At 37.4% G+C, this 72,089-nt stretch overlaps 1 protein-coding gene across 1 annotated transcript; it reads left to right on the top strand.

The window, feature by feature from the left end:
• Nucleotides 1-21,668: 21,668 nt before the first annotated feature.
• Nucleotides 21,669-70,781, top strand: KCNJ5 (potassium inwardly rectifying channel subfamily J member 5). The gene is made up of 5 exons (XM_003764404.2): nucleotides 21,669-21,953; nucleotides 24,582-24,673; nucleotides 57,253-57,359; nucleotides 61,577-62,520; nucleotides 66,632-70,781. Exons 3-5 carry the CDS (start codon nucleotides 57,352-57,354, stop codon nucleotides 66,931-66,933), a joined length of 1,254 nt encoding a protein of 417 aa, XP_003764452.2. The 5' UTR covers nucleotides 21,669-21,953; nucleotides 24,582-24,673; nucleotides 57,253-57,351; the 3' UTR covers nucleotides 66,934-70,781.
• The last annotated feature ends 1,308 nt before the right edge of the window (nucleotides 70,782-72,089 follow it).

The raw sequence follows: 72,089 nt of genomic DNA, 5'->3' as shown, positions 1-72,089 counted from the left end.
AAGTTGTACTAGAGATAACTCCATCATAAGATACCCAGAGATCTTTTCATTCTTTTAGAAATTAGGGAAGGTCACTCTTATTGTCAATTGTGCTGCTGAGCAGCTTGGAAGCTTTGACCTGCTGTATTTATTTGACCTGGGTTGATTCAACCTTTCCTAGGCAGCCCGGGCTCACAATTGAGTAGCAGGAGGTAATTGCACTGAATAACATTTGAGAAATTTCATTGTGTATTCAATGATTTTTAAACTGTTTGCTATTACAAAAAAACAGGTATTTAATTTCTGTATTCTCCTGGGGATAATGTATAGCTGGAATTCATAGAATACTCAATCTCAGAATAATCGAAGTTATAAGTAACTCAAAGGATAATGGAAAGTCACATTATAAGCTTCAACAGGCTACCGTATATTACTTCAGTGAATTGAATGCAAGAAGTAGCATAAAAATGTCATCAAGATATGAGAATAAGAAAGGAAAATCTCTTTGAGTTGATCATCTATGGAAGATTTTTTGAAAGACAGATTAAAATTACAAAGGAATATGAAAAGACACAGTGAATTAGAAAAATGACTAAAACTAGCCTTTACAAAGCTTCTTAAGTTGTGGTTCATGTCCCTATGTGGGGTCACATAACTGAACTAGGGGTCATGAAATTATGATTTATTATCAAACTTATTTTGTTGATATATACCCGGGGTCATGTAAACATTTCTCAGGTGAAAAGATGTCAAGAGTAAAAAACGTTTAATGAGTCTTGCTCTAAGGATGTCATTGAGGAGAGAATAAAGACAACTTTATTTTAAAAAATATTTCTAACATCATTAGCTATTGGGGGGAGAATTACAAGCAAACTTGGTGCTCAATGATTGGAGAATGGCCAAATAAATTATGATATGTGAATGGAATTGAATATTTTTGCATTCTAAGAAACCACAGACATGTGGATTTCAAAGAAATATATTTACATGAAAGAAACAAAGAAAAACCACAAGAAAAATATATACACTAACTACATGTGTAAAAAGAAAGCATTAGCAGTCTAATTTTGTTTTAAATACTCAGGTCAATTTAGCTACCACTCTGGTGAAATAATATATACACACATACATACATGTGTGTGCATACATATGTGAACATATATGTGTGTATATGTATATCTCATATTTCTTTTTAACAGACAATAACCATTTCCAATCAAAGAAACATAAATTCAGAATAAAAAGAAATATCAGGGATCCAACCATGTCTGACCAAGGCTAAAATGTTTGACATGCCCACCAGAAGCTCACAGAGCCTTTGCTAGATATTAAGGGAATACTCATCAATTGGAAAATGGGTGAATAAATTTTGTGTATGAATGGAATGGAAAACAACTGTGCATAAGAAATGATAAAAGATATGGCTTCAGAGAATCCTGTATAAGGCTTGTATGAATTGATGGAAAGTGGAGTAGAACTAGGAGAACAATTAATCACATAGTGACAGCACTGTAGACCAACAACTTTGAAATATTTAAGAACACTGATCAATGCAATGATCACAATTTCTGGGGACAAACTTTTAAACACTTTCTGAGAGAGAGGTGAAGGACTCAGTATAGTTTGAGATGTGTATTTTTTGTAGTTTATCAATGTGGAAATTTATTTTGCTTGAATATTTTAGAATAGTTTTTGCTTTCCTTTTTTTCTCAGTAGTGTTTGGAATGAAGAGAAAATATATTTTTGATAATTTAAAAAATTAATTTAATTTTCCTAAAAGACCTCCAGTGAAGGGGAATCTACAACCTCCAAGTTGCCCATTCCACTTTTAGATAGCTCTAGTTGTTTGAAAATTAATTTTTACACCAAGCTTAAAACTCTGTTCTTGTAATTTCCACTCACTGCTTTTACCCGCTGAGATCTAGTGAAATAAATCTCTTCCAGGTGACAACCCTTCAGATCTTTGAAAACAGCTATCCTGTTCCCCCTAAGTCTTCTTTTCTCTAAACTTCACATCCTCATTTCCTTCAGCCAGTCCTTACATGGCAGGATGTGTAGGCCCTTCACCACTCTAGCTACCTTCCTGTAGATACGCTCCGATTTATCAAGGTCCTTCCTAAAACTTAATACCCCAAATTGAACATACTATTATAGGTGTAATCTGCCCAGAGTAGAGTTTATGACACCATCACCACTTTACTTTCATATAGTTTGCCTTTTTTAATGCAACCCAAGATCCTATAACTTACTTTGGACTATCATATCACACTCATATTAAGCTTACAGTAGTCCAATAAAACTCCCTAATCTTTTCCCAGAAAAATTGAGGTCTATTCATACCTCCCTCATTTTTACAAGGATTTTTTTAAATAAAAAATTAGACTTTTCATTTATCTCTATTATTTTTCAACCCATTTAATTTGGTCAGTTTCTTAGTCTTTTAAGATATTTTTGGATCCTGACTCTATCATCTAGCACGTTAGCTCCCTCTCAGTAATGTCATTTACAAATTTGATAAACATTCTCTGTTCAGTGTGCCTTTATCCAAATCATTGATTTAAAAACACTATTAAATAGGATAATGCCAAACTTGGATCCTTGGTTTATTCAACTAGTCACCTCTTTCCAAGATGATATTGGACCATTAATCAATCAGGTCACTTTGCCAGTTCCCCATCATATTCACTAGAATAGCATGACACTTTCTCAAAAATTTTACCAAAATCTAGGCAAATTCTTTCTGTCTCTGTCTCTGTCTGTCTCTCTGTCTTTGTGTGTCTCTGTATGTCTACGTGTGTCTCTCTGTCTCTGTCTTTCTCTGTGTCTCTGTCTCTTCTCTCTCTCTCTCTCTCTCTCTCTCTCTCTCTCTCTCTCTCTCTCTCTCTCCCTCCCTCCCTCTTGCATTCCCCTTCATCCAATAATTCCATCAAGAGAAGAAAGGGGTCATTCTAATATGACCTGGTCCTGCTCTTCATGAATCCAAATAGGTATTTTGTGTTCAGTAATTCCTTCAGTAATTCACTCCCTTGTATCCTTCTTTTGTCCTGCAATACTTTCACTTACCACATTTTTTTTTAGTGATCACTGACTTTGGCTCAGTTACTATATCAACCAGTTTTTGTTTTTGTTTTTTCAGCAGAGAAGTAACTAGAGCAAGGTGACCAAAGTTTTGATGCTAGTGTACCAAACTGTATAAAAATTTTAAATAATGATTCTTGAAGACTGAGTTTAAACTTGGTTATTTATGTACTTCAACTATATAAAAATGACTTAGAAAGATTTATTAAGTAAACTAAAAACCTTCCTAATAATACATTTCCTCTCCTCTCTTCCTTTTACAGATATACAATAAGTGAACTTCTCCCCCATCTATTTCTGCTCCATTCCTTTGGCTGGCATCTTCCCCAGCAAAAAGGTTTGAAATATCCAAATCCCAGGGTTCCCAGATTCTTCCATAACTTGATGTCCCATTGTCTCTCCCACTTCGTTAGGTTGGTGACCAAAAGTCTTTTCCCTTGCTATTGATTTCAAAGTGAATTCAATGTTGCTTATTCCACATGTCCAAACTGTTAGCTATGTCTTTTTTTCAGTGTCATCCTGAGATGTAGTTTTTCTGCACTTGAACATTGAATTCATCAAAATCAGCTCATTACTCTATGACTATTTTTCTAATGTAGGGCATCAATTCACTTTGTGTCATAGTCCAAAGATTATTCTCCTCAGCAGAGAAACCAGAAGCAAAATAAGATTTGAGTAGCTCTGCCTTCTCCAAATAAGTGCTTATCACTGTCTGATCCACCCTAGAACAGTGCTATTGTCCCTTTTTTGATCCTTCCTTTTTCATCTATGCAGCATTTTTTAAAAGCCCATTCTCACCATTTTGTGTACTTAGCCTTTCTTTCTAGCCTCTAACTTATTCTTATCTTTAGAAATTTTGACACTATTCTCAGAGGGACTATGCCAAATTTTTGTGTTCATTTCTTGTCATCTTCCCTTGAAAAAAATGAATTGATCTAGAAATTTCCTGATCATTCACACAGGTTTCTTTAGACAGTTCTCTTACTTCCCTCATCGATATTATTTGACTTTTTGTTGACAGCATTTGGGAATGCCCCATTCCTCCTAAGGTGACTCCCTATATAGAATTTCAGTCCATAGGAGAAGGAGAAAGAGAGAGAAAAAATAATCTTTAAATCCACTTTTAGATGGGTCAGTTATCTTTGGGGGGGGGGGTTTCTCCCAATATCCACATACTATTGTTTAATATTCATCTCACCATCTTGCAAATGAACAAAACCCAGGGTTACAGGAACTGAATCAAGAATGTAGATAAATTAAATATAAATCATTTACTGTTACTGGAGAAATGATGCCTACTGAATGACTGCAGCATATTTACAAATTCTAAAAGAATATATGGGAAGGGAATTTGGAGATGAGGCATCTGACAAAGTAAGCTAGCTACTTCACATTACCATTCTTCTTAGGTTGCCTCCCTGCCAACATCTACACACACAAAGTGGTTTTGGCAACTTTGGCACATTTTGGCCATAAATGTATGGGGAATCTAGGGAAACCTGTTACTTCTGTCTCTACCTACCTACTTTCCATAATTCCACAATAGAGAAGTTTGCACAAATAAGACTTTTCATTTCCCATGTTCCTGGAGATTCATCAGGGAGGTTGCTAAGAGTGAGGATAGGATAGGGGAAGAGAAAAGCAAATTCCTCTTTACCCAGATCCTTGGCAAGTACTTTTGTATAACTATATACAGTCACCTGCTTGGTTCGAGCATTCAAATGATCCAGAGATCAACAAATTGCTCAATGACAAAACAGCTGAGCCCTGTTCCTGTCTGAATTTGGCATATGACCTTAAGCCTTTTGTGATTTTTTTCACCTTCAGTTATATGACACAGGAAATCCATTCCAACCATGAACAGCTCTTCCATTTAGAGTGTAACAAGGCTAGTTAATATTGAGGAAGGGGGTACTTGCAGTGAACACAGATCATATTGGCTATTTACATTTTAGTAGCAGCTTTCAAAGGACTTTCTATCATATTTTCTGCTCACATCCTTGGCATTGTGATAATTTGTGTTATTGGATGTTGCAGTGATGTGGAAGATGTTGGTCAATGAAAGCAGATATGTATTAGTAGATGATCTCAGAGTCTTTGAGTGACAATTTCAGTGACTGGGCAAGAAGATCATAATCTAGGGAGGCATGGCCTTACTAGACTGCCTGGAAACCCAGAAATATTTTTAAAATAATAGTTTTTTATTTTCAAAATACACGCAAAGATAGTTTTTAACATTCACTCTTGCAAACCCTTGTGTTCCAAATTTTTTCTCTCCCTTCCCCATCCCGCTCCAGTAGGCAGAAAGTAATCCAACACAGTACAACACAGTGCAATTTTAAACATGTGCAATTCTTACATATATATATATAAGAAAAATCATTTCAAGAATAAATGACACAAGAAAAGTCATTTCAAAAAGAAAAAAAGAGAAAGAAAAAAAGCAAGCAAACAACAACAAAAAGATAAAAATACTAAAAATACTATATTGTGATCCACATTCAGTCTCTTTGGATGCAGATGGCTCTCTCCATCACAAGTCTATTGGAATTGGCCTGAATCAATTCATCGTTGAAAACAGTCAAGTCCATCACAGTTGATCACACACACAATTGCTGTATACATAGTTAGTTCTCTTAGTTCTCATTTCACTCAGCATCAGTTCATGTAGGCCTCTCCAGGCCTCTCTGAAGTTAGCCTGATCATCATTTCTTATAGAACAGTAATATTTTGTAACATTCATATATCATAACTTGTTCAGCTATTCCCCTACTAACGGGCATCCACTCAGTTTTCAGTTCCTTGCCACTACAAAAAGGGCTGCTACAAATATTTTTGCAAACGTAGATTCTTTTCCCTTTTTTATGATCTCTTTGGAATACAGATCCAGTAGAGACATTGCTGAATCAAAGGGAATGCACAGTTTGATAATCTTTGGGTGCAGAATCCAGAAATATTACTTCTTTCTCAAGCTCAGCTACCAGCACATGTGTAACTCTCTATGACCTCTATGCCTCATTTAATTAATTGTATGATGGAGATGATAATAGTCAACTCCAGTGGCTTTTTAACCTATGGGAATGAAAAAACAGGGGACAGATATGATGATTAAACTATTCTATCATATTAGCAGAACAATGATAAAATAAGAAAATAGATTAGATGGTCTGACACTCAGGAAACAGGAAACCTAAAAGTCAGGAAACCTGACTTCATGGATCTTTCCACTATTCCAATATAGGGAATGAAATCTAACAGTGATAATCTGGGTTCCTGGATTCAGTTCCTGGAATGTAGCTGATCTCTTAGACTATATGATAAATAATCAGTTATATTAATTAATAATCCAGTTTTCATTGCAGGTTGATGGATGTATATGTACACACACACACACACACATACATGCACAAACACACTTTGATTTATCCCTAGTGAGAAAGCAATACTTTGCAATGTTCTATCCCTAGCACATGTCATACTCTAGTCCTAAGTCAGTTATGACCTTTGTTACTGAAACTCCCCAGGTTTCTCCAACAGTTATCTAATTATCCACCTACTAATGAGACTGCATCATCCCAGATTTATTAAAGATCAGCAGTTTTTTCACCTAGGGATTTTCACTGGTGATGATCTGTTAAAGCTAGCAAGTTGAATTCCACTAAATAAATAGAGGTTTGTTTGAGAGAGTAAGAAAGGGAAGTATTTATTGAGAAGTATCAAATACAAAGACTATCTATATAGGGTTTTAGCTCATTACAAATGAACTTATAAAAATTACTCCCATAAAATGATAATAGAATTCTTATCATCCATCTTGAAAATATAAGGTTTCTAATAAGATAAATGTTTCTGATAGAAGATTGGCAATGGATTTCTTCTGGGTGTAGTTGGGCCTACTTTGATATGTGTTACCTACCACCTATGGGAGGAAACAAAGGAAAGAGACAAAGAGTCAAAGACCCAGGAAGACAAACAGATAAGCAGAGAGGGAGGGAGGTAGAGTGAGACAGAGACAAAGACAGAGAGAAAGTGACAAAGACAGAGACAGAGACAGAGAGAAAAGAGAGAAAGATTCCTTCAAAGGAAGAAATTTGTTTTTAATTAATCTGCCTTCTTCATGACAGAAAACCACTCTGTGTTCATAGTATTATAGATTTAGAGACAGGTAAGTGGTACAGTGAATAGAGTGGCTAGAATTAGGAAGATTCATAACTAAGTTCAATCTACCCTCAGACATTTACTAGCTGTGTGACCCTGGGCAAGTCAGTTTATTCTATTTGCCTTAGTTTCCTCATCTGTAAAATAAGTTGGAGAAGGACATGATAAACATCTTCACTATCTCTGCCAAGAAAAACACAATTGGGGTCACAAATAGGCAGAAACAACTGAAGTTAAGGAGCAGAACTAAAGTAGAAGGGTTATCAGGGATAAGATATAAGAGATGAATATAAATACATTAACAATTATCAGGAATAGAATTTATTAGAAAAAAAGTAAGAGTAGCAATCATTGATTCAGATAGTCAAATTTAATCAAGAGAGAAGTCTACATTATGTCATATTGTTTTAGATATATTTATATCTTTGTGCATATGCATATATATGTGCATATGTATGTGTGCATATATATGTATGTATATATTCATGCTTAACTGTAGCCTGCTTTGGGGAGATAGTGGGGGATAAAGTGGTAAAATAATAAAGTAAAAAGAGTGCAAAAATTTACAAAAAGCGAAGATGGACAGTCATGAATGTAATAACTTCTAGTATTATATATGCATTCTTAAAATAGGAATTTATTAATACATATGTTGAATCCTCCCTAATGTTCTTCTGGGCTCATGAAAATATTTTTGTTTTGTTTTAGCTTTTTTGCATTTGAGTTTTAAATGAATAAATATGTAAAAAAAAAAAAGTTGTCAGTCACACTCTCTTTTTCAGAATTATCAAGGTCCAGTGGCAGGATAAAAGTCAAGATTACTGGGCTATAGTGGATGACCTTGGCAACTTTGATATCTGACCTACCTTTAAGGGTTCCACAGAACCTGCTTCAGTGCCTTCATGGCCATTGAAACAAATTGTTCTCATTTGCTCATTCTCATGGAAGAAATCATCACATGCTCAGGGTAGACTTCCACCTACCTCACTGGTGAATTTAAATCTTGTGGATTATCCTCAATCTAGTTTAGCCCATTTGCCGAGCCAATTTTGCCAAGGTATGGTTTCTAGGCATGCTATAGCTTCTCAGAGTCACAGGTAAGAGTTGGAAGATACGTAAACACCAAAGATAGGATGAGCAATCCTGAAAAGGTTTCAGCAAGCCTTCACAAGTCTTCCCTAAACACCCCAAACTGAGGCAAAGATTAAATGACTTGCTCAAGGTCACACAGCTAAGGAGTGCCTAGAGTTGTATTTGAACTCAGGTCTTCCTGATTCCAGGTGCAGCATTAGAGACACTATGCTATCTGACTATTGTGTCAACAAGTATATAGTTAGTGTTAGAAGCAGATTTAAACATAGTGCTCTCCTATTCCAAGTTCTGTGTTCTTTCTATTACATGGCAAATCTAATATAATGACCCTTTAAATATTGCTCCATTCATATAAAGCAGTTTAGTGCTAAAGGAGATAGGGACAAAAACTTATACAAATACAAAGTTACATCAACTGTCAAAGGATGCTTGAACAGAGTTAAGCAGGAAAAAATTTTATTTAAATAAAAACCATCATTATATGTATGTGAAGAAATAATTTTCTTATGGGAGTAAAATAGCTTGAGACAGAAAACAAACTATGGCAAAAAAATATAAAGAATCATATCCCTTTCTGAAATGATGTTTAATGACATATCATTTTTATGATAAGAATGTCATGGTTCAGAGTGGCAGAAAAAGAACTTCTATTTAGTATAAATTAGGAAAATATAAGTATAAACAAAAAGTTCTATGACACAAAATAAATTGAAAGTTTGTTTTGAAAATTAGAGTTATAGAGCATTGAAATCCCTCAGCATAATTACACTTAGTTGTTTTATAACAAAAAAGGCAAAACTTTTTTTAGAAAAAAATGGAGGAAAAAAAAGAGAAAAAGGAAGGAAGGGAAGAAGAAAGGGAGGAAGAAAGAAAGGAAGGAAGAAAGAAAGAGAGGAAGAAAGAAAAAGAAAGAAAGAAAGAAAGAAAGAAAGAAAGAAAGAAAGAAAGAAAGAAAGAAAGAAAGAAAGAAAGAAAGAAAGAAAGAAAGGAAGGAAGGAAGAAAAAGAAATATACAGGTTTGATTTTATTTTTAATAGCATTTTATTTTTTTCCAATTACATGTCAAGACAATTTTGGCTTCTTGTGCTAGGAGCTGAAAACACTGGCTATTTACCTAGTGCTGCTCTTTTGATGTCCTGTAGCCCATGGGGGACCCTTGTGTCTGCTGCTTCACTAAGGGCAGAGGGTGGAGTGTGACTGGGACTGCTGGAGGCTGTAGGGTTATGGCATGTTACCTGATGCTGAACTAGGATCCTAGTGCTAGTGAATGGGTCCTGGTGTTGGCGTTTGATTGTTCCACTGCATTGGGGTTCAGGATCTCCCACTGGTTTGCTGAGATGGGGTTTGTTAAGACACTTCTTATCCTGAATTGTGAATTCCTTTTCCCAACTGAGATAGACCTCTCCTAACAATCTTCCAAGTTTCTTGGGGTAAAAGATCTATTCACCCCATCTTTTCCTGGTTCTATAGTTCCAGGATTTGTTTGGGAATGCTATTTATGGTTGTAGGTGAATATCAGCAAATGTGATTTTAGAAGGACTATAAATTTCATAAAGGAAATTTGGTGCATCATTACCTTTTAAGTGAAATATAAATCACTAAATCCGAGAAAGTTCCTCTTTGGATATATAGAAACCTGATATAGGATGCTAATGATAAGAAGAATCTGTAATGAATACAGAATGGAGAGTTGGGATAGAAAAACTGTGCCATTGGAATGTTGGCAGTTAGATGCAGTCACATAACTGAAAGCTTGAGTTAAATGATTCCTGATAGATGGAAGAGAAAAAAGATATTATTGGTCAAGTGTTTCAATGACAGCTATTGTCCCCCGGCATCACAAAGAGTTGGAAAGATGAAACTTCTCATTAGTATCTGCTACTCTCTACTGCCAATTTTGGTTTGAGAGAAAATAAGGGAGGGGAGAGAGACAAACTTTGCAGTTGCTTTGAAGCCTGGAGAGCTGGCGAACTTGTTTGCTTTGCTTAAAGTGTCAAACAGCTATATTATTGTAGGTTCTGTTCTGATTGGACAATGCAAGATCCTAGTGAATAAATACATAACTGGCTTTCTACTTATTTGTTAAGCTCCCACTATGTGCCAGAAGCTAGTGATACAGACAAATGTGAAACAATCTCTGCTTTCTAGAGGATTACAATCTATTGTGGAGGAAAAGATATATAGACATGCATATACATATATACATATACACATAAATATATGGACTGTATAAAATGTGTGCATATTTACATATATTATAGACAATACATAAACATGATACTTGTATCAATGAGTTTTATATACAAAATAATTTTGGAAAAGGAGCAAAATTAGCCACTACGGTATTTAAGAAATGCATTATGTAGAAGTTAATTCTTAAATCGGGCTTTACAAGGAGCAAAGGATTCTAAGAGACAGCTGCCAGGCGCGGATGACAAGCTGTTCTGAGACATGGAGACAACGTTCTCTACATGGGAACAAGCAGGCCATTTTGGCTGGAATGGGGAATTCATAAGCTGGAGTAATGTGTAATAAATCTGGAGAGGGAGGCTGGGGCCAGACTGTGAAGGCCTTTAAATGCCAAGATGAGGACTTTGCATTTTATTGTTAATAAAACGGGGATAATAACACTCCCACGGGGATGTTATCGGGCTCAAATGACATAATAATAATAATAATATCTCATCTTTTTATGGTTCTTTAAGGTTTCCAAAGCACTTTCTGATCATTATCTTTTTGGATTCTAACAACCAGCCTTTTAAGCTGAGAAATAGTCACTCACACTTATGCTTTGTGATTTGCAAATTGTTTTTTTTTCACATAACAATGCCAGGAGTTAGGTATCAGGAGTATTATTAGCCCCATTTTACAGACGAGAAAACTGAAGCCCAGAGAGATTATGATGGGCACACAACTAGTAAGTAACTGAAGCAAGATTTGAGCCCCAAACTCTTGAGCCCAAATTTTTCTTCTTTAACTCTACTCCAAAAGTGGCTTAATTGGTATTTGGTTATTCAGAAAGGCTCAATAGGTTGATACAAGGTCATAAGGTTCTCAATCCCAGACTTTCACTCACAGTGTCACTGCTAATCAGTAAACTATCTCTTCAGTGGGCCAATGGAGCTGAAATACCTTACCTAAATGTGAATTATAAAGAAATAAAAAATTAGCATTTAGAGTCCTCTCCTAAATCTCTCTATCCCCATGGTGGACGCTTAATTTTATATTATTCAACAAACTTGCTCTCCCCAAGACTGTGATGCCAGTCATAAATGTGAATAATTAAAAGTTCGCAATGCACAGCGGAGACAGATAGATACCTGACTTCTCGCCATTGATCCTGCCTTAAATTAAATTCTGCCGGTAAGAAATAATTCATTGCCAGTAGGTGGCACCATTGGCCACTAGAGGAAAGAACAATTGATTCTAAACAGAGATTTTGCATCTGGTGAGCATCTGGGTGGGATTTCCTCAAGGAAATTAGCAATACATTAGATGTAATTTAAAGCATTGTAGGTTTCCATTGCCTATTCAAAACAAAAGGGAAAGGAAAGCCCTAAGGAGAAAAGAAATTTGCCCCAGAGTCACTCAGGGCAAGTTAGATTTAGTCAATGTACCTAGTTTTGAATCCTCAGACACTTCCTAGTTACATGGCATTGGGCAAGTATCTTAACTTTTGACCTCAGTTTCTTCATCTGCAAAATGATCTCCAAGGTCTCATTCAACTCTAAGTTTATGATCTTATGAAACCAAGGTTTAAGTGTGTTCCTTAGAGCAAGGCTCCCCATCCCTGTAGAGAATGGAGAAAGGGAGAGATGGAGGGAACAGGAAATAGAGGGAGAGGAAAAAGAGGAGGGAGGAGAAAAGGAAGAGAGGACGAGAATGAAAGAGGGAGGAAGAGAGTGAGAGAGAATAAAGGAGAGGAAGAATAAGGAATAGAGAGAAAGAGGAGAAGGGGAGGTAGAAGAAGAATGAGGGAAGAAAGAAAAGAGGGATAGGAAGAGGGAAAATGGGGAGCAGGGGAAAAGAGAGGGAGAGGAAAAAGGGGAGGAAAGAGAAACAGAGAAGAGGAGAGGAAAGGAGAGACAAAGACAAAGAGGGACAGAGAGAAACGGGGGAAAGGAGAATAAAGTTCACTTCCTTGGAGCAGTGCTGCCTAATTATTATATAGGGATGGAGAGAGGGGGAAGTTAGGAATAGTGGGAAGGAAATAAGGTGAGAAGAGGAAGAAGAGGAAGAAAGGAGAAGAAGAAGAAGAAAAGAGTAGGAGGAGGCTGGATTTTCCCTGTCAAGTCTTTACACTTTGTTAGAATAACATTTGAGAATCCAGGATCATGGAGCCTTTAGTGCAATGAGGTCCTCAATTCTATTCCTGTTTCTAAAAGAAAAGTCATAGGCTTTTTGTTTATGAAATCAGTCTCACCATTGTGGTGCCTCCCACCTCAAGCTGCCAGACAGTCTTTCAGCCTGTAAGCTCCAGGACCCAATACAGAATTTTAATTCATGCAGAAAGAACTGAGGGAGATTCATGGTGCAAGTCACAGATCAGTTTGGTTTTTCTGCCTTTATCTGCCAAGCTTTTTATTACTTATCTTCTTTCCTGTTCAGGTGATGAAGTACATGGGAAAGCACATTATCATAATGGATTGTACATCAGACATGTATGACCTTTGCCAAGAGATACAGTTTTTATTACATTACTTCCTCACCCCAAAACCTTCAATGGCTACCATATTCCATCTAATATAGAATTAAATACAGATAATTGTGAAGATTGGTTGAGTTCAAACTGTGTGGAGCTTTGAAGAATTCAGCTTAACTTTCTCTCAGCACAAACACTCTACTACTGAAAACTTACCATCTTCTTAAAGCCTTTCCCAACCACCTCCAAATGACACTGAGGACTTTATCATGTCTAATCTACACCAAAAAAAGTGGTGTTCTGAGCCTAAAGTTCCCTAAAGCTGAATTATTATCTTAATAATATCATTTATTATTCTAGGCTCCACAAGGGCAAGAACAATGTCTATGTATACAGGGAAAATACATTTTTGTACCCTTAGAGTTCCTTGTGTGTAATAGGTCTCAATAACTACACATCTATTATATCTGAGGTAATTATTTGCTAATAAGGAAAACTTGATGTAACAGTGATATGACATTAATATAATACTTAAAACTCTGATTGCTTTATATACAAACTCTCATTTGATCCTCAAAACAATCCTTTGAGGGAAGTGGTACAGATAATATAACTCCTATTTCACAAATGAGGAAACTGAGGCTGTGAGAAAGGTGAAGTGATTTCAACTGAGATTCAGAGAGGTTGACTGATATGATAAGGGTCACATAGCTATTAAGTGTTTGAGCCTAGACTCAAGTTCAGTATTCTATGATTTATGCCACATTACATAAGATATATCTACTTATAGATTGTCACCAGGTTTTATTTGAGTTATAGGGGGACAGGCTAGTGACCTAGGAGAAAAAGCTTAAACTATTTGTCTTGGTCAGACCCTAAGAGATTTGACTGGGAATACAGCCTATAAATCTATTACATTTTAATTAATATTTCATCTAGGTGTAAATATTTATGAGACATCACCAGCCTTATAAATACAAGAGTAATGTCTATAAATATCAAGGAAAAATAATGTCCTACAAGTGATGTATTTTTTATAAAAAACTTGGACGATGAATTTAAATAATCCAGAACTTGGAATAAGAAGAAAGACGTGTTTTCAAATTCTGCTTCGGATACTTACTACCTATGTGACCACTGTTAAGCCACTTCACTTCTTTCAAATATTGGTTTTCTCATCTTTTAAAAAGTAGATACCTCCCACAATAAGGAAGCCACATCCTGTACAGGAATGAACCCAAGGCCTTGGCATTATGAGCAAAGCAGGACAATGGAAAATTGTGAAAATCCAGAGACATTTTCATCTCAAATCTTCTAATGGGTTACTTGTGCCTGACTGTGGTAGAGCCTTCCAAGCTCATATTGAACTGATCAGCCACAGCTCTACCCTGACCCCAACATCATGATATCATGTGTCCTCTTCAAAAATAAAATATGAACAACATCTTCCAGGATTGTTGTATGGATTGAATGAAATAATACATTGTAGGAAGCTTTACAACTCTTAAAGTATTACATAAATTTTTGCTGTATTATTATTATTATTATTATTAATGATGCACCAAACCAAATGCTGGTTTTTAAAAGATTGGAAAAACCACTGTCCCTGTTTCAGAGTTTATAATGTAATAGAAAGCTACTATAGATAAGACAAATGCTAAAAAGAACCGTGATATGAGGTACAAGAATATAAGAAATGACCAAACAATGGTATGAGAGCTTTGAAAAGGTAGCAATTACTCAGATAGGGAAGTTAGGTGAGGTACATGGAGATGGAAGGGAAGAATTTCTGAAGGTGGAATTGTGTTAGGGAATCATTACAGATAGAGGTTGTTCTTGTTGTTTGTCCTTTGTCCTTGAAGAAAAACAAAGACATCAGGAGAATTATGTCTTGATTTGCAAGTGAATTAGATTTAAGTGAGGTGGAGCTATAAAAAATCATCAGCCTCATTCTCTCCTCCAGAGTTATTAGAGTCCAAAAAGACCTGGGTCAAGATAAGTGGAGATGGCCCTGGATTCAGTGAGAGATCTTCACAGAGAGAGAAGACAGTGTGAAAAAAAAAGGCACAGGGTTGAGAGGACAGGGATATAAAAAAGAATGGTTAATAGTTCAGTTTTCACAGCTTGGAAATTGGATTGTATTGGAGTTAGATTGGATTTAAGGCTCTTTCCAGCTCTGAAGTGCTATGACCAATGATTTTTCCTTGCTTATAAATTGATCTATTTTCCCCTCACATTTTGTGGGGAAAGGGAAAGAAGGATAAGAGCTGATGATTACACTTATAAAGAGGATTCTATCATCATTCTAAAGAGGGGAGAAAACTTGTATGCACATATACACATACCAAATACATATAGAATAGCAGGCGAACCTAGAGGGGAAAGCACTAGAATTGGAGATTGAGACTGGAATGGGGACCAGGAAAGATCTTTTGTAGAAGGAACCATTTGAGCTGACTCAAAGAAAGTCAGGGAAACAGAGAAGTATAAACTGTGTAAATCCAGAGACAACTCCATCCCAAATGAGAGGCAAGGATAAAGAGGGAGAATATTCCAGATAGGATGGGAAAGTCATTGCAAAGGTAAGGAAATAGGAAATGGAAAGTCATGTGTGAGGATAGACCAGTATGGCTGGAGAGTGACCTGAATACATACAGAGAAGAAATGGATAAGACCAGGGAAGAAGGAAGGGGAAATGGTATGATGACCTTTAAAGGCCAAATGGAGGAATTTATAATTAATCATGGTGGTATTAGTAGCTACTCAAGTACATTGAGCAGGGAATGATGTGCTCTACTGCCAAATCTAGATTCAAAGTCTTTCTACAATAGTCAGACCTGTCAGATCTTGCCTTCCAAAGCCATGGTCCTTAAGAATCCAGGGTCACATTCATATCATAATGAGGCATTTAGGTAGCATCCTTAATAAATCCATAATTTAAAAAATCTTTAAATTTATGTAGGATTTAATGTTTGTAAAGTTTGAACATTGCCTCGTTTGAGCCTTTCAGGTCTGAAGTTCTATGATCAATGATTTTTCCTTGTTTATAAACTGAATTTGCTTTCTCTGTGACCTAGATACTATAGATATTATTCATCAGACTTTCCAGTAGTGTGAAAATCATGATAATCTCTTGGCATAGGTTGTGCAGCCTGGGTTCCCAGGGCATACATAAGAAATAAAAGCAGCTCTGGAAATGCATCCATGGTTTGCTTAAGAGGATTAAAGCAGGTAAAAGAGAAAGGTAAGATAAGTCCCTGGTCTCTAATTATCAGGGAGAACACACAATTCTCAGCTGCTTTTAAGCTTCTCATCATCAATTTTCAGCTTTTAAAGGATGTATTTAACACCTTTGTTCCATAGAGTATTCCAGCTGTTATCTCAGCTAGAACCAGCCTCTTCTGATGAGAAAAACAAAAACCTTGGGTGGGTGTGGCTAAGCGATTTACCTAAATTCTTACAAACTAGGATTAAAATCACCAATGATTTCATTTTCAGTCCTGGTCTTCTGGGAACTGAATCCAGGTCTACTGTTGTCCAATTCCTACTACTACTGGGCAACTAGATGGAGAGACAGGCCTGGAGTGGAGACACTCATCTTCCTGAGTTCAAAGCTAGCCTCAGACACGGTTTAACTGTGTGATCCTGGGCAAGTCACTTAACCCAGTTTGCCTCAGTTTCCTCATCTGTAAAATGAGCCAGAGAAGGAAATGGCAAACTCCTCCAGTGTCTTTGTCAAGAAAACCTCAAATAGTCAAATATGACTAAAAAATTACTTATTAGCAGATACCATTGCTTAAACCAGTTTTGCAAACAAATGAGACTATGGCTAAGAGCCTTTTCCAGTTCTGAAGTTCTGGGATCAATAACTTTCTTGTTTATAAACTGATTTGTTTTCCCCTTATCTTTTTGGGAGGAAGGAGTTGGGTGGGACTGGGGATTGCACCTGTAAAGAGGACTCTCTCTACAGATGCAAATTGGCAGCATTTTGATACCTTGTAGTCTAGGAAAACTGAGGGGCCACCCAGAGATTATTTGACTTGCCTGTAGTTGCTTTGTCAGTATGTGTCCAAGACAGGATTTTAATCCAAGTATTCCTGACTCCAAGGACTATTGTTTATCCTTTATACAATGCTGAATTTAAAAACCAGAGAGTATATAAATAATATCAAACATCTTTCTTTTTCACTAATAATAATGGAAATTGTTACTTACTACTCTTCCCAGGAGACAGAGGTTGGCAGTGCGGGATAGTCAATAGCATTTTGCACTGAGCCAGGAAGAACTCTTCAATCGATCAATACATAAGCATTTATTAAGTGCCTACTTTGTGCCAGGCATCATTTGATCTTGAACATACAAAGATAAAATGACAAATTATCCAGGAGTTTCTATGCAAATACAACAATATTTCCACAGGCTGATTCCATATGTTATCATACACACATTTTTATTTATTTAATGTATGTATGAATGTATATGTGTATATTATATATATATGCATGACAGGTAGGTGGCACAGTAGACAGAGCACTGGACTTGGGATTAGAAAAACTCATTTTCATAAATTCAAATTGAGCCTTAGACACTTACTAGCTGTGTAATTCTGAACAAGTCATTCAATCCTGTTTACCTCAGTTCCTCTTCAGTAAAATGAACTGGAGAAGGAAATGGCAAACCATTTCAGTATCTTTGCCAAGAAAACCCCAAAATGGGATCATGGAATGTCGATCATGACCAAAATGAGTAAAGAACACAAAAATATTCACAAAGATACACGCACAGAGAAAGACAGAGACAGAGACAGAGAGAGATAAAGAGTGACAGAGAGACACACACAGAGAGACAGAGAATAAATATACTTTCATGGGGGTATTAACAATTGGGGGAGGTATTAACAGTTAGGGGAGCACATCAAGAAAGGCCTCCTGTAAGAGGTAGCCATGGATCTGAAGAGGTAGAGGTGAGGAGACCGTGCTTTCCAAACATGGAGGAATATTTAGGCAAAAGCCTACATAAGGGTAGGAGATAATATGTCATGTTGAGTATACAACAAAAAGGCCAGTTTAACTGGATTACAACTGAATATGAAGGCAAATGATGTATAATAGAAGCAGTTAAGTGGCTCAACAGATAGAATGCTGCAGTCAGGAAAGAACTGGATTCAAATCCAGCCTCAGATACATATTATCTGTGTGACCTTAGGCACATCACAATGCTGTCTGCCTTGGAGAAGGAAATGGAAAACCACTCAACCATCTTTGCCAAGAAAACTCCAGGGACATTATAATCCCCAGGATCACAGAGTCAGATATGACTGGATTGTATCAACAAATGAGTAATAAACTTGAAAAACTGCTGAAAAAGTAGGCTAGAACCAGATTGTGAAGGATTTTGAATGCTTAATAGAAATTTGTATTTTATCCTGAAGATAATAGGGAGCCACAGGGGCCTTTGGAGTAAGGTCATGACATGGTCGGAAGTTTGCCTTAAGGATATTAATTTAGTATCTTTCAGAGGATGAACTGTACAAAGGAAATTCTAGAGGCAGAGAAACAATTTGGAGATTATTGCAAAAGTCCTTTGAGAGATAATGAGAGCCTGAGCTATGGGTGCTAATGGTGGAATGAGAAAAAAGAACTGCTGTTGAGATGATAGGAAAGTAGGATTGAACTGGCTTGGCAAAGTGCTTGGATATGGTGGTAAAAAAGAATGATGCATCAAGGATATTTCTGAGGTTGTGTGTCAGATGATTAAATAAGTGATTTCCAACCCACCCCCAAAAAATAACTAGGGAAAGTAAGAGAAGAGGTGTATTTGGAGTCAAAGATAATGACTTCTACTTTAATTATTTTGTGTGTGTGTGACACCAACAGGCAATTGATGATGCATGACCAGAGTTCAGGAGAAAGACTCAGTCTGGATATATGAATCTGGTATATATATCGTGGTTTTGATATATTGTGGGTTGGCATAAGAAATTAAATGAAAATATTATGGGAATTTTGCAGAAGCTGCAGACAGCATGTGAAGACCTGCAGACAATACAGAAAAAGTTTAGAAACTCAGAAATGCATAAAACATGTATAGTGTTGTATAATATAAACTTATTTTATCTTTTAACACCACAAAAATTCAGACTCCTCTGATCTGAAGAGAGGGCCAAAATTTTTATGTGGATTTTCCAGATTGCAGAGGGACCATGCCCTTAACCTCGTCTTGTGGAAAGGAAAACTGTAGGTGATAGTGGAACCCATAGAAATGGTTGAGTTCACCATGATAGTTAAAGGAGAAAAAAAGGTCCTGAACATAGTTTTAGGACACACTTATATTTAAGGGGCAGGACATGAATGATCAAAAGAGAATCATCCAAAAAGACTTAGGAGAAGTAGCCAAATAAAGCAGGAGAAACAAAAACGAGCAATGTCATGAAACCCCAGAGAGAAGGGAATATTTAGGAGAGGATGATGGTGCTGCCAAATGTCAGCAGGTGGGTCAAGCAGGACAAGTATGGGAAAAGCCCAGTTTAGTTCCAAAGAACCAGTCCTGCCTTACCAGTCCTTACGGAGAAATTTGGTCAGCGCTGTTTTAGGCAAATGGCTTTGGAAAGTAAGAAACATTGGTAACTTTGGAGACAACCTTTGGAAGCCAGATTGCAAAGTGTTAAGAATCTAGTGAGAGAAGAGGAAGTGGAAGCAAAGAGAATAGCCAGCTTTTTTCAAGGAGTTTGGCTGTGAAATGCAGAAGAGATATAGGATGCTAGTTTAAGGGAAGGCTAAGGCCAAGTGATTTTTTTTAAGAATACAGAAGACCTGACCGTATTTAGATTGCAGGGAGGAGAATCAGTTGGTAGAGAAAGATTGAATACTAATGAGATTGAAGGGCTAGATTGGGCTAGAAAAATCTTCAGATCTACACCATCCATCTGCAGACATCAGCTTAATGACAGTAGACAAGTCACTAAATTACTCTGAACCTCAATTTCCCCATTTGTAAAGTGTTGATGATAATATTTAAATTACAAAGTCTTTTTTTATATTAAATGAGATGAAATAGGTATATTACTATACTAATATCAGCTATTATTGGAAAGTGCCTTTAATTAACCTGGAAAAAATTGAGTTGCAGTGGTAAAGGAATTGGAAGAATAGTTCATGAAATGGAAATCGCTAGAGAGAAATGAGGCAATAAAAAATTCTTTACTCTACCTACATGCCTGAGCTTTGTTTCTGTTGCTCAGCTAGTTAGATGGCCTTTTAAAATTGTGCTTGATATCTTTGAAATATCTCAATCTCCTAGTGGATTTCAATCAAATCTCGCTGAAGACTTCCACCACAAATAATAATGATGGATTACATTTACATTTTACCCTTACACATTTCCTGGGAGTTAGGGACAAGGAGAGGAGAGATGGTTTAAAAATAAAAAAAGATCACTTTATGAATTCTGGAAAAGTTGCTTCTTTGTTTTCTCACTATTCAATTTAGATACAATTTTCCATTTTTTCCTTTAGTTTTTCAGTAGTTTCCAGGTGCCTGGAAAGAAGAGCCCAGAAAATCTTGCTCACTGGGACAATACCTTGACCTGCAGTGGACATCTCAGAAAGCCTGGGCAGAGGATTTGAGATCAGACAGAGCATAAACTGAACTCCATTTCCAATAATTATAGATTTAGAAATATGAGGCACCTTAGCAGCCACAGAATCTTAGAGCCCTCATTTTAAGAATGAGGAAACTAAGACCTAGAAAAGTTATGATTTGCCCAAAATCACAGAGCTAGAAAGATCCAGATGTAGGATTCAAATCTATGTCCTTTGATTCCAAATCCATTCCATTTTATGTCGGTTTTCAAGACACAACTAAAACATTATCTTTTATACAAAGTCTTTACTAATAAACTCTTAACCACTTATGTTTTCACTCCCTAAACTATACCTTAGTTATTTTTGCTAGTCTATATATGGCATTATATATAATATATATTATTATAATATTATATATATGTATGTAATGTTGGTTTCATGAAGGTAGGGTCTATTTCATTTTCTGCCTTTGTATCCCAAGTACCTAATGCATAGTTGATGCTTAATAAATGGTGATTGAAGAAGACTAAGATCCTCCAGTCCACTGTGATAATCCCCTATCTGATTTCTGAATTTCTCCTTTCTTTCTCCTATCACCATCCACTTCCATTTTCTCCCTCTGTTTTTACATTTGAGTGACAAGAAAGGTCTTGGAGATCAGAGGTGACAACCCAGCACACCTAGGGAAATATACAAAGTGTGCATTTTCAGCATCTGGCAGGAATGAGGGAGAGGGAATAGAGGGGAATAGCTGTAGGCAAAAACAGGGGGGCTGGGGGAGAGGGAAGGAGGAGACTGAGATGTTTTTCTCCCAGACCTTTTACTCACTCCTGGAGGAAACAGTTTTCTCTCCTTTCCCCCACCTTTTCTCTTTTCATTCAGATATGATGTTTCAGTATCACATGGGATTACTCTAGCTCTCTTGCTCTCTTGCTTTCTAACTCCCTCCCCTCCTTGCCCTTTAAATAGGTTTATTATATAGAAAATTCATTTACCGGAAAAAGAGAAATAGGTGGAGGGGGGGCAGGGAGAGGGAGACAGGAGTGGGGAGTGGGAGGAGAGAGAGAGAGAGAGAGAGAGAGAGAGAGAGAGAGAGAGAGAGAGAGAGAGAGAGAGAGAGAGAGAGAGAATGGCAAAGACAGCTAGCCAAGAAGCAGAGACTGGAGGGGGGAGTGATTGAACCCGCGAAAGAGAGAACAGGATGGCACTATCCAGCTTCCAACCATATAGCCCCAGGCCAAGGAGAGGCACAGGTAGGAAGAGGTTAAGAAATCCTGAGCTCCGGAGACGGAAGCTATCTGTGTGCTGGTAATGGTTCAGATTGGAGAGTCCCCGAGGGAATCCTTGACTGTCCCTGCGCTGGCTCGACCAGTTACCCCCAAAGTTGCTGTTAGCTGGACACAGGAAGCACCCTTCTCACAAGTAAGTTGTCTTCTTTTTCTTTGTCCTCTATTTAGCAGCCTGGGAAACCTGGGAGCGATCAGGGGAGTGGATGAACTGAGCGAGCCTTTGAGGTAGAGCCGGAGGAGGCGTCCCTGGGGGATGGATGTGCGTGCCAAATTCAGCAGGTGGCCGCACTGCCAAAGGGCACCTGCTGCGGAGGGATTAGACTGGGAGAGGGCTCCGGGTGGGGTTAAAAGTTCAGCTAGGAAACTGGGAGACAATCTCGCTACCGGGACCGGTGAGTGGTTCAGGATTGTAGCTTGAGGAATTATTATTGTCTTTCCCTGATTAGTGCTGACTACCCTAAGGACTATTGGGAAGGCTTTTGCAACGGTAACGAAGCTCTCGGTTCAAGGATGGGGATGAGATAAGAATGAGAGGAGAGGGGAATAGAGATGTGTAGGAGTCCCTTGGCTATTAGATGGGCTAGAGCATCAGCCTCTTCAAAAGTGTGTGTGGGGGGGGGAGAGATGGGGGTGTCATATATAGGATGTAGAGAGAGTTCTGCTTGCCCAAAATCTTCAATTAATCCAGTCTTTCTCTTTCAAAGTCTGCCAAGCAGTAAACACTGCTCTTCTTCAATATGACTTCCCCTTCCTGAGCTTTATTCCATAGTAGTGAAAACTTAAAGGTCATCTGGTCTAATACCTTCATTTTATAAAAGCAGAAAGTGAGGCCCAAAGTGTTAAAATGACAAGCCGAAGGCCACAGAGTTATAAATAGCAGTTTGAATTTGAACCCAGATTCTCTATCTCCTGACGATTTTTCTCTATGCCATATATTCTGGTTGCTGGCTATCCAGCTTCTTACAATATTTATAATTATAATATTATAATGTTATAATATTATTCAATGAATCTTGTGGTCAGAATCTCTGTCAAGCCAGGCCTGAGGGGAATAATTGTATAATAGGAAGAACTATGGATCTGGATTGAAATCCTGGCTTTGCAATTTGCTGCTTGTGTGACACTGGGGAAGTTAATTCTTTGTGTCTCCGTTTTCTCTACAAAATTAGGAGGTTGGATTAAAATCTTAAGGGTTGCTAACCTGGACTCCATGGATAGCTTTTTAGGGGGTTAGCAAAATTGGATGAGAAAAAAATTTACATCTTTATTTTTATTATCCTCTAACTGAAATTTGATATCTCCTTTCATTATTAATGTAGGCAACAAACATTCTAAGAAAATGTACATTGACTTCAGCAAATTGCCAATGGAGTCTATAATGCAAATAAAGTTAAAAACTCCTGAATTAGATGACCCATGAAGTCTCTTTCAGCTCTAAATCTTATGATTAATATATTTAACCACAGTGAATCTTTTTACCTCTTTACAGGGAAACTCTGTAAACTCTGTCTGTAAGCTCTGTAAGTCTGATACCTTTCCACAAGACATGTCTCTTATCTGCATGAATTCCTCTGGATTTTAGGAACAGAACAGGTTCTTTTTTCCATATCTATCCCATCCCTTACCCTTGAATGTTCAAAAGTTTCTATCTAGACATCAGATTGAGTAGCATAAGCTCGGGAATTATACATGAAAGTCTTGTCAAAGCATCAAGGGGAGAGAAGAGTGGTCTAGCCTTTCATATGGGTCCTGCATTATCTAGTCCATATTTTCTGGCACCATCTCAAAGTTCACTAACTGGAAGGAATTCAATCCATAGGCTCCTAAAAAGACAGGCTGAAGAGCTGAAAAAGGATCGGAAAAGAGAGAGTTGTAGAGGATATTTGCATTCTCTAAAACAGCTCTAGACCCATGTTATCACACTTTGAAAATAATACAAAGGTGTCTTGTGGGGGAACTGTGTGCCGGTGTGTGGTAAAAAGCAAGGAGAAACTGTCACTCTAAGAAGGAATGACATCATTCCACTTACAGGTGTAATGTAATAGAATTTACCCTATTCAGTGGTGAGGGGAAAGTCAGGGGGACTGGGCAGGGTGTGAAAGTTAGTTCCAGAGAGGGTGGTTAGAACTAGACTCCAGTAATATACAATGTCGGAGCTATTATTGGAGATGTCAGCTCATATATAGTGTGCACAAACATATCAGGACAGGGCTTCCCCAGAGCAATACTCCATACCCTTAAGAGGGATCATCCATCCTAGTCTCAATATCCCAATTCAAGCCCAATTCAGACCCTCATAAATCCACAAACAGATGTATGTACCTGCTAGGAATTATGAATAAGGCCAACCAGGGTATTTCTTACCAAGTTCCTGTCCAGATGGTATTGAAGCATTATGTCTACCTTTCTAGAGAGATGGGTCCAGGAGGGTCCAGTGTGCCCACACTAGAAGAGAAGAAACCAAAGAGTCAGTCAAATTTATGAGAAAAGAAGAGGATTTCCTGTACCTTTCTGTGGGTAGAACATTGTGGGTCAGCACTATCCAAGCCACACATCCCCAGGGTTTCCCAAGACAACTTTCTCTCAATCTGTGCTATGCCCATCCTGCCCAGAGTATCCTGGGCACTTCAGAGCCTATCCTCCCATGGAATCCAGCAGAGACATCAGGTCAGCTCAGCCACAAACAGCAGCTCCTCCATGATTCCCCAGCTGCCTGCTGCATTCACATCAATCAGACTGAATCTCTTTGTTGTCCCCACAGATGCTTCCCTTGGCCCCAGATTTTTTTGCTGTGCCTGGCATGAACTCTGGTCTGGGGATTCTGATGTCTGCTTCAGTCTATATGTGATGAAGGTAATGAAACAGCAGGGGAGACCAATGGGAATGCCCATTCGCCAATTTTCATTTCCTCTGCTTTCCCTGAAAGCCTTCCTGAACTTTATGTTTTTAATAGCTAATGGGTGGCCAAACACACTCCACATAGTAGAAAGGCCCCCACGACCCATTTGTGTTTAGTCCAGAGGCTGTATTGTTACAGCATGGATCCAGGGCACTAGAGCGGGACAGAACATCCTCCTGTAGTACCCTGCATCCATAGATCTCTCAGTTACTCCACCAGCAAGAAGCCTCAATATCCCATTTCCACAGTCCATCAGTGAATGGCCTGTTTTGCATAATGCTGTGTACTTAGAGTTCTAGATTGGTCCCTCATTTTACAAATGAGGAAACTGAGACTTAGCATACTTTATGATTCTTCCCAAGTCCCAAAGTTAATCAATAACAGGTCATATGCATCAAGTGGTATAGTGGAAAGAGAGCCTGACCTAAAGTGAGTCAACATCAAGGTTCAATCTCACTTCCATTTGATCACTGATAAAAGCACCCCGCCTCCTCTCCGAGCACTCAATTCCTCATCTGTAAAATGGAAATAATAATATCTGTAATACTTATTTAACAGGACAGATAAATAGCACAATGGATAGAACACTGTCTAGAGCCAGGAAGCCTCATGTTGCTGAGTTCAAATCAGCCTCAGATAGCTGCTAGCTGTGTGATCCTGGGTAACTCAGTTTACCCTGTGTGCCTCAGTTTCCTCATCTGTAAAAGGAGCTGGGGAAAGAAATGGTAAACCACTCCAGTGTCTTTGCCAAGAAAATCCCAAATGGAGACTCAGACACAACTGATAAAGACTGAACAATAACAACAACCTACTTAATACAATTGTGTGTGTGTGTGTGTGCGTGTGTGTGTGTGTGTGTGTGTAGGATGTCCTAAAGTCTTGTTACAGTTTTAAGCATTTATAGCTTCAGCTAGGATTCAAACCTCAAATCCATTGTTTATTCCACCATACTATGGACAAGTCAAAGGAAATCTTAAAATCCTATCCTCCATTAAGTGTCAGGGTTACCCCTTTTCAGTTGATAGGTTTTAAGTGTTCTGAGGAAGCTAAATCATAGTTCTGAACTGTAGACTATTCTGAAAAAGAATCAGCTCCCTTCTCTAACTCCGCAGTCATAATTCCATAAAACTTTACAAAGTCTATCAGAAAAAGGCTTCAGATTCTCCCATGAGAAATCATTTTGGATTCTCTGTGCTGATGGAGGGGAGCAATGACAGAGAATTGTCTATGTGGCCTTGGAGTGTATTACAGGATCATTTTGGCAGCAAATTTATATTTCTAATTATGTTTTTCTAAAGTTAAAATGTGTTGTAATCCCTGATCAAATGTTGCCTGAGTACTTTGGGGAAAGAAAAAAAAAAATTTGAGGGAGGGAGGGACAAGAAACTGGGCCAATTAAGTGATCTAAGAGAGATATGAGGGGATTAAAAATTCATTGTAATAACTCAAGGTAGCTTAAATACTTTGGCTACATAATAAGAAAACAGAATTCATTGGAAAAGGCCCTGATGTTGGGAAAGATTAGAAGCAAAAGAAGAAGGGGAAGGTAGAAGATGAATGAGATGAATAGATAGTGTCATGGCAGCAACTAACATGAGTGTAAAAAGACCCAGGACATAGTAGAAGATAGAAGAGCCTGGCCTACTTAAGGTTCAAGAAGAGTAGGACATGACTGAACAATAGCCATCACAAAAGTAGACAGCCCACCTTCAGGTAAATATTTGTTCCATTTATTTGAAAAAACAAGAGTTGGCTATATTTTTAACTATGGTTATTCTGATTAGGGTGGATGTTACCAACAACAAAAGGCTTTTCTCAACTTCCCTAAAGATAAAATAAAAATCAATAATTTTAAAGTGCAGTAGAGATAATTAGACTGAGCAAAGAGCACTGGAATCTGGTCCTTTTTTAAGATAAGGAGCTGGCATCTTCTTCCTAGGAGGACTTTGATCCAGGCCTCCATAGCAATATTGAGATAGACTGGATGAATTCCTTCCAGCCCAGTGTCATTCTGATTTTTTTTAGTTCTTCCCACCTTGGCATTTTGATAAGCGGGCTATTCTAGTGAACAGAGGCCCTGAGAGGGGGGATAGCTTTCCAAAGATCTTTGCTGCAAGTTAAGAGTCTGAATCAGGCTTTTAACACGTGGCCCTAGAGGCTGGTTCATTATCTTTGTAACCCAGGGAAAGAAAGAGACAGGAATAATCTGATAAGCTATAAATCCACTCTTTGGCCAACAAAAGGGAAAAAGAGGGCAAGTCTGGCTCTTAGTCATCTGTCTTTGGGTCTCTCTCTCTCCCTGATGACTGTCTTTGGGTTTGGGTACTATTTGCCCCAACTGGTTTGGGTATGTGCTGTTTGTCTCAATATAGCTAGTATTCTCTGCTTTAAAGCCAAGCAGTCCCCGCTTTTATGAGCCAACATTTTCTGGCTTGTATTAGAAAAGAGAGGGATGAAATGCTTCTAATACATTGAAAAAGAAATGCAATCAATAATTGATTGCATTTCTTTTTCAATGTATTAGAAGCATTTCTAATTTTCAACAATGATTGATAGACCAATTCATTGTACCTACTATGCATATAAACTGTATTCATAACATCTATGTTTTACAAGTCAGAATAAAAAGATATATACTTATATATATGTATATACATCCACACATATGTATTTTACATATATATATATATATTTTACTTAAGTCAGAATAAAAAGATATATACATTTATAATAGAATCCCTGTCTCAAGCCTATTTTAGATCTATCATTTCTTCTATAATCCCACCATCATTGCTTTAGCCCAGGGCCTTTTCCCTTCTGACCTAAATTATTAAAGCAATCTTCTAGTTGATCTCATTGTCTGCAAGGTCTTAACCTTCCAATCCACCCAACATACCCTTGTCACATTACCAAATAAAATATTGTGGGGTTTTTGTTTTTTTGTTTTGTCTTTTTCTCAAAAACTCACCATATTGCCTACTACACAATTAAAAATCTTGTGCATCCCAATGCACTCCATGTTATGACTCCTACATACAAAATTGTATTTCTTATTTCCTAAGACACCTTGTCCATTCCAGGCAGGCACATGTCACTGCTTGCAGCATACACTATTACACTTAAAAATCTATACTATATTAAAAATGTATGTACATGCACATATAATATGTGTCCATTTCATTATATAATATAATTTGTCTATTTTATTATATATCACTCCCTTTCAGACATCATTTATTCCTAGTCAAACTAGCCAGACTGCTTCATAGCACATAGTAGGAGCTTAATTAGTGTTAATTGACTATCTGTCATCACACATGACATTCCATCTTCCCCCACTGTGTCTGTATAGAGACTATCTCTCATGGCTAAAATACATCCCCCCTTTCTCTCCCTCTTAGAATCTCTATTTTCCTTCAACATCATCTCTTTCTAAGGCTTTTCTAGTTCTCCAGCTGCATCTCCAAAAATTCTTTATTAATTTATATGTAACATGTTATTTTTCTTGCTGGAATCTAAGTTTCTTAATGGTAGGAATTGTTTCACCTTTGCTTTATAAACCCTAGCAGGGTGCTTGACATATTGTAGGTGATTTCATATACAGTCAATTCCCTATCTGGACTATAAGCTCCTTCAGAAAAAGAATTGTATCTAATACTTAAGCTTCAAAGAATATAATGCTAGAAGAAATCCTCTGGAAATGGCAAACCAATCCAATATCTCTGCCTAGAAAACCTCAAATGAGGTCATGAAAAGTTGTACACGACTAAAATGATTGAACAACAAACCTAAGAATCCTATTCTTCTAATACTCAGACCAGATAATTTGAACTCACAGAGGATAACTAGAAACCTCTTACCATCTCCTTATTTATTTTGAAACAGAGTGATAAATTAGATAGATCACTAGCCTTGGGATAAGGACATGTTGGTTTAAATTTTACTCAGATATTTGTTAGTTAATTCTGCTTCTATTACATCACCACTCATTGCTTTTGTGTCCTCATTTATAAAAATGGGGATAATGCTACTTGCAATATTTGTCTCAGAGAATTGCATAAATAACACACCTTAAAACATTATAAATAGTAGTTCTCCTTAAATATCTTTGGTCTTCAATTTGAAAGTCACTATCCTTCATATGAAAAAATATTTACAAAATAAGAATTTTGTAGTTCTGTTCTTTAGGAAACATTTGTGACAGTATCTTTATTAAGTACTTAATTGTGTGGAGAATATCTACAACAAACAGTAATCCTATCCTTTTCTTGTTCTTCTTGCCACATAATATGCTTTAAAATGCTTTTTTAAAAATTATTCTTAACATTTTTACAAGCATCAGCTCATCCTGGTTTTTAGCATTAGAATCATAACATCTTAGAAATTTAAGGAATGGAATTAACTATCCCCTGACCAAGAAAAGTACACTTCTGGTATTTTTCTTATATTTTTTATATTTTCTTGTTTTATCTTTGTTAACCTTCCATTCTTTGTAGATATATTTTTTAATTTTTTATTATTTTGTTTTTAATTTATGGAATAAAATCAGCATTTTCATAACATAGAATATTACAAGATATTCTTTTTTGAATTAGAGACCTTCTTGTGCAGCAACACTAGTTTCTAGAGGAATTATTCCTCCATTCTTTTCTTTCTGATCCCGATAATTTGCAATGTCATTGTCAAAATTTCTGTTTTGAGTCTCCTATTTTTCTTGTCAGCTTCTTTTTTGCCTCAGGCTACTGAAGCATGTGTGCATGTGTGTGCATGTGTGTGTGTGTGTATATATGAGTGTGTGCGTGTGTATAAATTAGAGCTAATCTGCTAATGGGGAAAAAATTCAAACTCTCTATCCATATTTGTACATTGGTCCAAAAACATGTAAAATCATATAGATTGTTTTCAGCTCTTTCCTCTGTCACTTCCTTCTACCAAGTTCCTTCTCTCTGAGATTTCTTCTATACCTAGCTCCTACAACCTACAATTTGCTGTTATTCTTCTTTTCTGCCACTCAGATACACTCCATAGTTTTGCTGTTGCATTTGAACATTTTTTTCTCCCTCCCTCTCATAATTTTAGAATTAAAGTTCTTTAATCAAACTGGTAAGCCTCTAGCTAAAGTTGTTTTTCTTAGTCTTCATGAGGTGAGTTTTGAGCTCTGTTCCTTGTCAAGAGCCCATCATTCTTAAACCATGATCCAGAAAACCTAATCCTGTTCTTTGATACTATCTACATGATCACTTTCTCCCTTGGCTTCCAGAGTCTCAAGATTTCACTGGAAGAAGAGATTAAAAAATATTATCTACATTTCAACACTTTTCACTTTCTTCTCCAGGACTTCCATATTACTCAACATACACCCTTGGTTTCCATGAGTGTTTCTCACCTGCTACTGAGTAAATCAGTAGAATATCTACATTCTATAGCCTGACCTCTGCCAGAGACTTCTGGCAAGTATACTTCTAATTTTTAGTAGAACCAGGCCCTATATGCTCAGAAAAGTTAAAGCATTAAAGAAAGACCTTTAATTTTTACAACTCAGACGGACTGGAGCCTATCACATTATCACAGTCATATATTGTTATGATGGGAATTTTTTAATGCATTTCAACAGAAACCCAGGGAGATTTTCAAATGGAGAGGTGTGCTGCTTCCTTCACACTCCCAGAGCTTTATTTCTACTCATAAGCTCTTTACCTGAGATCCAATCATGTGTCTCTAGCCACCCACTGTGCATTTCCACTTGAATAACTGCTAGAAGCACAAACCCAACTTGTCCCAAGTTAAGCTCTCCATTTGTTTCATGAAAACTAATTTCCCCTTCCTGATTTCCTTCATTCTAAATACAATAATGACATCCTTTCAGGTGCCAAGTTTGAAACTTTGGAAGCCTTATCCTCTTGAAGTCTGCTTGATTCTTCCTTTTAAATGCCACTCAAGACATCTCTTCTTTCTTTTTTTTTAATTTCATGGCTTCTACCCTATGACAACTCTCCCCTCCTCATGCTTGGGTTGAGAGGTTATTATTCCAATTATTATTCCACCTACTAACCCTGATCTGCTCATCCTTTTGCTTTATAATTTTTCTGAATGACTTTTATTGCTCAAACTCATCCTTGTTATGCCTTGACAAGTAATTTATTTTAGAGGAAATAGTGTAAAAATTCCTTGAATGAATCAGAAGATCTGGATTTGCATCCTGGTTTTGTTACTTATGAGACCTAAAATAAGTCACCTTGGTCTTACTTTCTCGTCTATAAAATGAGAAGTTTAGTTAGACCAAGGGTTTTTAACTGGGCTGGGCTGGGGAGGGGTGGGTGGAAGCTTGGTGAGGAGAGAAGGAGATTGGAAACTTATTAAATGTTCCAATAATTGTGTTTCGGTATAATTAGTTTTGTTTGTAATCCAAAGTATTTTATTTTATGCATTAAAGACAAATTATTCTCAGAAAGAGCCCATATGCTTTCCCAGACTACCATAGAGGTCTAAGGCATATAAAAGTTTAATAAGCCTTGGACTAGCTCACCTCAAAAATCTCTTTTAGCTCTCAAATTCTATGATCAAGTGAGATAATTCATATAAAATGCTTTAAAAATCTTAAAATGATATATAAATATCAATTATCATATTCTCATTGTTTTTTGTTTGCTTTATTTGGTTTACATTTACATTCATAGATTATATCTAAATCCCAAAAGCCTTTAAATTATGACATAACTAATGGCTCTGGCATCCACTTGAGGAAGCCTGGTATTCTGGTTTTCTATCAGAAAATTCATCCAGTAGTTTAGCTCTTTGGGGGCTGCCAGGATAATTTCATAATCTTTTCTATCTTTGGGTAGAATAGACTCTTATGCTATTTGGTCATTCATTCTGCTTAGGATTGTTTAATATTTTATATTCTCATCTGTCTTTCCAAGACAGACAAGGCAATAGGGATGATAAGTGCCTCTTCCCATTCCCACAATGGTATTTATTGCCTCTAGTAGGTGTCTATATTTTGATTGACTTTTTTCCTTTTGGTTCTATGTGGCTGGGAGTATTTGATATGGCAACATCTAAACAAACTATTGTTTTTAAATTGTTATGGGTTATTGTTATGCTAGAAATCATAGACAATAGGATTTTTGAATTTATTTCATTTTTCCCCATGATAATGCTCTACTTTGGGAATCTATTAGGCACAGTGAATAGAGCACCAGCCCTAGAATAAGGATTTGTCTTCCTGAGTTCAAATCTGACCTCAGATACCTATTAGCTGTATGACCCTGGCCAAGTGGCTTAAACTTATTGCCTCAGTTTTCTCATCTGTAAAATGAACTTGAGAAGAAAATGGCAAACCACTCTGATATCTTTACCAACAAAACCCCAAATGTAATCACAAAGAATCAGACACAACTGGAAAATAATTGAACTCCAGTGTTCTAGTTTTAGTATAATTTATTTTGAATTTTGAAGGCTATTTTGAAGTCTGCATTTTTGTCATTTATTAATTTATGAAAAATAGAGAGTTTCTGATGTATAATTTTACCTGTCAAATCTGTCATGCTAGATATTCAGCAGGTGCTCAGATTTTTGCACCAGGATATGTTACATATTACCTATCTTATTATTATTGGTCTTAGAGATCAGCTAGTCCAACCCCTCATTTTATGCATAAGAAAATGAAAGTTCAGATTTGGTGGTGTAATTTTCCCAAGGTCCACAGCTAATAAATGCCAGAACCAGTATTTGTGATTCCAAGACAGAATTTCTTACACTTTTCTGTATCTTGGATTCCCTTTGGCAGTCCAATGAAGCCCATAGGCCCCTTCTCAGAATAAGGTTTCTAAACGCATAAAATCAACTATCAACTACATGGAATTATAAAGGAAAGCACTTATGTTGAAATACAGATATTACGTTAAGGAAAAAAACAACAATGAATGATACAATTATAGAACAGGCACAGAATGACTGTTCCATGTCCAATAGTGCTCTATTCATTCTGCCACCCACTATCCTTCTTTCTTAGGCTCCATTTTTCTAAGGCTTGCTCTGTTTTGACTTTTATATTTTCATTTTCTCATTCCCTTTGATTCCTTTCTATCAATCTCCTAGAATAATGTCTGCTGCCATCTTACTCTCTAAGGATCTCATTTTCACTCTTTGGTGTCCCTTTTGGCAATCTCAAGCCTGTATTTGACTCTCAGTTGACTTGTTTAGCCAGGATTGCTTTCCCTGATTCCTGCTCTAGGTGCAGGTATGAATGTTCATGTTTTCTCATCTATTCATATTCTTTCTTCATCTCCTTTACTGGGTCCTTTTGGCACCTTTCTCTCCTCTCTTACATTCCCCAACGCCACTCCCTGGCTACTAAACCAACACTAGCCTGGAAGTCCATCCCTTGGAATGTCAAGAAGATGCAATGATTTTACATTTTGATTTACTTATTAAGCTTCTTTATTAATTAATGATAATAGCAGACATTTATATAACAGTTGCTGGCTTACAAAGGATCTTTTTTAGGTTGTCTTTTGTAATCCTTACAGTAGACCCATGGTAAAGTAATATTATCCCTATCTTGCAAATAAAGAAACTGAGGCTGAGAGAAGTACAAGGATGTCCTCCCGACTCTCAGTGCTGGTAAGACAGAACTACAATTCATACTCAAGTCTGTTGAATCCAAAACAATGCTCATTACATTATTACAAATGTGCATGTAGTTGTATGTGCATTGCATGCATTTATGTATAAATATATAGGTAAACACTTTTATGACACATGTGTCTATGATTAAATGCATGATACATGTATGTAATGGACTGAGGCTTGAGCTGATGCACTGAGGTCCCAAGCACGTGAGGCTAAATAGTAATTGGACCATACTCTATTAATATACATGCTTGGATAAAGAATGACCCCCCCCCACTCTCTGTGCAAGTCCTGATGTGTTATATAGAAAATGATGATTTTGGTGGGTGGAGGCAGAGGAACAGGAAGAGAGGCTGGGGGAGATTGGGCCTGGGTTATATGCTGGTAGCTGCTGGTTATGTGGCTTCTGGTCTAGCTAGCTTCTTGACTCAGTTGCACACATTGCTATTGCCAATTCCCTTCTACCTCCAATCTTTCTTCACTGAGAATAAAGATTGACGATTTTCCCCTAACCTGAATTCCTGATTCCGGATGATTTTAAAATACGCAGTTATCACACATGTATGCTTGTGATTACATATATGTACATCTATGTGGGCACCGTGTCTTGCATAGACAATGCATGCAATTGCATTACCATGCATGTATTACATGTACATGTAGCAAGTAGACATGAATACGTGCACTGTGCTTGTCCATATATGATGTGATAGAAAGGGCATTGCTTTGGGTTCAGAAGACCTAGGCCAGTGTCCCAATTCTGTCACTTACTAGCTCTGTGACTTAGGGAAGAACTATTAAACATATTACTAGAAGTAGATTAACATATAATTAAGAAATATTTAACCAAACAAAATATAATACAGGTCTTCTTAAACTTTTTCTACTTGTGATCCCTTTTTGCCTGAGAAATTTTTACATGACCTCAGTTATTTAGGTATATAAAAACATTTACTGATAATAAATCATAATTTTGTGACCCGCACAAACCCCATATGGGGTCACAACTCACAGTTCAAGTAGCTGGGCAATATAACTTAGTTAGAGCTAATATTTGGGGTTTTTAAATCCATGTTGTTCAATCATTTCAGTCATGTCCAATTCTTTGTGACTCCATTTGGAGTTTTCTTGGCTAGGATACAGAAGTGGTTTACCATTTCCTTTTCCAGCTCATTTTATATTTAAGGAAACTGAGGAAAACAAGAGTATGTGACTTGTCCAAAGTTACACAGATAATAAATGTCTGAGTTGGAATTTGAACTCAGATCTTTCTGACTCTAGACCCAACATTCTATTCACTGTGTTTTATCGAACTGTTCATTTTCTAAATTCACATTTACAAGGATCTTTATGTACAATGTCTTATTGCCTCTCTGAATCTCATTTTCTTCATTTGCAAGATAGTGGCAATAATATATACATATATGCATATATAATGTTTATTTCTATGTGTATAGAATATATTGAAATAGTCTATGTGAACATATAAATATATATGCATTTATATATAATACACGCACATTATATATACAGAGCACAAATGAGATGAAAATATATAACCCCCAGTTCACAAAGAAATGCTTTGGTAGTTTTGTATGATTTATCTAAGGGGACATTCCCTTCAAGGATACAGAAAGCAACCTATACACTATTCCTAATCTTGGACCATCCTTTACATCACTCTTCCATAGCAGACCTAGCTACCCAATCCTTGGAGGACTTGTTTTTTGCCTATTTTCTGAATACCAATGAAGCATTCTTTTAATGTATTATTACTCATGCTGCATGCATCCATCACTACAGAGACATCTAGAGTTGTTTCTATTGTTTTCAGCTGCTTTCTCTGTCACTTTTCTCTTTTCTCCTGAGAGTCACCAGGTTCCTCTTTTATTGTTATTCTTTTTAGGTTTCATGCCTGACATTCTCCAAGGGCCCAGCACTAGAACTGTCCATCTCAAAACTCTTGTTCTTTTACATGATCAACTCCCCTCCTTCTCAGATCATATCACCTTCATTTCCAGTCATCTCAAAAATGGATCTTGTTATAGAATCAGCATATGTGCAGATCTTCAAATGCAAATATTTAACAATAATTATCAAAAGGAATAATAGGAATAAATTATCTCTACAATTCTGAAGAACATAAGTTGCATACCTTTGGATAATCCACAGTTAAATGTGAAGTGAAATAGATTTAGGAAACCAGAGAAAGTAGCCCTTTTCAGTTTCTCAGCTCTGAGGGCCACTTGTATGGCTTTCCCTTGTTGGAAAGCAAATCTCCCCACAATAGAAGTAAAGACCCAATTAAAAAGCTTCCAGCCTCCAGAGCCAATAGTTTTGCTTAGCAAACCCTTTTTTCTATTTTTTTGAATTACTCCAGACAAAGATAAACATCAGACCTTTGAAAATTCAGTCTCTACTTATAACTTGTTTTCAGCTCTGACTAACCCTCCCTATAATTTTGAATTGCTAATTTATTTAAATAAATATTGAAAACTTCATTCAAATGAAGAATGCTTTTGCCCCTGAATTTTTTCCAAAGAGAAAATTACTCTAGGAAAGATCAACTCCTTCAGCTTCTTATCAGATGCTGTACTGTGAGCCTGGCCTTCATGAAAAACAGATACCATTTAAATGTCTTCCCCATTTGCTTTTAACTTTAGTTTAAATTCTGCTTGGTGGCTTTCTTCTTCTTTTTTGTAAATGACAAAATAATTGTGGGCTTTGGTCATAGTTCTACTAATAGGGAACTTGTTTTTCTCCAGATACCAAAAAGTAATTTATGAGGCTTTGTTATTTCCTCATCCCTGTGATGGGGAATCCTCAAAGGATGCAACCCAAATGAGTAGCCAATTAGCCAGGGGCATCTGTCATACTGAAATCTGGAAAATGCTACAACAGTATCCTGGCAGCCACAAGACAAACAGAACATTTGGTGAGTTTTCTGACTGCAGCCCACCCTTCACCTCCCCAGTCCCCAGCATCCTCTTTCCCTTCACCTGACATCAAAGCTAATAGTTACATCATAGTTTAAACATTTTCAGGGTTTTTAATCTAAAATTATTGGTGGGTTTTACCCATCTTCCTCCCTTCACCCCTGTAAATAAGGCATATGGCATCTTGGGTAAGATAAAATAACAATTCTTTTCCCCTTTCATTTTTGAATCCTCAGTACCTAGTTCACCTAGTCAATAAAGCAGACACTTAAGTTCCTTGTTGAATTGGATTGGACAAACCACTTGATCTCTCCAGACCTCAACATTTTTATTTAGGAATTGGGATTAATTGTGCTCATAGTGAGAACTCTGTGAGACAATGTGCTTTGACAGTAAAAGCATCATAATTATTATTTGTGTTATTATTATTACTGTTATTATCATCATTATTTTTATTTTATCATTCAGGCTGTAGAACGCAAGGTAGAAACATTAAAAGTTGGAAAGAACACTGTTCTGGGATAGAAAGATTTGGTTTCCAGACCTAACTACTACTTATTAAATATATGACCTTTTCAATGTAAAAGTAATTGCAGGCAACTGAAGTAGGATTAAAATTTGAATTCAGGAAGGCCTAAATTCAAATCCTGGCTCATATATTTATTCTGTTTTATCCTGGTTAAATAACTTAGCCTGAGAGTCATCTGTAAATTGGCAATAATAATAATAATAGCACCCCTCCCACAGAATTGTTGTAGTGATCAAATGAATTCATGTAAAATACTTTACAAATTTTAAAGTTATATAAATGCTAGCTAATAATAATATTGATGATGATTATGAGCACCATGGTATCAAAGTCCAATTTCTGGGGAAGAGGGGCAACAGATGTTATCTGAGTTGGCAATCTTAAAATCTTCTTTGACTCTTCCCTCTCACTGAGATCCTGACTTTGACCTAATGCTATTCAACATTTGCATCTATCATTTGTATCTTGTCCAAGGTTTCTCATTCAGAGAGGAGGAAGGTATTCTATGCATTGGGAGCATCATGAATAATAATGTGGAGGAAAAGGGAACACCTGGCTCTGGGAACAGCACATCAGCCAATTTGGCTGGATAATAGTATAAAAGGGAGTCATAGAAAGATAGACTGGGCCATACTGAAAAGTTTTAATTATAAACATGTGTTTAGACTTATTCTATAGGCAACAAGAAATCCCTGAAAGATTATTGAACAAGGGACTAACACAGTTCGATCTGAGCTTTAGGAAGAATTTTTTGGCAACTATGAGAAGGGAAGATCAGAGATGAGAAATACTGGAAATGGGGAGATCAATTTGGAGGAACTTTGAGAGTCTAAGAGAGAGCTGGGAAGAGCTTAAAGTAAGGTATCAAAGTAAGAACACTCTCTTCTCTCTTGTTTAGTTGTTTATCAGTCATATCCAATTCTTTGTTTTAGACCTGGAAAAGACCCTAAAAGCCATGGTCTCATTCCTTTCTAACTGGAACTTGGACTCTGCGCTCTGACAGGTGAACTTATCTTATCTAGAACTACATGCTATTTCCTAACCATTTCTAAATCAGGTTACTTAAACTCTGTTAGGTTACTAAATCAGGTTACTAATCACTCTCCAACAAACTTTGTCTTATCTTGTCAGGGACCAAATCACAATGCCACCTTCTCTATTGTTGTTGTTTAGTTGTTTTTCAGTCATGTTCAATTCTTTGGGACCCCATTTGGGGTTTTCTTGGCAAAGATACTGGAGTGGTTTGAATTTTCCTTCTTTAGCTCATTTTACAGATGAGAAAACGGAGGCAAACAAAGTTAAGTGACTTGCCTAAGATCACACAGATAGTAAGTGTCTGAGGGCAGATTTGAACTTAGGAAGATTAGTCTTCCTAACTCCAAGCCCAGTATTCTGTGTACCAAGGTGCCACCTAATTGCCCCTACCCACTTCTCTAGGTCCTCCTTAAGTATTTTCTTCTTCCATTAGAATGCATTCCTTGAAGGCAAGGGACTGTCTTGGTTGTATTTGTATCCCCAGCATTTAGTACCTAGCACATAGAAAAGAAAGGGTTTGACAAATATTTTTTCCTTCATTCATGGTAAACAAAAACAAAAAAATCCTGAGCCTCAATTTACTCATTTGAAAACAAAGGTGTTGGATTACTCATCTCTAAGGAGCCTTCCCAATCTAACATTCTATACATCCATAAATGAAATAAATGAAAGGTGGAAAGTAAGAGCCTTTGAATTAGGTCTTATAACAAAAACAGTGGAATAGTAATAACTCATTTTTCTATAGCCTCAATTTCCTCATTTATAAAATGAAGCGTTCAAACTACATGACCTCTAAGAATTTTTCCAGCTCTAAAACCTATGACCTTGAGAGTTCTTTGTCAATTAGTAGAGACCAGATTTGAGACCACCAAATATTTTATTTCCCTTGGGGCTTCTCTGTGAGTCACCTAGTCTAGAATAATTCTCTTCTGTGCCCCAATCCAAAGCTGAACTTGGTTCCAGAGAATTATGTAAACTCCATAGCAATTCCAAAAGAACAAGGCTTTTCAGGCTTTTTCTTTTATGTCTCTAGCCCATCTTCTATAGAGAAAAAGGGAAGGCTCTCATATGGATGACCCAGCCAATTACAGATCAAAGGTGATCTAAGAGTCTGGTGATTGTAGCTTCTCATCAGAAAAAGAATAGGCCAAGCTGGGCTGCAGAGAAATCCAAGCTTTCATTTTCTTTAGGAGGTTTTATCATTAGCATTTATACACCATCACCTGTTTGTAGACTGCTTATTATCTTGACAATTGAAGAATATCTCTTAGGAAGACAACTCTCTAGTAATGAATAGCATCCATCAGACATACTTTATTCTGAGGCTTCTTTAATAAAAGAGACCTGCATTCTTTCCGTTTGTAGTCTTCAATGCAAATCTCAGTCAGCTCATGAGACATCATCATTCCTCTACATGAACACAGACAAATTTTTAATTTCTTGAAAATTGCAATAATGTCATGAATTATAAAATCTACTCTCTTGCTCCCGCATTGAAATAAGGGAGAAACTGACAGGACAATCCAAAAGTCCTTTTCCATAGGGCTTTGCAAGTTGGTAGATTTCTGCTAATAATGTTCTATGAAGATATTTATGTAAAAACAAATTTGCATTTCCTGAGCCCATACCAATTAATGGCAGGGAGAGACAGACAGAAGAATGGTGGGTGACATGATAAAAAGCAATATAAAATTTTAAAATTCAATGTTTGTTAACTTGGAGAAAGGTCTTTAGTGAAGTGTCCCAAGGATCATTTGTTCAGCATTTTTATCAATGGCTTGGATGAAGTTCCAGAATACATGTTTTTCAAATGTACAGATAACAGGCAGGAGCTAGGGCAGAAAGTAAACACATGGAATAACAGGATTGGGATGCTAAAAGAGCTTGCCAGGTTAGAATGATGTACCAAATCTATTAAGATGAAATTTAATAGGGATGTGTTTTTTTAATTGGCTGCAAAACTATAGGATGGAGGAAGAATGATTAAACAATATGTTTAGAGAAAAAAAAAAAGATCTGAAGGTTTTAAGTGGACAATAAGACCAACAGGATAATTTATCAGCCACAAAACTAAGACAATGTTAGGCTACATTATTGCACAATAAGATCTAGAATGGGGCATGGCATTTTTATGCTGTATTTGTTCTGGACATACCACATTTAGAATAGTCAGTTCTAGGGACCACATTTTTAGAAGGACATTGACAAACCTGAGCACATCCGGAGGAGGCTGACAAAAATAGTGAGAGGCTTATAGGCTGTATCATCTCTGTTAAAGAAAATGGGTATAATTAGCTTAAAAACTAAGACTTGAAAAAAGAAAAGGTGACATACTAACTGGCTTCTTTTATTTGTTAGATTATATTTCAAAAGAGTGATTAGTAGAGATGGTTAGCATGTAGAATCAAGGCTTTGCCCCAGGACCATTATGGATATAGTGGAAAGAACTTCTTCCAGGAAAAAGAGATATTTCTTCCTCAGAGAAACATGATTCTTTTTTCATTATGAACCTAACAAACATCAATCAGTACGAGTATTTCAATATACAGAGAACAGAAAAGAAGATTCTGGAAACACATATAGTTTAGAATTTTTAAAAATATATATTAAATATGAAATGATAGTAACATCCCCTCTTTGTCTGTATCCCCTTCTGAATTTACTTCTCTTTTCTTGGGGGTTTTTTAACCAATGGTCCTTTCTTTTTATATCACCATCATTATTCTCCATATCTATCCCTATATGACTCTTCTTTCCCCAAATAGAAGTCCTTACTTGTAACAAATAGCTCTAGTCACCAAAACAAATAGGTGTGCCATATCAGAAAGAGTCATTTTTCTTCCTTGTACTTCATTTGTCAGTCTTTCAAAATCCTGTGATGTCACGAAGTACAACTGCCTCTGATCAGTCCATCATTGTGGATACCCCTTCCCAAGGTTTTCCTTCCCCATCATCCTTTGAAAGAATAGAAACTAGACTTTCTGGGACACAGGCATACCCTCCCCTGGTAAGTCTACACTCTGAATTAGACAATTCTCTTACTGTTATTGCATGTCCACTGCCAACCAACTGAATTTGCCCCAGCCACAATAATTTCTAGTAATAATTGTGAAGGCTAGCCCTGTTCTCCTGGGTCCTTTGTGAGAACACTTGGAACAAAGAATAGAAGTTACAAAGACACAATTTTAGGCAAGAGGAAGGAAAATTTTCCTTATAATTAGAATTGCCTAGGATTTCTCATGCGTTCCCTATTTGAGGAGGTATTCAAAAGGAACTTCATAGACTACCAGTGATCTAATCAAAGCAATTCTTTTTTAGGTTCTGATTGGATTACGTTATTTTTTACTTCCTTTCCAATGCTGATATTCTATAATTCTATGACTGATCTGTTGAAATACCTACTAGTGCAGTTATTGCAGTAACTCAAAAGAAATGTGAGATGTGCAAATTTAGAAATATCCCATTCCCAAGTGGGTATATGGACAATTTGTGCCTGACCAGTAGTAGAGTCTTCTGAGCTCATATTGGTATCATTGGCCACAGCCAGACACACTGAAAATTGATCCTGGTATTGTGATGTAATTTTGATTCCTGTTTGAGCAAGAAGACAAATAACAGCAGTGCCATTATTCTGATTTTTTCTATTTATTTCTCTATTAGTAACAAATTTCCATTGACTCAGAATCAGAAGGGAGTGCCAGAAGTCAACACATCCATCCCCCTGCTGTTAGCGCTAATTATTTATTCTGTTCTTACATCTCTGTAGGGAAGAAAATTTTTACAGCTTTCCTAAAATGTTTATAAACAGTCTTATAGTCCCTCTGGCAACTTAAACCCATGTTTCTTTCTTTAGAAACAATGAGCCATTTTATTACTAAGAACTTGCTCTCCTAAGCATTGACTTTGTGGTTTGCTCCAAAATTATCCCCACTTTTTCTCTTCTCTAGTCAGTGTGAGATAAAGGGAAGAAAAATCCTCCTGATAACTCATGATATCCAGACATCTTTGTGTATAATAATTCAGTCCAGTTCAAGAAGCTGAATTTGGGCAGATGTTTCACTGCTTCTGTTCAATCAGAAATGGTTAAGGCCATGCTAGCCAGGGAGCTTGTGTTACTCCCTATTAATGCCTTTGAGGCTGCTGGCAAGAACAATTGGTCCTAAGCCTCCAGGTCTGTTCCTCCATTCACTGCCTGGGCATCCCTCCCAGTAACGAAGTTTCTGGATGTACACTGAGCAGACAGTGGGAAGCTATATCTGAACTCTTGCTTTTGGAGATGTATTCCATGGTTGTGCTAGGGTATCTTAACCTATAAAAGTAGGACAAGGAGATAGTGTTCTTATGAGATCTCAAGAATGGAAAAAAAAATACTGTTTGATGGGTTCACCAGACAGAGAGTGAACCAAGTGAAATAGTCTCAGCTATTCCAGAAGAGATCAAAGAGCCATTTGCTGGAGGTCCCTGAACTGCCTCATCTTCTCAGGATGAAAGAGTAGTCATGTTAAGACAGAATATTCCCATCAACAACCTGCATAGTAAACTTTATTTTTTCACCTAGAGAAGTTCTCAAAGTCTGTCTAATAAAGTAAAGAGAGGTTGGGTTCTATATTGGAGGAGAAAGCAATTTGTTAGTTTTCTACTTTTAGAGATAATATTTCTTGTATTAAAGTAAGTTAATTGACCAGGTAAAGTAAGGTGATATAAATTAAATATCTACATATATTTATATATATTATATCCACATACACACTCACACTCACATATATTCTGGAATGGAAAAATGCCTATATGAGATTAAGGATGCACATAACATATAGGTAGTAGAAGATTTCCTATTCTCCCTCTATTTTGCTTATGGAATCTCTGTACCTTCTTCAAAGTCCAATTCAAATACTATCATGTCCAAGAAGCTTTTTCTTATCTTCCTAGTTGGAAACAGCTTGCTCCTCCTGCCCCTGACATCATGTAGCACTTAGTTATGTGAAGGGATAATGAACATTTTCCTTAAATTTAATTAATTTTTATCCATTTGGTAAGCATTTATTTTCCCTACTGAAAAAAGAAAATATGCTACAAATATCTAAATATCCAAAAATATAGCTCTCACTCTGCAAAAATGTATTACTCACTCTTGAATCCATTACCTCTCTGTCAGAAGATGGGTTCATCATCAAGTGTCTGGAATCATAGTGGATGCACTGACAGGAGATAATCAACGCTGTTTTGGCTTTACAATGTTTTTGTTACTATTTAAATTGTTCTCCTGGTTTTAGTCACTCCACTGTGTATCTATTCAAACAAGCCTTTCCAGGTTTCTCTGAAACCTTTGGCTTCCTCATTTCTTACAGCACAGTAATACACCATCACATTAATATGCATAATTTGTTCAGCTATTGCCCAATTGATGGGCATCCCCCTGGTTTCCAGCTCTTTGCCACTGCAAAAAGAACTGCAATAAATGTTTGTTCTTGTTCAGTCATTTCAGTCATGTCTGACTATGACCTCATTTGGTATTTTCTAGGCAAAGATACTGGAGGGGTCTTCCATTTCTTTCTTGGGCTTATTTTATAGATGAAGAAACTGAGGCAAACAGTTAATTGACTTTTTTAGGGTCACACAATTAGTAAGTGTCTGAGGCCACATTTGAATTCAGGTCCTCCTGACTTCAGACCCAACACTTTATCCACTTCACCACCTAGCTGCTCTAAGGATGTCGAGTAGTATGAGTTCATTTGGATAATGCCCTTACCATTTAATATTGTATATTATACCTATCTTTATTGTCCCACTTATTTCTTGACTATGTTCTTGCCACAAGGAGAGTTGTTTTATTATCATTGTATCTCTTAGAACCTTATGGTGCTATGCACAAAGTAAGGACTTATTAAATGTGTATTGAATGAATTAAAAAATATAGATGGTCCAGTGGATAGAGTACCAACCCTGGAGTCAGCAGAACCTGAGTTCAAATTCAGCCTTAGACACTCAACACAAACTAGCTCCATAACTCTGGGCACGTCACTTACCCCCAATTACCTTGCAAAAAAAAATTAGGGAAGAAGAACCAGATTATCAGAATGGAAAGTGAATAATAATGATGATATTTAAAAGTAACAATAGTTCAAATATATATGATATTTTGTAGTTTGCAAATAATGAAAGCAGTGAGACTTACATGGAGCTTATATGGCTTGTACAACCACATGTAGCTACTAAGTTACAGAGTTGCAGTTTAAAGTTAAAGCTCTGAAATTCAGAATTAGGTCTGAATCTCCTCACCCTAAAATCAGAGCTCTTCCTAGCATGGAGGGCTTCCCTGGTCATCCTGAACTAACAATATTTTCCCCAAATTACATGAAATTCAGTTTATTTTGCTACACTATTTGCAAATTCATTAATTAGGGATAATTAAACATGAAAATGCTTATATAGAATGTATAGAATGAGAGAAATGTTTGTGTGGATTTGTTTTGCTTGAGAGTGCTTATTTTTAAAGTATGTTTTTCCTTTTGTATTTGTGAGTGGAAGATTTGAAGATGGGGAACAGGGAGCTATTGTTGGGTTGTCCTCCCCCCCAAAAAAATGAAGTCACTGAATCATTTCTTCAAATGCACAGAAGAGAAGGAAATTCAGAAGGAAACACAAGCAGGACAGCTTTGAAAGTTACGTGTTGATATATACATATATGTGTAAAATTTTAAATATAATATAATATTTTAAATATAATTAAGCTTACTTAAGACAGGTTTGAATTGTCATATATAATCTTTTCTGGTTCTCTTTTTTGGTGTTTATTAAATCCAGAATATTGTTTTTTTTAATTGTATAGAACCTGGAAAAGTTTAGATCATTCATGTTTTGGTTTGGAAAGACCTTAGATATCATCATCCAATCGTTTATTTATGGATAAGTAAAATGAGGCTGATAAGTTAACTGGTAAGTGATAAAGCCAGACTTAGGACTCAAAATCTAGTGACCTTGCTATGATACCACACTACTTCCTACTTAATCAAACTATGATTTTCATAGTTAGTCAAAAACTAAGTGCTATATATAAAGACCAGGAAATCTGGATAGCCAAACAATCACAGGAGGTCTCACAGAGTCCCATAGACATTGGCACCAGAAAGAATAGGACAGGCACAGAATGAGACTTGGGAAAGTACCAAAAAAAGCTTCAGAATTTTACATAAGGCTCTTCCAATTTTGGAAGTGCACAGGAAAACTAAAAATTGACTAGATCAAAGAAGAATTTCAGGAACAATTACAATAAATAGGCTCAAGACCTTAGTCAATAGGGTAGAAGAAAGGAGAGATAAAATGTCAATATTATTATCAGTAATAAATAAATTCAGGGCATCTGACAATAGGATGGGAGTGGGAAGAGATATAAAAATGTCCTCAAGGCATTAGATGAAAAGGCTCAGAGATGACTAAATGGATTCTTTTCCTTGGTTTTTACTGAGGAAAACCTTAGATTCCCACTCCCTTACTATCTTTTGAAAGAAACAAATTTAAAGATAACAATCAAATAAAATAGCAGCCAGGTGTACCCAATAGACTCACATAGCTTTAGAACAAAGATCACAAGATCACAAATTCAGAGTTAAACGAGACCCCAAAAGTCATTTAGACAAATTTCCTTACTTTACAGTTGTGAAAACTGAGGCTTAGAGAATGTGAAATGATTTTCCCAAGATTACAGATCTGATGGTACCAGACCTAGGAACAGTATTGAGGTTTCCCATCTCTCAGACTATTGCCTTTGTTCTCAACATAATCAATTTATATTTTGCTCCCTGGAACTAGATGGCAGCACCAACACAGAAGTTTTAAAGAAATGCCAGTATGAAACTGGAATTTTTGACAGAAATGTTTAATTTTCCCTTCCAAACATTCACTGGGCCAGAGGATTGTTGGGTTTCATTGTGATTCCGCCACCTAGAGGAAACCCCCCCATATATAACCAATGAATCTCACTTCATACCAGAGAGACCAGTGAAATCTAAATTAAGAGTAATATCACTAGACTCTTAATCAAATTTAATTAACTTTACAAAGTATTTAACTCTGGAATTTATCAATCTAAGAAGTAGCTTACATAGACAATATTGTGAATAGCTTTAAATCTGGGCAGCTAGGTAGGACTATGTGTAGAATACCAGGCCTGGAGTCAGGAAGGACTCATGTTCTCAAGTTCAAATGTGACCTCAAATACTGTGTGACCCTGGGCAAGCCACTTGACTCTCAGTTTCCCCATCTGTAATGAGTTGGAGAAAGAAATGGCAAACCACTCCAGTACCTTTGCCAAGAAAACCCGAAATAGGAACACGAAGAGTCAGGCAGACTGACTGGGATGACTGAATAATTTAAAAGAAAATTAATGAGTGATTTATGGAATAGGGTGTTTCAGGAATGCAAATATAGTAGAATATAACCTTTTTGAGGTCAGGAATTGGGTCATTTAAAAATTTTTGTTTCTCTAGCACAGTGTTACCTACAGAGTAAATGCCTAATACATATTTGTTGAATTGAATTAAATATTCATTATATTGTGGTTGACATCAGGAGAGGCAAATTTACCCTCCCACAAAATGTGTCATAGTGCCAACTGTCAGACATGGAATGCTAAATTATGTGGACAACCTTCTCAACCAAAAATTAATCTCATCTGTGAAACCTGGGAAATCTATTCACAGGTCTGGCATTGCTGTAATTTTCCTGGTCTGCTGGGAAGAAATTATTCATTTTGGGCCAGAAAGGAGGGCAGGCATTGCATTTTAGGAATTCTGTTCTTACTGAGAGTTCCCCTAGGGTAGGAGAAACCTTTTTTATTACGTTCCCTAGAGCCCATTGCCTCGGCTAATGACACATCACCTAGCACAATTTCATGCTAGTGAGTGGTTGAGGGAGGCCACACAAGAAGCTGCTGCCCCCAGATATCCAGATGGTCTATGGGAAATTCCAGTTAACTGCTGCAGGCTGCCTCTAGCAAGGTCACTGAGTCCAGGAGAGACAAGCAACTTCCTTTCCTGATCCAACTACAAATATCTTCAGCCCCAATATTCCCCCTGCTCAGCAGTCATACACAGAAAATGTGCGTCCACACATGGTGTCTTTCTCTCTGTAAAGCAGTAATGGGTATTTGTGTAGTTTGTACTGTTTTTTGTCTTTCCATGTCCATGTTTTCAGATCATTTTCTTTCTTCTTCCCCAAGATTCCCTCCCCTTTTTATTTCATTTCTATCACTATCTACTGCTTAAGAGAAAGAAATATTTGAGGCATAAAGTCTTAGGTAGTTATTTGAAGGTTCTAAGAGATTTAATGACCTGCCCAGGATTGAGAAAAGCAAATATCAGGATCATGCAGTCAGTAGGTGACACAGGAGGTAGGAAAGGAAATGGAATAAGTTTTTAAATAGCATCTGTTATGTACCAGGCACTTGTATTAAGGGCTTTTTACAAACATTATTTCATTTGAATCTCACAACAACCCTACAAATAGATGCTGTTATGATCCTCATTTTAGAGTTGAGAAAAGTAACACAAGGTTAAAGGACTTGCTCAGAGTCTCATAGCTAATAAGTTGGATTTGAGACTGGATATGAATTCAAGGATTCCTTCAGGTCTAATGCTCTATCCATTGCTCCATCCACGCACCTGGAGGAGAGTTGGACCCAGATCTTTCCCCTGAGGCCAAGTCTATTCATTATGCCAAGCTACCTTCCAATAAATGTGACTGATTACTTATTGATGGAGCGTGAGGGTAGGAGTGAGAGGATTCATCTCTTCTAATCAATTTTGTACCAAGCCTACTAGAGGTAGGACACCTAACCTGGACAGTAGCCAATTCACAGCAGCTCCCTGAAACCCTAACAAGTCATCCCCAAATAAGGAAAAAAGAAGGAGGGGAAGGAGAAAAGCATCTAACAAGGGAATGTGCCAAGCCACCATTGGAGCAAGAAAGATAGAAGCCAATGGAAACGGGGCAGGCTGTAGCTAGATTGCTAGGCTCAGGCTGACAGTCCTACTCCAGCCCAAGACTCAAGCAATAATTGTTTTTTTTTTTCTATCATTTATCTGGGTAAGTTATAGTGAATGCCCCTGCTCAACTCTTCCCCACCCCCATACTCCCAGAAGCATACACTTACAGACACACCTCTCTGTAGTTTTATTTACTAAGGTGGATTCACTGAAAGCATTCACCATTAGGCCAAATTGACAGAAATAGGAACCTTTTATTGCTTCCATCCCACCCTAAAATCAGAATTTTTCCTTTTTTTGGATCCATATCTATAATTTTATTGGTATAATGAACATTAGGTATGGAAACTCCCTCCATTAATGCCTGAATAGCTTTTCTACTTTGTAATTTTAGAAAGTTGCTTGGGGTTATTGAGAAATTAAATCACTTGCCTGGGATCCTATGACGAGGAATTAAAAGTAGGACTTGACCCCTAGACTTCCTGTTTCTGAGTCCAATTCTAATTCTCTTATCACTATGTCATATTTCCTCTCAATACTAGCCTCTATACAAAACAAAACAGAATTGTAGTATATGTATTGTATAGAGATATAGACCCTTCACTCTGATTTTCTCCCTAGGAAAGCCATCTTTCTTCCCTGTCTCTCGAGGAGGAGATCCTGCTAATTGGTTCCCCCACTGTGAGAGTCACACTGTGTTCAAAGAGGGATTAGTTCTCCCTACAGGTCAGAGCTAGAGCAAGGAGTTTATAAGCCCTAGGCAAGACCTGGAATTTGATTCCCCATGTTATACAAGATCTTTGAGCTGATATCAAATACATTTCAACCTACTACAAACGAGAAACCTACATTCCTTATGATTTTTGCTCTAAAGCTGTCAGAGACCTTGGCAGACATCTAGTCCAAACCCCACATATTAAAGCTAAGTAAATAATGAACCATCAGGACCTACCATGTTGGAAAGGTTTTAAGTATGGGCCTGTTGACAGACTACATCATTGTCACTGGAAGACCAGCTTAGCCATGAAAGACTCATGACTCTGGAAGATCAGTCACTCAATAATAAGGATTTTAGGGTGTGGTAGCTCATAAAAACTGTCTTAGAAAGGATGCAGCCTAAGTATTGAAAGTTGTACACATCTTAGTGAAATCAAATAGTTGCTGAAGTATTAAAATAAAGTACAAAAGATAATTTCTTATACAAATTAATTTTGTATGTGAGCTTGAGCACTTGTCCCTAGACATTACCATCCCCTTTATGAATTAGCCATAGAGGGGCTAGGATCCCCAAGAACTCATTAGTTAGATGCTAAAGTAGTGTCAGACATGTTGGGGCTTATCCTTCACTGTTTTTATGACCCTCCAACTACTTCAGTTATCTCCATTCATCTCTGTTCTTGATATTTAAAGAATTTAGAAAAATCCCTACTGTTTTGTAACTATGTACTCAATCCAGTTCAGCAATCAGTAAATACTATGTACAAGGCACTTTCCTTGGTACTTTAGAGTGGGGGAATGGGGAAGAAAGAGATATTAAAATTAAAAGCCAATCCTGCTTTTAAGGACTACTAATCTAACAGAGGAAAATACTAATATAACAAAGGAATAAGTTTTTCCCCAATCCCAGCAAATAATAAAGTCACTGAAAGAACTTTTAGCAAGGTCATTTAACTGAGGAAACCATGCAAGAGGCTTATGAGCATGTGTGAGCAACTTCAAGGTGTAAGCCTTTGAAGAATAGTGGAACTTCATCTTCTCTGAAATGAATCAGTACTATCCAGGCCAACAAACAGAGTGGCTATTCTGAAAGGCTCCTAAAAGATGACTGGAAAGACAAAATCTGGGTTTGAGTGTAGATGACACTATAGCCCATTATCCCTATGAGCTGAAAAACAATCATAATTGACATTTAAGTAATACTTTAAGATTTATTAAGTGTCCTATATACATTATCTTGTTTGATCCTCACAACATTCCATGAGGTAAATGCTATAGGGGTATTACTGTCTTCATTTTACAGTTGAACAAACTGAGGACAATTAGGGAAAATGATCTAGAGTCAGAAATGGCCACCTAGTTCAATCCCCTAGTTTGTTTAAAAAAAAATAAAGGGGGTGGGGGGGATTGGGCTTGACCAGTATTTTTCCTTCTTAATCAATTATGTCATGATAACTCCCTGCAATAGTGGAGAAAGGTATTTCTGGAGCAACCTACATTCTCCCAAGGGTTGCTGAAGGATCGGGAATGCTTTTTGTTGTCAGCTGGAAATTGATACCCATGAAAATGAAGTGACTTATCACTTAGGTAATAATCTCCAAAGGAGATATTTGAGCTTAGACTTGCTGATTCCAATCCCTTTCCACTGAACCAATTTTTAACAAGAAAAAAAATCATTTTTATCCTAGAAAATTTAAAAAAAGCCTTCAGAATTTAGAAAAATTCATACTATTCTATAACTATATGTTTAATCCATTTTAACAAACCATAAATACTATGTGTAAGGCACTTCCCTTGGCAGGAATTGAGGGAGAAGGAGATATTAAAATGAAGAACCAGTCCTATTTTCAAGTATTTTACTAGTGTAACAGAGGAAAAGGATTTACTAATATAGCAGAGGAATAAGATGAATAGCTATTAATATACTGCAGAATAACTATGCCTGCTGCAGAAATAACAGACTTTAAGAAGTGTCCCAAAAGTATAAAACACTCTGGGTTTTCAAATGGGAGTTCCTTGTGCTTTGAAGGATTGATCTGGTCTCTTATCAATTTTAGTGCCTGCACTTTTTATCTTACCTCCTGGGATTTTATGCCATTCCTTAGGGAACCCAAGTCCTTGTAAGCATTTATAGGATACTGAAAATTCTCAAGCCCTCAAGTGCCCTTACAATTTCTGCTGGAGGGCTCTCTGTGCTCATGACACCAACTGGACCAGCACCACAGCACCATGCTCTATTTAAGCCATTCAGCTGTATATTAGTGACTACCAGCAGTATTCCCTCCAGCAATCATCTTTGTCCAATTTTGTTTACAAAAGGATCAAGGGAGAAGGTAGGTTGCTCCAGAAATATTTATCTCCACTAGGACAGGGAGGCACTATGATGTAATCAATAGAGCATCAGAAGGAAAAGTATCAGTCAAGTAAAAGTCAAATCCAACTCCCACCTTTTACAAATGAGGAAAAGAAGTCACAAACAGATGAAATTACTTGACTAAGGTCACACAATGAATAACTAATGCAAGTAGGTTTTTTGACTCTAAGTCTCTGGTTCAAGGAAAAGAGTGTTTTAGCATTGGAAGTGCTGGATTCAAAGCCTGCCTGTGACTTATTACCTATGTGACCTTGATTTTGCATCTCTAAAGTTTGTTTTCTCGCCTGTAAAAGGAGGCAGAGAAGTGGTGTAGTGGATAGAGTGTTGGACTAAAAGTCAAGAGAATTCTTCCTTCTGAGTTCAATTCTGATTTCAGACACTTATTAGCCGTGTGACTCTGGACAAGTCACTTAACTCTGTCTCAGTTTCCTCAGCTATAAAATAAACTAGAGAAGGAAAAACCACTACAGTATCTTTGCAAAGAAAACCCTTCATGAAGAGTTGAACATGACTGAAAATGACCACAAAAAAGGATGTGGTTGGACTAGCTGACCTCTGACTATATTATAGATAAGCTCTATTCTATATTTAGTTATCTTATTCCATCCCTCTAAGAGATGAGTGAGATCCTTAATAACAAGATAGGTTCTGATTCATCCTTGAATCTCCCTCTTTTCTCTTCCCCCAGCTTACCCCTTAATGAGAACAAACCCCAAAATCTGAAACAATTTTAGAAATTCATTAGATTATTTGGTAGGAAGACATTTGGAAAGAAGGTGTGGCTCCCTCTGTGCATCTTTGTGAGGTTACATTACATAAGAGTTCAGACAAGGACATAAGGACATTAACCTGATGGCCTGGTATAGGCTATAGGTAATCTCCACAAGGGCAATTGCAGATGTGATAAGTGGATAAGTCACTCTAACTCTTAACATAAGCTTTGTAGACCCAGAATAAGATCTGGTGGGATAGTCATGGTGTCTCTGAGGTCAGCTTCCCTTCTAAAATAGGCTTTTGAGTTAGACAGTTTTCTAGTTACATAAATCTGGGTTCAAATAATATTAATAAATGATAAATAATAAATATTTTCTCCATCCCTTCAGGCACAGTGCCTTCAGGCACAATATGACTGTTGAATTGAATTAAGAAATAGAAAAGGGTAGGAATTTTTAAATCTTAAAGAGAATAGTGTGTGTGTGTGTGTGTGTGTGTGTGTGTGTGTACCCAGGCTCTTTGCCATTAAGCTTTAGGTAATATGGCAAATACTGTCCTACAAAAAGATGTAAAACTTAAAATATAAAAAATTTAAAATACAAATAAGTCCAGGTCAAAATGATTCATGGGATTCAGAAGGTAGCAGGATTGGAGTTCATAGGATTTAGAGCTTGAAAGGGACCTTTGAGATCATTTAGTCCTGCTCTGGGGCCTGAGCCATCAGTTACATCATAGTTTATAGGATTTATGTGTTTGTTTTCATTGTAAAATCTCCTACAGTTCATTTCAGCCCATATTCATAGCCTTTTCCTACTGAACAAGGTACAATAATATGACCTTAGGCAAGCCATGTCACCTGTGTAAGCCTCAGTTTTCTTACTTGGAAAAAAGGAATAATAATGGAATATATGTCCCGTGCTTCTATCACAAGCTTATGGTGAGGACCCAGTAATATGATCCAAGTCCCTTGAGAATAAAAGCACTATAGGAATACAAATTATCATCATCATCATCATCATCATCACTGCCATCACCATCACACTCCTTGAGAACAAGGACTAGCTTTGTTTTTCTTTACCCTGGACTTGACATCAATAGACTTGGGCCCTAGTCAATTGTATGATCTTATTGGGATGGAATATTTCTAGTGACATGACAAATTTATTACTATCCTTATTATTTTTATTATTATCACCCTATGCTCAATTCAATTCAATAAACATTTATTAAGCACTTACTATGTACCATGCTAAGTACTGGGAAAATAAAAAGACAATCCCTGCCCTCAGGGAGCTCACAATCTCATAAGTGATAGGATGGTTTTCAGTGCACAATCAGGGAAGCTGAGATATGACTAATGTTTATCAACTCATTACCTCCAGGCCAGCACAGCAGGGATAAGAATTCCAACCTTTCCATCTCACCCCCCTTTTTATCCTGGATCCCAATGAGACCTTCTCCAATTTGGTCCTGGAGAAAAGTGAAGACAAAAAAACAAAATCTGTTCTTTTTTTTTCCCAGCCAGGCAGATGGATTTAAGGTCACCAAGCTAGTAATTGTCAAGTGTTTGAGATCAAATTTGAACATAGCTTTTTCTGACTCCAAGATGAGTGCCCTAACCACTGAACCACCTACCTGCCCCCCAAAACCTATTTTTCAAAGGAACAAAAGTCAATTGTGCTTTTTTAAAGCTGTAGCAAGTTAAGTTTAAAAAATAAACAGACAGAGTCACAAGGAAACAATATGTTGCAGTGGACAGAAACCTGAATCTGGATACAGATAGTTTGAGTTCAAATCGTATCTCTGCTCTTGAGTAAGCGGTATCCTTTGAATAAATAGCATTCTCTTTCTAAGACTTTCTTCATTTATAAAATTAAAAGGTTAGTTCCAAGGATGTCCTTAAGTAGAAGTATGGGGTCCTCTGCCTCTTCCTCATTGGTGACAATCTGAACAGGTGTACTTAGCTGAGGAAAATGAACAGCAGAGCAACCACCTATTAGGTAATAGGGCCCCAAACTCAGTCAGGATTAATGGACTAAACCCATCACTTTTCAATTGCTCTGGGAATCAAAATGGGTTCCCATTAGTTCCCAGGGGAAGGGAAGGGGGACATTTAGCCTCTGAGCTCCCTTTTTCTGCCTCTCTGAGCTGCCTGGTGGTTGCTATCAGAAAAGTGCTATTTTTAAACTGAGACGCAGAAGGGAAGCCTGGACCACGAAAGGATGGCGTCTTGCTTTTTATGTTCCTGGCTCAAAGCAGGTGGCCGTCAGGGGACCAGAATCCAGGCAAGAGTCATGAGAAGTGTTTTAAAACACCAGTCAGGATGTTCATCCTGAGGCAGCCTCCTGAGAAAAAGGAATTCACATAAAGTCCCAGGGCCTTAATTGAATTTGTAGTGCCATCTCTTTGTGAGGAGCCTGACTACTCAGGCTAATTGCTTTGGTACGCTAGCTTGCTGCAATGCAAACACAATGATATTTTATGTCTGTATGCAGTCTTTCAAGGCCACACATCTTTCTCCTACTCCTGTCTCCAACCTCCTTCTTCCTCCCAGTACTTGGCAATCTCTGTTTTTCTGTCACTTTCCAGGCCTCCCCCCTCACCAAAAACTCAGGTGCTTTGGGCCCATAGTACAGCCATAGGCAGGAACTGAGGGTGGGGCAGCTGCAAATCCTCAAAGGGAAAGGGTGGCCAGGGGAAAGAGTCCCAGGACTTGTGGCTGAGGGTCTGGGAAGAGAGAGAACGAGACAGAGACAGAGACAGAGAAACAGAGACAGAGAGAGAGGAGAAGCCGAGAAACAGAGACAGAGAGAAAGAGAGAGAGGAGAGACAGACAGAGACAGAGAGAAAGAGAGAGAGGAGAGGCAGAGATAGAGACAGAAACAGAGAGAGGAGGAGGAAGGCAGGGAAGAAGGAAGAAAGGAAGAGAGGGAGGGAAGGAAGAAAGGAAGGGAGGGAAGGAAGTGTTGGCTCTGCCACTCACTAGACCAAAGACGAAGCAAAATTTATCTTTCCTTAACTATATTCTATGCCTGCTCTAACAATACAGCTTTACAAAAAAACACATCTTCTTTCTTACCACTCTTTCTGACTCACATAGCCTTGGAGATGTCATCTGACAAGTTCACATACATACATACACACACACACACACACACACACACACACCGACTGATGCTATGTCACACTCTTGAGTGAATAAATAAATTGCAATTTATCTGTTTTCTGTGTTGGCTAATTTGGGCAGTTAGTGAGTACCCTGAAAATTCTTATAATTTTCCTTACAAGTAATCCTATAAGAGAAGTAAGTGGCAAGTGTATAGGAAGATGGTGTTATAACAGTAAGAGGACTGAATTTGGAGTCAGAAGAACTAGATTCACATCCCAACTTGCCATTTATTACTTCTGTGATCAGGGATGAGTCACTTAACCTCAGTCTCTTTTTCTGTAAATGAAAAGTTTGGAACAGATGGCATCTTGAGACCATTCCAACTCAAAATCTTTCCATTAACCTGAATGCTATACATTCAGGGATATAAGTATTGTTGTTGTTATTTGTCCTTTGTTTTCAAAGAGAACCATGATGTCAGGGAGATGATGCCATGATATGCAAGTAAGTTGAATTTAAGTGGGGGGAAGGCTATGCAAAATCATCAGCTTTATTTTCTCCTCCAGAGCCATCTGGGTCCAGTAATTAGGTGTAAATTGGGATGGTGGGAGATGGCCCTGGATGCAATAAGAGATTTTGGCCTTTTTAAATTAAGGTCCTTAATAAGTGTCTGACTGAGGCTGCACCCATTCTGAGATTTTGGGCTAGGTAAGAAATGAGACTAAGAATGGCCTAATTTTCTTAATCAAAAAAGAAAACTCAATCTGCAGTGGAAGACGCTCAGGGTTTCTGACTAAAACAGAAACAATTGCTATTTACATTAAATCTGATCAATCTGGGCCCAAAGGAAAATGAAGTGTTGTTGGTCTGGGACCTTTTATTGGCCACTCATTGAGATCCAGAATTATTTGAGTTTAAGGATAAGGGTTTAAGAAAGAAATCAAACTCTTGAACCTCAACATATCTTGCCAGGTTTCAGAGAATGAAATTTATACTCTTGGCAGAGCACCCACAGAAAAGGGGAAAAAAGGGAGGAAGGAAGGAAGGAAGGAAGGAAGGAAGGAAGGAAGGAAGGAAGGAAGGAAGGAAGGAAGGAAAAGAAAAAGAAAGAAAATGAAGAAAAAAGGAGGGAGACAGAGAGTGACAGAGATAGAAATGAGAAAGACAGACAAGAGAGAGACAGAGAGGTGACAGAAAGACATAGGGAGAGGCAGACAGTGGAAGAGCAAGAGAGAGAGAGAGAGAGAGAGAGAGAGAGAGAGAGAGAGAGAGAGAGAGAGAGAGAGAGAGAGAGAGAGAGAGAGAGGAAAGGAGAGAGAAGGAAAAAGAAGAAAGAGACATGTTGTCTAGCTCCTACAGGGACAGCTCCTACTCACAGAGATTGTCCTTCATTCTCAAAGATGACTACTATTGTAATGCTGGAGAAATTGAGGCAAGATAGAGATTAGAAAGTTTTTAATATTTTATTTGAGTTTCTGAGAGGGCAAGATAGTCTGGAAGAAAAGCAGAATCCATTCTGCCTCCAGGGTTGAATTGGACTTTCTTCTCAATGAATTCAGCATCAAATTGAGATTCCAATGATTTTTATATGGCTCTAATGATCAGGGGAGACAAAGGCAAGGGGTGGAATCTGAACACTGGAGAATGCAGGAATTTCCAGGAAGGGGCCATCATTTCGGTTCTGACAGGTTGGAAGTAGGGCCATAAATTTTTGATAACTTAGGAGGATTTAGGAGTCAGGATGTCTGAATAGAAGATTTTCCCCTTGTCTGAGATTAAACATTTACAGTTTGTGACTCTAGAGTAGCCAGCTACTAAGTTATATCAGTTTTAATAATAAGGAAAGAGGGGGATGGGCTTGCAACCAGAGGGATTGAGGCAGAACAATTCAGGGAAACTGAGGTAGAACAATTTAAGGAAACTGAGGCAGGATAATTTAGGGAAAGTAAGGCAGGACAATAAAAGGAAACTGTGACACAACATTATGACATCAAGGAGGTGACACCATGACATGCAAGTGAATTGAACTTAAGTGACATGCTATTCTATATTTAGTGGCAAAGATATAATCAGAAATACCTAGCTAGAAGAAATCTGCCCAATACTAAACCAATTATAATTAAAGGTTACTTAACCAATTTTTCTCTTCTCCCCTTCAATAGAGATGCTTTGGACTCAAAAGATTTCTCTTTATCTTTTAAGAAACCTCTGTTTCATTAATCATTAACTCAGGAAGTTTACCATCTTCTCTCCTACTGAAGAAGTGCTCATGTGATCTAGGTATAACTTTAAAGGCAAAAGAAAAATGCCTAACTTCAGAGCCATAGCAATCCAAAAGTTCATAAGAATAGACATCTTCCCCTATTTGTATTTAAACAAATAACTCATGCATTCTTTATTAGAGGATTAAGAGGAAGAAGTGAAGATTATGATTATTCCTATTTTACAGATAATGAAACAGATCCTGAGACGGGGATATCATATGTTCAATGCTTTTTTCAGGAAATTATGTGGCCTTTCTGTTGCAAGTACTATTTGACCAGGGATGTCAGTGATTTCTGACTTCCTGCAGCTACAGCTTGGAGAAGAATCCCCATCAATATGGATAGGTGAGTCCTATTGTCCTGAGAAGCACTTAAGCTCAGTAGAGAGGAAAGCATGATTCACTGGTGAGCCAGTTTAAATAGACATAGCCTCTCTTCCTTTTTTCTACCAATGTCTGTCCTTTGGTTTTTGTACTTTTCATATCAAAGAGTTTAATCTGCTTTGTTGGACCTTTAAACTTTGCTTTTCTTTAGATTTGATCACATCTGTGTACCATTTCCCATTCACCTTCAAAAGAAGATTAAAGTTAAGAGAGCCCTAATGAGCTTGCTTAGATTTTAATAAGATTTGCTAACATCATTGTCTCAATCTGCATCCTTCAGATTACAGGTAGAGGATCCGGGTATTTGATGATATGCCAGATACTTTCCCTGCATCTTTCTTGAGGCAAGTTTACCAAAGCTCCCAAATCCAAAGAGAATATTCTGAGTTTTGAAATGTCCCATTAAGGAAAATCCTTGTAAATCCTTTTAACCTTAGGAAGATTTTTGGAATAAGAATTTTTGCAAATCCTTGAAATGGGAGAGAGAATTCAGAGAGTTAAGGTATGGTCAGTAAAATATATAAGCTCCTTGAGAGCAGAAACTGTTTTTCACTTTTAACTTCCTATCTCTAACACCTTTAGTGTTTGTTTGTTTTGCTGATACCAAAAAAAAATTGTTTTTCTTTTTTTTCTTTCTTCAATTTTTTTGTTACTCCTTAAATCCCAAACTGTCTCCCTCCCCCTCTTCCCACCTGACACTAGAGAAGAATTTGGCACAGATTTATAAAAATATGTAAAAGCATAATATCCATGCTTCTATTTATCAGTTCTTTCTCTGGGGTTATGGATAGCATATCCATATGAAGGCATAGGTCCTTTGTAATTAACTTGAGTATTTGCAATACTTATAATAACTTAATTTTTATTGTGAACTTAGTAGTTCACAATTATTCTTTAAACCATATTGCTTCAATTTGTACACATCATTCTCTTGTTCTTGATCATTTCACTTTTCATCATTCCATTCAAGTTTTTTTCATTTTTTTCTAAAATCAATCACTTATCATTTCTTACAGCACAGTAGTATTTCATCACAAAGCACTTGTCAAATTGAATTGTTTACAAATTAATGTTGGACACATTATTTGGGCTTTCCATGGCTCAACTTCATTTTTAAAACAAAGCTTATAATAACTTACATTTTCATAGTGCTTCCTAAAACACAAAGAACTTTCATTTTTAAATTATGATTTATTATCAGTAGTCGTTTGATCTGTATCTCTATATTATGTATCTACAAACACAGGGTCATGTAAAATTTTCTTGGATGAAAAAAGGTTGTGAATGAAAAAAAAATTAAGAAGGTAGGCCTAGTTAAATCAATATATAATCAGGAAACCTGAATTGTAATTACATCTCCAACTCTTAACTAGATGGATGACTTAACCTCTCAAAGCCTCAGTTTACTTATACATAAATTGGGAACAACAATAATGGCCTTATCTACTTCATTAATATTTTAAATATTATATAGTATAGAAAGTACCATATAAACTTATTATAAAGTTATTTTAAGTATTATTAAAATTAATGAAAATTATAAAATATCTTAAAAATTATGAATTGCTATAAAATAGCAATTAATAGTCAAATTACTCTTTATGAGTCCTTTTATAGGAGAATTTCATATATGAGTATTAGTGCTTAAAATACCCTTTTTTTAAACATGCTACAAAGATTTATCTTGCAAGATATAAGTTGGTAAGAATAAGTTGAATAAGAGAAGACAATACAATATTGGTACAAGGCATTCTATAACAACTATGAGAGAGCAAACCTAAAGTCTTCTCTTTTGCTGAACAGCATACTCATTATACACAAAGTGCATCCTGGATCCCAGCATTTAAAATTTTCATGACACTATCACTTAGAATGCTAATAACTGAACTGTTCAGAATCAGTTCTGTTGTTGGATCCAAAAATCCATTTGGCCCATCTCTGGGCATTATTCATTTTGGAAGAGCAAGATTTCTACCCTCCCATCCTCTCCTTATAAATGTAAGCCCTTTGGAGTCATAACTTTTGTTGTTGTATCACAGTATAATGCCTGACATATTAAGGGTGTTTCATAATGTTAATTGAATGAATAAATGATTCTGATGAAAGGATATTATACTTCATGAAGAGCTATATTCAGTCCTAGACTTGATTTTCAACTTTTCTGCAAAGAAGCTCTAAAATCTCCAATCTCATTGTCTCATTTATCCTTGTAAGGAGGCTTGACAGGGAGTGGGGAGCAGGTGATGTAGTAAAATAGGAAATGCACATTAAAGATACAAAGCAGACAGTGCCTTGTATGACCCCATCATTTGATTTGAGGAAGGTCTATATGAACCTGCTAGGCTTGGCTCAGGAAGGGAAAAAGAAAGACTATGTTAGGGGCCTTTTCTAGTAGGGAATATACAGGAAAGACTGCTAACTGATGGATTTATGTGCTGGTAGATTTATGAAAGATGTTTTGCATTTGTTTAAACAACAGTCCAGATTTTTTATTGAGATGAATGTAAGTTTAAAAAAAAGAAAGAAAAGCCTACTCATAAAAATGACAAAGGATCTAAATGACTTGTATCCCTCGAGGTGACATTAAATATGATCTACTTCCTGGAGGGGGCAGTTAAAATAGTCAAAGTATAAATCATGGACTACCTTAGTTTGCAGGCTCCACATATTCTGAGCCAGCATCACAATAGAAATGTTCATTCTTTCCAGTAGCATGTGAAATGAACTTGTAAGCACCCTAGGTTAGGAAGTTGTAAAGAAATGGGTGTCATTACATATCTGTTGGAGCAAACTGGATAAAGTATGAACCCCATCTCAAACATCTCTGGAACATATTTGGAAGACATTGGGAAATGGACATTCTAAAGATTTCTCAAGTCATTTCTAGCTCTACCAATCTTTGATTTGATGAACATCCTGCCATATGCCATTGTTGGTCACAAGCTCCTAGAAGGCAGGGTCTGTATCTGGATCTCCTTAGGACAACAGGTCAAGCAAGGTTACACGTAGGAATGTGGCATTTTGAGGGTGGTGGTGGTGCTGGTGAGGATTGTATATAGTTATTTTTTATTAGGTATTCAAACTTTTGAACTGATTGACCACTTTATGTTAATCTATATTTTTAACATCTGTCATATCATCCCCTTCTATCCATTGCTATAACCAGTATTCTAGCACAGATCCTACTGATCACCTTTCTAACGATTTCAATGACCACTTGAAAGATCATTCTGCCTTCACTTTCATCCCCCTTTAATCTATCCTTTATACCACTGCTAGAATAACCTTTCTCTTGCACTTATCTGACTGTTTTTCCCTCTGCCTACCAAATAAAGTTTGCCTAGCAATTAGATTCCTTCACAACCTGGCAACATTATACCTCTCCCTCCCCTTTCCAAACCCAACTACTCTTTAACCATGAACATGACTTCCAAGCCTTTGCTCACACAGTATCCACCTGGAATATTTGTTTTGGGAATTGTTATTAAAGCCCTACTCATCTGCTACCTCCATTTATTCTCCTTTGATTCCCAGCAATTGATAATAACCTTTTCCCCTTTGAACTTTACATGGTATTTTATATCCTTCTAATTTACTCATCATGTATTATTTTGTTTTATAGTTTCTATTCACATGTACACATATGTGTGCATATATTTTTATACATATATATGTGTATATATATATATATATATATATATATATATATGTCTGTATATAGCTTCCTGCTAAAATGGAAGTTCAATGACAATAAGGACCTCTAAACCTATATCTTCCTTTCACATTATGTCTTCTCTAATAGTATCCCCCAATAGTCATATAATAAATGTTTATTGAATCGAATTACCCCATGTATAATAAAACATTGCATTCTATTGGGCAAAAACTGCTCTTTTGCAGTTGAGGAAGAATCATGTAGAGGAAAGTATCAAGAGACCTGGGTCCTAGTTATAGTTCTGCCCTTAAGTTAACTTGGACAAGTCACTGTCTCAGTTCGCCCATATGCAAAGTTGGAGTGGGTGGAACTTACATGTTTTTTTATGATACCTTTCATTACAAATTCATGAATTACAATTCATGTACAGTACAAAATTACAGTTTCTCTACTTAGGACATACATACTCAACTGAACCAGAAAAGTCAGTAGTGCTGATTTATGTCTCTTTTACCCCAAACTAGCCAAGCTATGGCTGGAGATTCTAGGAATTCCATGAACCAAGACATGGAGATTGGAACTACCCCTAGAGACCCCAGGAAGATTCCCAAACAGGCCCGTGATTATGTCCCCATCACTACTGATAGGACCCGTCTCCTGACTGAAACCAAGAAGCCCCGCCAGCGATACATGGAGAAGAGTGGCAAGTGTAATGTGCATCATGGAAATGTCCAGGAAACCTATCGCTACCTGAGTGACCTCTTCACAACACTGGTGGATTTGAAGTGGCGCTTCAACCTCCTGGTCTTCACCATGGTCTACACCATTACATGGTTGTTCTTTGGCTTCATTTGGTGGCTCATTGCATACATTCGGGGAGATCTGGACCACGTCGGAGACAAAAACTGGGTTCCTTGTGTTGAGAATCTCAGTGGCTTTGTCTCTGCCTTTCTGTTCTCCATTGAGACAGAGACCACCATTGGATATGGCTTCCGGGTCATCACAGAGAAGTGTCCAGAGGGAATCATCCTCCTATTGGTCCAAGCCATCCTGGGTTCCATAGTCAATGCCTTCATGGTGGGCTGCATGTTTGTCAAGATCAGTCAACCCAAGAAGAGGGCAGAGACTCTCATGTTTTCTAACAATGCAGTCATTTCTATGAGGGATGATAAGCTTTGTCTCATGTTCCGGGTGGGGGACCTCCGAAACTCTCACATTGTAGAAGCCTCCATACGAGCCAAGCTCATCAAGTCCAGGCAGACCAAAGAAGGGGAGTTCATTCCCCTAAATCAAACAGACATTAATGTAGGCTTTGACACTGGGGATGACCGCCTTTTCCTGGTGTCCCCTCTCATCATCTCCCATGAAATCAATGAGAAGAGTCCTTTCTGGGAGATGTCCAGGGCACAGCTGAATCAGGAGGAGTTTGAGGTGGTGGTCATCTTAGAAGGCATGGTAGAGGCTACAGGTAAGATATTACCAATTGGCCCTAAAGTCCATGGAAAAGCTTATTTTAGGATGACCTTCCTATATCAATCTACTATATATTATCTATAGGTAGTTCATCTTTCTGGGATTCAGGACTCAATAACTCTAATAATTCTTAATCTCTAATCCTATGGGATTAGCCAGTCACAATGGGTCTTATCCAAGAAAGTCAGACTCAATCTAAAAGCATAATGGTCCTTGGGAGAACTTAAAAGTTATTCTACCACAGATTTTGAAATTCAAATATATATTTGAAACATTTCAACATGTCAGGGTTAGTAAAGACTAGATCAGGAGTTCTTAATCTGAGATCCATGAACTTTCAAAAATATTTTGATAAACATATGGCAAAATAATTAGCTGATTTTCAAATCTAGTGTATTTTGTTTTATTCACTTAAAAGACATTATTCTAAGATTCCCTGGATTGCCAAAGGATGGAATACAAAAAAGGTTAAGGGATCCTAGACTCAAGTTCAGAGAGAGTGATTGGTATAGTGGAGAGAGCATAGAATTTAGGATAGAGAGAGCAGGATTGACTCCCAGTCTTTAATTTACTTGCATTAACCATCTCATCTCTCTGACTTTCAGCTTCTTGACCTATAAAATGGGGAGGGGAAGAAATGCTTGCATCTCTCCCTTGAAGTATTGTTATAAAGGAATCTCACTATAAACTTTAAAATGCTATGGAAATTGGAGTAGCTGTGAATAAAATTTAGTTTTTACTCCTGCCCCCTGAATAATCCTAGAAGATTGCCTACCTGCTTGTTCAGTAAGTGGGCAGAAAAGCCATTGTCCTTCCCTTGTAAATAATGCTGCATCTTCAATGAGACATAAACACCCAGAGGTGCCATGGAAAAATCACCCTGGTGTTCTGGCCTGGCACCTCAGCTTGGGACTGCTGCTACTATTTAAAGATACCTGATGACAAAAATCCTTCTTGGTTCTATGCCAATGTAACAAACTCACAGTGTAGTTTTTAAAAGCCAAAGGTTTCTGAGCAGGCTCCTTGACTCTCTCCCCTTAGCACAGCATCATGAGGAATCACTGGATCAGTAGTATAGAACTTAAAGACAGAACCAACCAACTCATTTTTACAAATGAAAATACTGAGACTCAGAGAGGATGGGTTTTACCCAAGTTTATAAAGGCAATGAGTAGCTGAGTGAGGATTCAAAGGTAGACCCCAGGATTCTAGATCCCAACAGCTTGCCTTGCCCTTTCCTGTCGTTGATTTTCTGTCATATGTAACCACTTTTCCTTTTCCCCATCTTCCATACCTGGGCTTTCTGCCTTTCCTGATTTGGGGTATCAGGAAATGGACCAAATCTTCCCAAAGCATCATCCAAGAAGGAGCCTTGATTTCTCTGAAGTCTAGACCTGAAACAGCAGGTATCAGTAAGGGTGGTTACCAGGGGCTGTTGTAACAGGACCTCTCTGGTGATGGCCACAGGGCCATACAATTAGCCCAGGCTGGAGCGTCTCATTGAAGCTGTAGAGAATTGCCAAATGCGATACACTGAAAGCCTCAGGAATCAATGGAGCCATACATAAGCACAAATGCTGGAAGCTAATTACTGTCCATGCTTGAAGACAATAAGCTCCTCAGGTTCTGAAAGACACATTGACTGTGGTCTTGGAATCAGGATCAGAGCAAGGAAATTCTCAGGCAAAAAAAGTGGTCTTTGACAGATACATTAGTGTCCCCCAAACCTATTATCATCATCAATGAAGACAATAAACAGGCTAGAGATACCAGTCAGAACAATGGATGATAAAATAATGGATGGCTCTTTTCTCTCCCTGACAAAATAGAATAATATTTGAGAATTTTCCCCCATCAGCCCTGGTGTCCAATGGGAAGCATTAGAGGCAGTCCAATGCCAAATACAATCAAGAAATTATAATATGAGGCAGCTAGAGGGGCATGGGTAAGAGTATTCATCAAGAAGATCCTAGTCTGTAAAATGCTGGTCTTTAGAAAATAATGTCTAGTATTTACATAGTGCTTTAAAGTTTGCGAAGAACAACATGTGTGTGATCTCATTATATCTTCACAATAACACTATAAAATAGGTGCTATTATCATTCCAGTTTTACTGATGAGGGAAGTGAGACTGAGGTGGATTGAGAGACTGGTCATTGTTAACTAGCCAGCAAATATCGAAGGCAGAATTCTAATTCACTTCATCCCAACTCTAAGTGCAGGATTCTCATCTGCTACATCACTGGGCAAACACCTAGTCCCAGAGTTAACAGGAGACCCAGGGACCAGCAGTGTTGGGTGTAAGGCACCCCAGAAAGATAGTTTTCCTTTAGAACAGTCACACCGAGATGTACCTCACCATCAGCCCCATTCAAGTGCTCCTTGGAACACTTCATTCAGGGGAAGTTGAAGTATTTGTTTGTGTTCCTCCATGATTCCATATCCCATGGGAAGGAGTACTCCCCATAGTGAATAATGGAAGTAATGGAACTTATTTTCTCAATGGCCTAGACTATATAGACAGGAAATTAAAGAATGTTGAACAAAGGTCATTTCTCCCAAATGCCCATGTATGAATCTCAGCCACTTTGTGGCCAATGTTGTGTGGAATAACTAAAGCTAAGAAGTTAGAAACTGAGGGAGGGAAACAGTGAGAAACTAAACTGCTTGCCTGGTACAAGCTGTGGACCAGCTTCCCCCCAGTCTTTTCTTTCTGGATGAGTCCTCAAAGGTAACCTGCCTCCAACTTATTCAGTTCCCCAACATGGCCATGTTCATCCCAGTGTGGGGACCTGGCTCAGGCAAGCAGCTTCTGAGAGAAGGCAGCACATGGCCTAGAACCCTGAACTGGCCTTGATAATGTAGGAAAATCTAAACTGGTAAAAAATAAACAAAAAATAAACATTGACTTTAAACCAGGATACCTTGATGTGAGATCTAAGACAAAAACATTTCTCCTCCATGCTCAGAGGGTATATTTCCTCAGACCAAAGGAGTGGAGAGCTGAAAGGTTACTTTCCTGTGTTCTAAAACATAGAGTTTCCTCAGCCATAAAATAGAGCTTCCCTCCCTCTCTGGGGAAAAGCCTAAATCTAAAAATACTGAGAGCATAGAAAGCTAAGAAGGCTAGAGTTATGGTGATGGTGAATTAGAGATGATGAAGTATTTAGTGTCCCTGAGCAGAGAACAGAGGATGTGTGGGTGTACATATTTCTTTCTTTTAAAAGAAAATGTGTATTTCAAATAAACAGAGCAGGAAAGGACTATGGAGGTGACTAGTAATTATTGGTAATAGCAGTAGCATTCGTTTTTGATATATGAACATGAGACTCCCACTGAAAACTTCTCTGACACCTTATTGGGGTCAGAAAGGAACTCGGGATTGTTGGAGGCAATGCTAGTGGTGCCCAAGTTCTGATAGGTACAACAAAAGTTTTGAGTACAAGCTGACAATAAATGCTAAGCTCTTTATCCAAGGACCATCCTACCTAATTTTAGAGACATCTATTACTGGACTGTCTACTGAACAATACATGCCTTTTCTTTTTTCCTTTCCTTTTCTTTCTTTCTTAATTTCATTCTTTTTTCTTTTTCCTTTTTTCCCCTCTCAACCTACCAATCAATAATAAACATGAACATTTTGGTATGCAATGAAAAACAAAAAAATAAAATACAAGGTTTGTGAATGAAACCCTGTACTTCATGAAGACTATATCCAACACAGTGCAGTAAACAGTACAGGACTTGGAGATAGGAATACAATCAGCGTACAATCTTCCTATACAATCAAATACAATCTTACATATCTATTATCTATGTGACCCTGGGCAAGTTATTTATCAGTCTCAATTTCTTCGTTTACAAAATGAGGATAAATTATAGTATCTAATACAGAGTTGTTGCAATGAAAAGATGAGATGATCTATGTAAAAACACTTTGCAAATTTTACAGCAATAAATAAATATTAATTTATATATATATGTGTATATATGTATATATATATATATATATATATATATATATATATATACAACACAATAAACATTAATAAACCACCAGTGTATCCTTGTGTGGATCAGTAATTCTCTGTCCTCTGTTCTCCTAGGGATGACTTGCCAGGCCCGCAGCTCTTACATGGACACTGAGGTTCTCTGGGGTCACCGCTTCACGCCAGTTCTCACCCTAGAGAAGGGCTTCTACGAGGTAGACTACAACACCTTCCATGACACCTACGAGACCAACACCCCCACCTGCTGTGCCAAGGAACTGGCAGAGGCCCAGCGAGAAGGGCGGCTCCTTCAGTACCTCTCCAGCCCCACTCTGTTAGGGGGATTGGGCCAAAAGGCAGAGGAAGGAGAGGAAGAAGCTGAGGGGGGTAGAGCCAGAGAGACTAGTAGTTCTGTGTGACTGCCATGCCCCAGGAGAATGGAACACCACCTTCCAATGACTTTTCTCCAGCCAGAGACCCTTATGACTCCATAAGGCAAATTAACTGAGATGGGTTATTTAGGTGGCTGGAAATGTGAGCGGCTCAGAGAAGATAGGTATTCTAGACAGCCCTCCCCTTTCCCAACGAGATGCCGTCCTGTGCACCATGACACATAGAGACGTTGCTAAGCTACCTGCTCTTACACCTGTAAGGGTTATAGTTCTGTCCCTCCCATCTTGTCCCAACTGAATGATGTCTAAGGGTCCAAGGTGAAAGTGGGACTTTCTGTCTTATAATTGTGATGTCTTTGCTTTTTATTGCTTAGCCCCTAATTTCTCTTCCCACTGACCCTGGTGCTTTCCCTGAGCTAGATTTCTAGGCTGCTCTCAGCAGCATTGCTGAAGGGCTGGGATGGAAGTGGGGGTGGAAGGGGCAAGAGGTACTTCTGCCCTCGGCTCTATTAGGCCATGAAGTAGATTCTCAAAAGAGGCATCCCCTCCCTTCAGAGAAGGAAGCACTCTTTATTTGAGAGCTTTCGCCAGTTGGTAGGGCTGGCATTGAAGAAAATGCTGTTTGAGATCTCTGTTATTAGTGTGTTGAGTTAGATTTGTTTTTAAAATGTAGTCTATTCACTCTCTTAGAAGTTCCTAGTAAAACCTGGACCTATGTCTTAGTAAAACCAGACCAGGAATGTCAGATTAAATTTGGTTTTTATTAGCAATTTATAAAAGCATATTCTTTATTATTCTGTATACCTCAAATATCTTCCAGATCAAGGAACACCAAATACTGGTTCTGTTCCAGAAAACTGTTGCCTAAGGAACTCAAAATACATCTAATTTTCACCTTATTTTTCTTTCATATACTAGAGTAAGCTTAAGTGAGAATTGAAATAAGTGAGGTTTACAGACTTAACGTTAAAGCTGGAAGGGCAGAGATGAAGGGGGGGAAGTTGGGAGGGAAGCAAAGAGGAATAAAACTATAGATTATTTTTTAAACAATCACCTGCAGAAATTAGTTCCTATGATGTCCTGATTTTCAGTTCAATGGCCTTCCTATTTTTAGGAACTATCATTATAGGCAAGGGGATAGTCAAAGGTAACCTTTTCACCAAAGCAATTAATATATCCAGGATGAGCCAGGTGGCCAGGTTTGTTACTAACAGTGTTGAAAGAATTCCAAGGCTTAAAGCAGTGAGCCTATGAATGGTCAAATGGAAATACTAGGTGCCCATTTGATGTCAAAAAACTAACTTTAAGCTTCATGATTAGGAGAAACTGTATGAAGCCTGTTAATTATGAGTCCTACTAGCCTCTCCCAGTCTTTCAAAGTGATAGCCTTAATGATAGGGGGAGGAGGAAGGGTCTGAGGCAATGAAACACTAAGAAAGAATAAGAGCAGGACTACCTTCCTTTTACATTCTCTATCTTCATCCCCAAGGGAAATGTCAGAAAAACTAGGGATTCATGGGGAGATGGGAGGTGAGGAAATATAACAGGAAAAAAACTCAAAAAATGTTACCTTTTGTAAGAGCTTAACTATTTTTCATCTGAAGGTATAAGGAGAGTATAGTTCAATGTGTATAATGCAGAGAGTGTTTGGTAAACAAAATTTGGAGGGTGAGAAGAAAAGTATGACTTTTGTCTGCTAACTGGTTGATGGAATAAGGAGAATTCTAATTAGCTAACCAGACTTGGAAGAAAATTCATCCAAAGATATCAGGGCTTCAGAATTCTCTCCAGCCTCCAAAACTGATATTGCCTCTACCCACATGTGTCAGTTATCACTGTTAGCCATCTTTTCCTCCTGTTACCATTCCTTTACCACTAAGCCATAAGAATGCAGATATCTTGCAAAGCCAGGATTCCTTATCAAAGAGGTTTCCAGGTGAGCAATGATGCTGCTTCCCTCTTACCAAAACTCCTCTTCTGGCCTTGGAATATGTACATCTTTCTCTATTCCCAGTTCTGATACCTTTCTGGTCCTCTCAGCTCTACTTCTGGACTGTCAGTGATCCAGAGCAAAGAGGAGAGCAGTAAAGTTCCCTACTAGACTCTAAGGCTTCTTAGGCTATGAGCCAGATCACATGCCCTATGTACGTGGTGATATATTGCTATGATTTTTTTTTTAACTCTATAAAATACACTAGTAACATGGAAACTGCCCTCAACATTCCAAGAAAAACAATAATAACAAATCATACTCACAAAGTACTTTAAAGTTTACAATACACTCTCCTCACCAAAACTCCATGAAATGAGGTATTGGATTATCTGATTTTTGTTACCTATGTTCATGGGTACATTATGAAAATGACTTTATAAGGACTTGGGAAAAGCCCTGGAATCTTTTCCTGAAAGGTGGGACATAAAATAGAGGAGTCATTCTAAAGAAAGAACATGCTGAGGGCAACATGGCCTTTGACAAGCCCTATTCCATCCTTTTCCTACCTTTCCACAAAATAAAAATTTTAGTACTACCACATCTTAGATATAAAGTTTTGACCTCATAACATCAAAACTGAGAGAATATATCTTTCTTCATTCTGCAATAGGTTGATGGCTTTACAAAGACAAACCGTGGATTTTTAATATTCTTATGTTTCCAAGGTATTATGTGGGTTATGACATTCTGAAAGTTTCATAAGCTAATCCCTGACCTCAGCTTCTATATATTGGAAATTACCTTTGGTAGAGGCATTTATTACCTTTGGTAGAGAATTTAGATATTTTTTTAAAAATAGCTCTGATAAAGTAGAGTACTCCTTAACTTCCCAGTGGTCTTAGTATCCTTATATGTAAAATGAGGGATTGTTCCAGGTAGACTTTAAAATATCTTCATTTAGGAAAATTAGAGAAGCAAAAGATTACTCAGTACTTAGACTGAACAGATCCAAGTCGAAAAGTTCTTAATCGTTTTGGCAAGTATCAACATTGAATCATGACCTGTAGTATTTATGAGTGAATATTTATATACATTTTCCATGTACCTCCAACAACCCTTTTCCCTGCACAATATCCCTATATCTCACAGTGTACTAGAATTCTGTGTAATGAGATATCATAGAAACCTAATTACATGCAGAAATTATGTAAACATACCCTTAAACAATCACTTCCTGAGACAGCCTCAGCATGGACATATGCCCAGAGAATGGCATAAAAACTAATGGGTTGAGCATTGTGTAAGGTCAAGAATAAAAGGAGTCCATGTCTTATGATTAGGAAGCTCCAATTAAGTCGGTCGTTTTTACTGAGCCTCAGCTTTGATCCACCTACAATATTCTCCTGGTGGCAGGATAATTGGGAAATACCTTTTTTTCGCTTAGTCTCTGGAGAATTAATGGATTGTGAAAGGCAATTAGATGGTAAAGAATGGCTTGCTGGGGAAGGAGTCATTCATCCTATCTGACTTGGTTTTTGCTAAAGAAGTCACTGAAACTGATGTGTCAACTCTTGTTCTGCCTGTGTAGGATTTTTCAGCCTGCTTATTAAAGAAAGAAAATGCCATTCTGGTGGCTAAAAATCCATCACAATGAAGTGGATCTGATCTTCCCAAACTGTTCCTTGTTATAAACAGGCATCTACTTGCATTACATTTCAGCTCCTACACATCAGACAGGCTTAATGTTCTTGCTCTTTTGATAGTTTTAAAGAAAAACAGTCAGTGACAATGGCACTATTGTGAAACTGAGGTCTGAAAATGGTTGAGGAAATGCAGAAAGAGACAAGGGATTAACACAGTCAAGAGGCAAGAGGTTAGGTCCAGTTCTGAATGTTGGGTTGGGTTAGCACTCAGCCTTTATACAGAAAAATAAAGGGGAGTGATAATAACAATGGAGATAATTCAGGATATGAGGGGGGGGGGGAGGAGTCCAATGCCAATGCTTCATCATCATTGAGATGACTCTGAACATTTACTGGAAGATTTTAGAGAACTGGGACTTGGATGCTGCCAAAAGATCAACTTATCTAAATATGGAAAAGATCATCACTGGTAGACAGGCCACCAAGTGATGAAATCTTTGATCAATTCATAGAAAAAAATTCATTTTGAAAGACCTTAAGTATTTAGAAGAGAAATCTATTTACTCTGGCATGGTGAATAACTGATTTATTCAAATTGGATATTTCTATAGAAAGAAAAATCCACTGGAATAGATGAGAATAGAAAGTTATCTAGAAAAAGGGCAGGGCTGTGTTATGTTGAAAGCCTGAATCTTGGAGTCAGGAAGACCTGGATTCATACCCTTTGCCTTTGCAACATACTAACTATAATAATAATATAATAACTTACTTTCTCAATACCCTCAGGTTGGGATATTCAGAGAAGACCAGCCCCTCTAGTATGGTTGCCAAGCCCTTTTCAGAACTGCTCATCTATATTTGGTGTCCACCTTCACCCAACTCTCAGTTGTAGTTGTAACATGGACAATGGCGCCAGACCCTGGTAAAACCATCTTGACAAATGGGTAAAACCAAGTTGAGGGCAACCCACAGGACTCAAACCAGTCAGTGAGTTAGGGCATGTCTACAGCAAACATATGAAGAGTTCCTCTAGTGGAATGGGTGGCTAAGAACATATTGTTCAAATGGCGATGAAGGTAGTCCAAACAGGCATTGTAGAATACCAAGAGCCTGGTCAGGCATCAAAGATGCCAAGGTCATCCATTGTCTTGCCACTGGATTTTGATGTCTTTTGAAGAGAAGATGAGGCTGATGATTTTGTGCAACTCTGCCTTATTTAAATCCAATTCATGTGCAAGACATTATACTGTTATGTTATTGATCTTAAAAAAAAGAAGTATGAACGATATTCTAGACAACTCTCTAAGTCGGGGTTCTTAATTTGGGATTCACAGATCCCTTTTAGGAAAAGATACATCATTATTTTCACTAACCTTTGAATTCCTTTATAATCTTATGTTTTTTACTTTGTGCATTTCAAAACATGAGTCTGAGGAGTCATTGACATAACTAGAACTCCCAGGGAGTTCAGGGTCACAAAAATTAAGAATCGCTGATCTAGATCAACTTTTCTGTTAATCAAATTATCCACATGATTGTCAACACTCCCCTGCATTTTTGGACAGTGTAGACTCTATTCAAGTCTCATCTTTCTTTTAGGCAACATG

Source organism: Sarcophilus harrisii, chromosome 3, assembly GCF_902635505.1.
Source record: "Sarcophilus harrisii chromosome 3, mSarHar1.11, whole genome shotgun sequence".
Lineage (NCBI taxonomy): Eukaryota > Metazoa > Chordata > Mammalia > Dasyuromorphia > Dasyuridae > Sarcophilus > Sarcophilus harrisii.
This window is presented reverse-complemented; position numbering and strand designations above follow the sequence as displayed.

What these genes read in the sequence shown, in the direction of transcription:
- KCNJ5 (XM_003764404.2), top strand. An exon ending in AGGCATGGTAGAGGCTACAG is followed by an intron (nt 62,521 to 66,631) that starts GTAAGATATTAC and finishes CTGTTCTCCTAG; the next exon opens with GGATGACTTGCCAGGCCCGC.